Source organism: Aegilops tauschii, chromosome 3, assembly GCF_002575655.3.
Source record: "Aegilops tauschii subsp. strangulata cultivar AL8/78 chromosome 3, Aet v6.0, whole genome shotgun sequence".
NCBI classification, from domain to species: Eukaryota; Viridiplantae; Streptophyta; class Magnoliopsida; order Poales; family Poaceae; genus Aegilops; species Aegilops tauschii.
In genome coordinates this window covers 431,090,282-431,162,370 of record NC_053037.3, presented here as the reverse complement: position 1 = coordinate 431,162,370, position 72,089 = coordinate 431,090,282, and the positions used below count along the sequence as shown (strand labels likewise).

The following is a 72,089-nucleotide window of genomic DNA, read 5'->3' as shown; positions in this document are numbered from 1 at the left end:
GCCTAGTCGCATAGATGGGGGTAGCGGGGCTGCTGCTTGGACCCGTGCTACGCGGCGACGATCTGGGAGATGGGGAGGCAGCAGGCGGCGGAGGCCCGGGACGACGGCGCCGCCGAGCAGCCCGCTACGAACGCCGCGATGAGGGGGCGATGGGGGTTTGCGTGGGGATGGGGGCGACCCAGGTCCAGGAGAGAGGGGGGAGGACGAGATGACAGCGGCGCGGGCTGGGGAAGATGGCCGGAGAGAAAGAGAGGGGACAACGAGGAGATGGACGGAGGCCACTGACTCGTGCGCCGGCGGGAGTCTCTCCGATCCGTCGCCAACCGCCTCGCCTCCCGCCTACCGCCTCAATTTCCTTCTCTCCGATCCGTCGCCTCCCGCCTCCTGCCTGCCGCCTCAGTTTCGTTCTCTCCGACCCGTCGCCTCCCGCCTCACGCCTCAGTTTTCCCTTTTCGATGGAAGAGAGAGGAGGCACGGGGTGGAGCGCGCGAGCCAGGTTGCTCGGCCTGTCTCAGCTTCCTGCAATCGTGGCCCAGCGGGGCTGGTATGGGCCGAAATGTGGTCTAGGCCAGGCAGAGTTATGCGCTTCATTTGATAGCCCGCATCGCATTACTGTTCATTCTTTTTTTTGCTTAATGTTTGTTTTGGGAAGGGAAAACTCTATTTGCCGCTCTCTGCGGCAAACACATTCGGGTTCCGCACAGGGCTATCGACCGAGCGATCGCGCCTGTGCCGGCATGTTAAGCATTCCAACTATACCAGTTTTGGGAACATTCAATGAATGTTTCTGGCTGGGTTTTTTCCGGTTTTGAGAACCTTCTAGAAGGTCACAGAACTAGGTTTTTTTATATTTATTTATTTATTTATTTTTCTTTCCTTTTTTCTTTTTTCTCTTTTCTTTTTTCTGACTTTTTTTCTTTCTACTTGCACTTTTCTTTTTGAATTTGTTTTCTATTTTCAAAGAATATTTCAGAAACTTTAAAAAGCCAAATTTTCAGATTTTGTTCTTTTTTTAGAGAATGTTCCTGTCTGCAAATTTTTGTTCTGAAATTTCATAAAACTTTAGAATTTCAAAAATTGTTCGCTTATTTGCAAAAATGTTCGTCTTTTTAAAAAAAATTCACCAACTAAAAAATGTTCCTGTTTTTAAAATTTGTTCCATATTCAATACATATTCATGTTTCAAAATTTGCTTGCAAATTCAAAATGTGCTGGTGTTTTTAAATTTTGTTCACGAATTAGAAAATGCTCATGAATTTTAAAAAATGTCCCCATTTTTGAAAATTGTTCAAAAATATTCAAAAAATGTGCATGTTTTCATTTTTGAGTTTTAAAATTGTTCAGCTTCTAATTGTTTTTCACAAATTTCAAAAAAATGTTCAGGCAGTTCAAAACATGTTCCCGTTTTTAAAATTTCTTTGCAAATTTCAAAAATGTGCATGTTTTCATTCTTTTAGGAGTTTCAAAATTGTTCAGTTACAAATTTTTGTTCACAAATTTTAAAAAATGTTCGGGCAGTTCAAAACATGTTCCCATTTCCAAAAATTGTCCGCAAATTTAAAAAATAAGCATGTTTTCATTTTTTTAGGAGTTTCGAAATTGTTTGGTTTCAAATCTTTGTTCAGAAATTTAAAAAATGTTCTTGTTTTCCCATTTTTCAAAATATGGTTGTGTTTTCAAATTCTGTCTTAGAATTTCTCAAAATGTACCCGTTTCAAAATAAATCCCGATGTTCAAAAGTATTTCAGTTTTAAAATTTTATTCGCAATTTAGCAATTTGTTTGTGTTTCATAGATCCTTCGTTTTTCAGTAAAAATGCTTTTGAATTTCAAGATATAATTTGGATCTGCGCTGCGGGTTGGTTCTTTAAGATTGGCGCTGCTGTAGAATCAGTAACGGCTGGTAGCTCAAGTGGTAGAAGCACGTCAGTTATATCGTGAGGTCTTGTTTTTGAATTTCCGCGATGGCGGCATTTTTTATGCACGGCACGTTGCCGTTCGCTATATTCATGGGCCGGCCTAGTTGGACACCCGCCTGTGCGAAACCGCGCCTGTTTGCCGTAGCAAGCGGCGAATAGAAGCTCCCTTGGAGAAGCTCCTATTCCGCGGCGACTTAAGCGGGACAACGGGGTTTCCTATTCTGCGCTTCATGCGCGAGTTACAATGGAAACTATAAACCGGCGCACACCTCTCGCTCCTCTCTAGGGTGGCCCATATACCGTTGTTTTTCTATTAAAACCGAAAAAAGCTGTTGCGGGCGACAAGTTTCGAACTCGCAACCTAAACGTACGAAGGGAATATAAGTGCCCACCATGCTATGTCTTGTTTTTGAATTTCCGCGATGGCGGCATTTTTTATGCACGGCACGTTGCCGTTCGCTATATTCATGGGCCGGCCTAGTTGGACACCCGCCTGTGCGAAACCGCGCCTGTTTGCCGTAGCAAGCGGCGAATAGAAGCTCCCTTGGAGAAGCTCCTATTCCGCGGCGACTTAAGCGGGACAACGGGGTTTCCTATTCTGCGCTTCATGCGCGAGTTACAATGGAAACTATAAACCGGCGCACACCTCTCGCTCCTCTCTAGGGCGGCCCATATACCGTTGTTTTTCTATTAAAACCGAAAAAAGCTGTTGCGGGCGACAAGTTTCGAACTCGCAACCTAAACGTACGAAGGGAATATAAGTGCCCACCATGCTATGTTACCCGCTCGCGCACACTTTATTTTCCTTCTCGTTTTGTTTTTGAGTTCACGGTATTTTCTTTCCAGTTCGCTGGTCTGTGATGTTTTTATTCAGTTTTCATTTTTCTCTTTTCTTAAACTAGCAAAAGAGTATGTGCGCTGCAACGGGAGGAAAAAAAATACCACACGCCCCTAACACAATAACATGACTCACGACCCCAATAGGTCCACGTTCTTTATTTCAACATGGCATCTTATCAGTCTTGTCGTTTATCCTTCTTCCCACTCTCGCCGACGGACATGCATGGTTATAGATGGTTTCTTTCGTCTCCAAATTATTTTTGTTAAGGTGTTCAGTTTCAATTTGAATCGGCACCAGTACAAAAGAAAGAGGGATCGCGCACTACTGATTGACGTTGCATCCTAAATAGCATTTTAAAAATTATTAACATGTGAAAACTATCATATTCAAATTATACATATTTTTCTAAACAATTTTTATATATAATATATTAAGATTGGAGTTAGGGTTTAAAAGATATGAATATTTTTAAAGCATTTGAATATGTCCCTAAACAGCATTTAAAAATGTTTAACAGGTAAAGTAACATCATATTCATATTCTGCACATTTTTCTAATCAATTTTCATACATAATATGTTAAAATTGGAGTTACAGTTTAAAAGATATGAATATTAATAATAACATTTCAATCTATAAAAAAGGTTATTTTCTAGACGGACGGCGGGTTAATAACAAAAATCTCAGGGGGTTTCTTAAAATAAACTTTTATATTCTCACTTAAAATAGGATCATGGGTTGATTAACCAAAACTATAGGGGGGTTTCTGCAAAAAGCAATTGTTTCCACTTAAATTGGACCAAAATTTGATTTCTAAAAAATAGAGGGAAATTTCTGCAAAATATACGACGCAGGACGACCGGAAGCAATAGACATTTTATTATTAGGTAAAGATGCACGGATATTTTTTCAAATTCACGAACTTTTTCTTCAAAATCGATGAACTTTTATTAAAATTTGTGATCTTTTTTCCAAATTGCACAATTTTTTCGCATTTAATGAACTTTTTCTGAAAATTGTGAACATTTTCCAGCTTTTGTGAACTTTTTCAAAATCGATGATTTTTTCCAAAATGGGTGAACTTTTATTAAAATTTGTGAACTTTTTTCCAAATTGCACAATTTTTTTCAAATTCGGTTAACTTTTTAAAAGTTGATAAACTTTTTCCAGTTTTTGTGAACTTTTTTCAAAATTGATTATTTTTCCCAATACCGAGGAACTTTTCTTTTATTAAAATTCATGAATTTTTTCCCATATTGCACAATCTTTTTTGAAAAAAATCTATGAACTGTCCTGAGTTTTTGTGAAAGGAAAATAAAAATCGATGAATTTTTTTCAATTCGAAGAACTTTGTTTCAAATTGGTGAACTTTTTTCATAAACGTTGAACTTTTTCAAATTTTTGTGAACTACTTTTCAAAATTTATGAACTTTTTGAATAGGGCAGCATTTGTGTTGCATGTTCATGGACTTTTTCGAAAATTGTGAAGTTTCATTTCTTTTTATAGAAAATCACTTGGAATTGTATGGCGGGAGTTCGGCTCTTGTCGGTAGATCCTTTTCTTGGGGTGTTTTCGCGCTTTTAATACCATTCTATGCGCCTTCGTGGGCCGGCCCACAGGGGTGGTAGTGAGTGCCAGTTGGGTTGGGGCGCCCCTATTCCTTGCCGGGAGGTCCTACCCGGCAGTCTCAGCAACGGTTTATGTTACTGGCTGTCAAAGCGTCGCATTACTGAGCCGGCCCAACTAAACTTCGCTTGATCGCAGTGAACGTGACACAAAAAAATTGATACTTGGTTCCAGCTTGTTTGGTTGACGCAAAAAATCACTCGCTCGATTCTAGCTGGTCTGCTGGACAAGTCCAGCGGTGAATTTATAAAAAATGAAAAAATAAATGGGAAAAAACATGAATTCAAAAATGATTTGCGGGTTTGAAAAATAAGTTCACAAACTTTAAAAAAATCATTGACTTGGAAAAAAGTTTATCAAATTTTAAAAATGTTCATCAAATATGAAAAACATTCATCCAATTTGAAAAAAATTCATAAAGTTTGGAAAAAGTTCATCGAAATTGAAAATGTTCATCCGTTCTAGAAAAAAAGTTCATCCGTTCATAAAAATGTTCATCGGTTGTGAAAAGATGGTCATCAGTTTTGGAAAAAAGTTCTTCAATTTTGAAAAAAAAAGTTCATCGATTTCAAAAAAAAAGTTCAACGAATTTGAAAAAATGTTGAAATTTAAAAAAACACAAATTTAAGAAAAGTTAATGATTTTTAAGAGAAAGTGCATGAATTTTAAAAATGATAAAATGAAAAAACAAAAGACTAGAAGAAAACCGGCCAAAACAAACACGAAAAAATAGAAAACCGGAGAACCATAGTGTTGTTTACTTTATTGAAGAAGTGAAAGGACCAATAATCAGCACAACAGCTAGGTTGGCTGGATGGTTACCACTGTTGCGCTGTGTATAGGGGTCTAGTTCGAACCGTGATCCGGGCACATTTTTTTGAATCTCAAACAAAAGAGAAAAAAGGTTTCAAATGGGCCGGCCCATGGCGTGGGGGGTGTGCGTCGGTTGGGGAGCTCGCCTATAACGGGCGCTTAAGGTGTCATATAGGAAACACCTGTTTGTTTACCTGCATTTGTGATTTCAAGGTGAGCAGATGTAAACCACATGTGTCTGGTAGTGTGCAATTGAAGGTTCTGCTCACCTCCTTTAAATTTGAGCTTACCACCACAATGCTACACATCACATCCTAAATAGCACACTCACAAGCAGAAAGCAACGCGACTCAAAGAAACGACAACATACTGACACTAAGTAGAGCATGTTTACATGAACACCATAGGGGCGTATGCCCCTGCATGGTAACATCAGGGGATGAATCCCCAATTGAAATACAAGTTTTCGGACAACAATGGCATCCTATGCCCTACACAGGGTTGAAACCCCTATCAAAATATACACATCTTAACAGCACATCCTACATTACTACTTAAATAGGGCTGGCAAACATGGCCGCCTAGCCATGGGTAGGGCAGGTATACGACCTCACGGGAGGTACCAACGTCGTAGATCTCCCCCTTCAAGCCCCATGTCGCAAGTTTGAACATGAGTGCGTCATTGTACTTCACGCAAAAAGCTTTCCGGTTCCTGAACAACAACACCTAGTCGCCGAACTGGGCCACTTGCATCCATTCGCCACACCATCGGCAAGAGACACTAGGAAGAAACGGGGTGGCGGGATCTTTACTGACTCATTCAATGGCTTTTGGAAGGCCGTTGGTATGACAAGCATTGCTATGTCATCCATATCCATCTGAATAGAGAACCAGCGTGGCACCGAATCTTTGGGCTTGTTGCCCAGCTTGGGTTGGCGGTCGTGGGTGTGCAAAGGCACCGCAGTCCGCAGCTACCTCTCTCCCACGGCACTTTGGGCTTCAACGCCCAACGGTTGACCGGGAGCATGTCCTAGTACCTAGCTCGTGGGTGGTAACCACCCCCATCATGTCTCGGTCGACCTTGATCACCTTATCAACTATACAAATTACATTGGTTATTAGCATTGCAGTGACATGCCCATGATTCAAGACATATGCGTTGCATAATCAAGACATAGGCAATGTACAACAAAATCACAAATCAAGACATAGGCGGTGTACAAACATATGCATGATCCAAGATATAGGAAGTGCACAATGAAGCACTGGCATGGACATGGAAAGCATGATCATGATCCAAGACATAGGAACTGCACAACCAAGCACAAGCATGCACATGGAAAAACACGATCATGGTCCAAGACAAAGGAGTGCACGATCAAGCACAAGCATGGACAAGGAAAGCACAAGCGTGTACAAGTATAAGCATGTATATGCAAAGCACAAGCATGAAAGATTGATGAGGTCCTCTAAATGCACATGGTTGACTTGTAACCTTTCAAAGTAAGAGTATCGATCACGCATGGAGCTAGAAAATGGTCTTGTAGAGGGTTATATAAATATGCCTGCAAATTAATTGTGATTCCAAGCAAAAGCGATGTGGAGGTGGAAAATATTGCAAGGATTGTTGTGACAAGAATTAAAAGTGCACAAGAATAGAAGTAAAAAAGGTAATGAAAGAGGTGAATTATGTTGTAGGGCTACTCATAGAGTCCAGATTCACTGTAGTATGTATGTTACTTAATTGTGCGAACCACTTTATATGTTTTTTTGTGTGGACCAAGCCAAGTATGCATGCATGCATATTGCCGCAATTCCCTATTATATACGCCACCAATGAACAATGTGAATTCTCTTGAAGCTACAAAGATAACTCAGTCACCAACATGAACATATCGGTATACTCCTCTCTGGTGAATGAGATGAAGCACATGTACTACTTATATTAGGCGCTCTGGAAATAAAGTTAGCAATTTTGGCAAACTTTGGTCGCCTAGAAAATAGAACCATGATGAACATTGTTGGCTTCGGGCCCCCAGGTGTCATTGAGCTGAATCTTGCTGCTTGTAATCTTGATATGTTTGAGTAGTACAAGTGTTCTACACGAAAAATGGCAAATTGCAACACTGAGCGTAGTAAAATTTCAACAACAAAAAGTGGATCAGTAAACAAAATTGCACCTTTACATGCAGGAAATATAGTTTAGTCAGAGTTCAACTTGTACAAACTTTTGCATAGATATACAGCAGTTGCGAACTTTTCTTGCATCGGCAACAGCCTAAGAGATCTACACCATGCTTTGCGGGTGCTTCGTCGTATCTGTAATCACGCGGACCAGAACATTTGCGAGGATGCATCGGTTGTAGCTTGTTCTTCTTTCTCGTTAAAAATCCTTACCTTCTTCACGATCATGTCTTGGGGGAATTCAGTGTCAGTAGAGGGCGGGTCTTCCTTGTACGTCGTGACGTCGACGTCGAGCTCCACCGCGCCTGAGCGCCAGTCCGACGCCATGCGGTCGCGGAGGCGCTGCGACAGCCCCACCCCGGCTCCCCGGGCCACCACCTCCACGTCCTTGGCCCACCGCCTCTTGGCGCAGTCCCGCGGGTCCACGCGCGCCCAGCCGAGCGCGACGCCGGAGTACAGCACGGCCACGTCCGCGCGGTCGACGCAGGTGTCGTTCAGACGGAGCGTGATGTTGAAAGCCGGCGAGACCACGCGGCCGGCGCCGCCAGGGTCGATGCCGTCGTAGCCTGTGAGGTGGACGGAGACGACGGAGGGTCTTCGGCGGCGCTCCATGACCGACAATGCTACCACCAACAAGACAGAAATCAGTACAGATACTAGGAGCGTGACGAAAGACGGCTCCTCGCTGCGACGGTAGGGTTTGGCGGCCGCCCCGGCTTCTAGATCCTCGCTGACTTGACCCATATGTATACACGATCGTCAAGACAAACTCGATCCTTGGAACAGCAAATAGACGTGGGAGAAAATTCCTGGGAGAAAGGCCTTGGTGGTTCGTTGGATCCTTTTCTCGTTCGAACTTACGGAGAGTCCTTATCCTTCTCCCGACCTACGTAGTAGTACCTATTTTAACTGTTTGGGATTGTGATATCGTTCAGATTCGTATATGAATCGATTTCCCGAAGTCTAGTCCACGAGGCACGTATGTATATATCCAACAGTAGCACGCGAGCGATGCGACCAGAACTATAGCTGTGGAAAACTACTTTATTACCCTACCAAAATTAAGTCCGGCGATCCGGTCGTTGTTTCATCGATTGCGCGGCCGTCTTGTCATCAGCGCTGATATCCATGGGAGCCATCCACAAGGAAGATGAACAAGGCGGCAATCCGGAGGAGCACCCATGCGTACGGTGCGCGTGGGTGTTGGCGATGATTATGTGGGTGTTGGTCTGCGGCTTCACGATCTACGACAGGGAGCCGCCCGAATACGTGCTCGAGTTCTGGGTGAAGCTGCCCGCCGTCGAGGGGCTCGACCGGGGCACTGGCGCGTCGCGGCCCCCCACCTTCAACATCACCCTCCGCGTCAACAACCGAGACAGCGAGCCCTGGCACTTCAAGGGGCCGGGCCGCGTCGTGGTGGCGTACGCGGGCGTGCCGCTCGCCCACGCTGACCTCGCCGAGTTCACCGTGCCGGGGGAGGTCATCAGCTCGGTGCCTATCTTTGCCACCAGCGAGGGGCTGGGGCTGCCCGACGAGCTATACGACCGCATGCAGAGCCAGCGGCGGCGGCGAGAGCGGGTGAAGCTGGCGGTGCACGTGACGCTGGATGGTGTGCTGCTGTGGTGCACGGCGATACTGCACGGGCAACCACGGGGCCCGTTTGTCTGCCCGATACTCTATGGCCCCACCTTTGCCCGCACGGATCCCAGATTCTCTATTTGATGTTCCCTCCACACAAAGAAAAAGATCAAACTAGCTGAACTGTCGCCACGTGACACTTCGTGGAAAGCAATCCAAACTTGATGAAAAACTAGCTAGCTTAACTGTGAGAATGTCTTATACTGTATTTAGGAAGAGAGGGAATAGTAACTTTGTTGGAAAACTTTTGGAGTGGTATCGAATATGGCAGTTTGTACGACACGGGAGTACTATGTTGTAGCAGTGTGAGAGCATCTTCACCAGGCTGTTCAAATATGAACCATTATTCGTCTGCGGACGCATGCGCGGACACGAGCCGGACACCTATATGTCCGCCCCAGCAATCATATATACCTCCCCTTTCCATTTTCAGAAACTCAAACACATGCAAATATATGCACATAAATCATTGAACGATACGAATACACAAAACAATGAATATAACAAACAAATAAAATTTATCTGGAGAGAAAAAATACATAGTTCAAACATAAAATTTATTCAGAATGCATAATTCAAACATGAAATTCATTGATTTTCATGGTGGATCCGCATATCTATCCTGGGCACAAACTATCCTTTCCTTTATCGAACCCTTGAAGTGGAGAACATGCACCTCTTGTTTCTCCATTTCTTCTTGGATGCTCAGCATCACCATCATGTCAGCTTCTTCGTCGTCCTCGATGTCTGAATCGAACGAAATGATGAACTATTTGAATATGTAGTAATCACGCTACTTGTAATCAAAATCACCATATGAAGAATCCATCGTTTGCCTACAAATGAGCAAAAGAATCTAAAAGGTAGGTCGGAAATTTCATCGACGACATGACGGGCGAGGTTTATGTCCGGCGAAGTAGGACGTATCGAGGCGGCGTTCAGGCTGGCCATCGTGTTTGGGGTGGCAATAATGCCCGGGATGAAGGAAATATGCCCTAAAGGCAATAATAAAGTTGTAATTTATATTTCCTTATATTATGATAAATGTTTATTATTCATACTAGAATTTTATTAACTGGAAACTTAGTACATGTGTGAACATAGACAAAACTAAGTGTCCCTAGTATGCCTCTACTTGACTAGCTCGTTAATCAAAGATGGTTAAGTTTCCTAACCATAGACATGTGTTGTCATTTGATGAACGGGATCACATCATTAGAGAATGATGTGATGGACAAGACCCATCCGTTAGCTTAGCATAACGATCGTTTAGTTTTACTGCTATTGCTTTCTTCATGACTTATGCATGTTCCTCTGACTATGAGATTATGCAACTCCCGAATACCGGAGGAACACCTTGTGTGCTATCAAACGTCACAACATAACTGGGTGATTATAAAGATGCTCTACAGATGTCTCCGAACGTGTTTGTTGAGTTGGCATAGATCTAGATTAGGATTTGTCACTCCGTGTATCAAAGAGGTATCTCTGGGCCCTCTCGGTAATGCACATCACTATAAGCCTTGCAAGCAATGTGACTAATGAGTTAGTCACGGGATGATGCTTTACGGAACGAGTAAAGAGACTTGCCGGTAACGAGATTGAACTAGGTATGATGATACCGACGATCGAATGTCGGGCAAGTAACATACCGATGACAAAGGAAACAACGTATGTTGTTATGCGGTTTGACCGATAAAGATCTTCGTAGAATATGTAGGAGCCAATATGAGCATCCAGGTTCCGCTATTGGTTATTGACCGGAGATGTGTCTCGGTCATGTCTACATAGTTCTCGAACCCGTAGGGTCCGCAGGCTTAACGTTCGATGACGATTTGTATTATGAGTTATGTGTTTTGGTGACCGAAGTTTGCTCGGAGTCCCGGATGAGATCACGGACATGACGAGGAGTCTCGAAATGATCGAGAGGTAAAGACTGATATACTCGACGAAGGTATTCGGACACCAGAATGGTTTCGGAGAGGTTCGGATATTTTTCGGGGTACCGAGGGGTTACCGGAATATCCCGCAGAAGTATTGGGCCTTCATGGGCTTTAGTGGAAAGGAGAGGAGGGCCGCAAGGGGTGGCCGTCCCCCCCATGGCAGGTCCGAATTGGACTAGGGAGGGGGCGGCGCCCCCCTCTTTCCTTCTCCCTCTCCTCCTCCTTCCCTCTCTCCCCCTCTTGGAAAAGGAAGGGGAGTCCAACTAGGATTGGAATCCTAGTTAGACTCCCCCTATGGTGCGCCCCTCCTAGGCCGGCCACCTCCTCCCCTCCTCCTTTATATACGGGGGTGGGGGGCACCCCAAAGCACAACAATTGTTTCTTAGCCGTGTGTGGTGCCCCCCTCCACAGTTTACCACCTCGGTCATATTGTCGTAGTGCTTAGGCTAAGCCCTGCGCGGATCACATCACCAACACCGTCGCCACGCCGTCGTGCTGACGGAACTCTCCCTCGACCCTCTACTGGATCAAGAGCTCGAGGGACGTCATCATGTTGAACGTGTGCTGAACACGGAGGTGCCGTATGTCCGGTACTTGGATCGGTTGGATCGTGAAGACGTTCGACTACATCAACCGCGTTACTAAATGCTTCCGCTTTCGGTCTACGAGGGTACGTGGACACACTCTCCCCGCTCATTTCTATGCTTCTCCTAGATAGATCTTGCCTGGTCGTAGAATTTTTTTGAATTACTACGTTCCCCAACAGTGGCATCCGAACCAGGTTTATGCGTAGATGATATATGCACGAGTAGAACACAAAGAGTTGTGGGCAATAATAGTCATACTGTTTACCACCAACGTCTTACTTTGATTCGGCGGTATTGTTGGATGAAGCGGCCCGGACCGACATTACATGACCGCGTCATGAGACTGGTTCTACCGATGTGCTTCGCACACAGGTGGCTAGCGAGTGTCTGTTTCTCCAACTTTAGTTGAATCGAGTTTGACTACGGTCGGTCCTTGTTGAAGGTTAAAACAACACACTTGACAAAAAATCGTTGTGGTTTTGATGCATAGGTAAGAATGGTTCTTGCTAGAAGCCCGTAGCAGCCACGTAAAACTTGCAACAACAAAGTAGAGGACGTCTAACTTGTTTTTGCAGGGCATGTTGTGATGTGATATGGTCAAGACGTGATGAGATATAAATTGTTGTATGAGATGATCATGTTTTGTAACCGTTATCGGCAACTGGCAGGAGCCTTATGGTTGTCGCTTTATTGTATGAAATGCAATCGCCATGTAATTGCTTTACTTTATCACTAAGCGGTAGCGATAGTCGTAGAAGCAATAGTTGGCGAGACGACAACGATGCTACGATGGAGATCAAGGTGTCAAGCCGGTGACGATGGAGATCATGACGGTGCTTTGGAGATGGAGATCAAATGCACAAGATGATGATGACCATATCATGTCACATTTTTGGATTGCATGTGATGTTTATCTTTTATGCATCTTATTTTGCTTAGTACGGTGATGTCGCTTGAAGCTACGTCGATATTTCCCCAAAGAGGAAGGGATGATGTAGCATAGCGGCGGTAGGTATTTCCCTCAGATATGTAACCAAGGTTATCGAACCAATAGGAGAACCAAGCAACACAACGTAAAAAGCTCCTGCACACAGATAACACATCCTCGCAACCCGACGTGTTAAAGGGGTTGTCAATCCCTTCCGGGGTACGGTGCCTCAAGATAGGAAAACGGACGTGAGATAAATTGTAGTAGATTGATAGATCGAACACTAAATAAAATAAATAGAAATAAAATGCAGAAAGGTATTTTTGTATTTTTGGTTTAATAGATCTAAAAATAAATGTAAGAGAAAAGTAGATCGCAAAGGCAAATATATGAGAAAGAAGACCCGGAGGCCGTAGGTTTCACTAGTGGCTTCTCTCGAGAAAAATAGCAAATGGTGGGTAAACAAATTATGGTTGGGCAATTGATAGAACTTCGAATAATCATGACGATATCCAGGCAATGATCATTATATAGGCATCATGTCCAAGATTAGTAGACCGACTCCTGCCTGCATCTACTACTATTACTCCATACATCGACCGCTATCCAGCATGCATCTAGTGTATTAAGTTCAAGGAAAAACGGAGTAATGCAATAAGAACAATGACATGATGTAGACAAGATCTACCTATGTAGAGATAGACCCCATCGTTTTATCCTTAGTAGCAACGATACATACGTGTCGTTTCCCCTTCTGTCACTGGGATCAAGCACCGTAAGATCGAACCCACTACAAAGCACCTCTTCCCATTGCAAGATAAATGGCCAAACAAAACCCAAATATCAGAGAAGAAATACAAGGCTATAAGAGATCATGCATATAAAAGATCAAAGAAACTCAAATAACTTTCATGGATATAAAAAAGATATAACTGATCATAAACTCAAAGTTCATCAGACCCCAACAAACACACCGCAAAAGAGTTACATCATATGGATCTCCAAGAGACCATTGTATTGAGAATTTAGTGAGAGAGAGGAAGCCATCTAGCTACTAACTACGGACCCGAAGGTCTATAAAGAACTACTCACGCATCATCTGAGAGGCACCAATGGAGGTGGTGAACCCCATCCGGGATGGTGTCTAGATTGGATCTGGTGGTTCTGGACTCTGCGGCGGCTGGATGAACATTTCATCGACTCCCCTAGGGTTTTGGGAATGTTGGGGTATTTATAGAGCAAAGAGGCGGTCTGGGGGGTACCCGAGGTGGGCACAACCCACCAGGGCGCGCCTGGGCCTCCTGGCACGCCCTGGTGGATTGTGCCCCCCTCGGGGCACCCCCTAGGCGCAGCCAGGGCCTATTATGTTCCTTCTGGTCCAAAAAAATCTTCATAAAGTTTCGTTGTATTTGGACTCCGTCTGATATTGATTTCCTGCGATGTAAAAAACATGCAGAAAACAGCAACTGGCACTTGGCACTATGTCAATAGGTTAGTACCAAAAAATGATATAAAATGACTATAAAATGATTATAAAACATCCAAGATTGATAATAAAACAGCATGGAACAATCAAAAATTATAGATATGTTGGAGACGTATCATACCGCGGTAGCATTATAAGATGATCCCTCACTAAATTTCAAGGTATAAGTGTTCTCCCTGAGTATGCACCGTTGCTACAGTTCGTTGTGCCGAGACACCACGTGATGATCGGGTGTGATAAGCTCTACGTTCACATACAACGGGTGCAAGCCAGTTTTGCATGTGCAGAATACTCGGGTTAAACTTGACGAGCCTAGCATATGCAGATATGGCCTCGGAACACTGAGACCGAAAGGTCGAACGTGAATCATATAGTAGATATGATCAACATAGTGATGTTCACCATTGAAAACTACTCCATCTCACGTGATGATCGGACATGGTTTAGTTGATATGGATCATGTGATCATTTAGATGACTAGAGGGATGTCTATCTAAGTGGGAGTTCTTAAGTAATATGATTAATTGAACTTTAATTTATCATGAACTTAGTACCTGATAGTTTTTGCATATCTGTGTTGTTGTAGATCAATGGCTCGTGCTACCGTTCCCTTGAATTTTAATGTGTTCCTAGAGAAAGCTAAGTTGAGAGATGATGGTAGCAACTACACAGACTGGGTCCGTAACTTGAGGATTATCCTCATTACTGCACAGAAGAATTACGTCCTGGAAGCACCGCTAGGTGCAAGACCCGCTGCAGGAGCAACTCCGGACGTTATGAACGTCTGGCAGAGCAAAGCTGATGACTACTCGATAGTTCATTGTGCCATGCTTTACGGCTTAGAATCGGGACTTCAAAGACGTTTTGAACGTCATGGAGCATATGAGATGTTTTAGGAGTTGAAGCTAATATTTCAAGCAAATGCCCAAATTGCGAGATATGAAGTCTCCAATAAGTTCTATAGCTGCAAGATGGAGGAGAATAGTTCTGTCAGTGAACATATACTCAGAATGTCTGGGTACCACAACCACTTGACTCAACTGGGAGTTAATCTTCCTGATGATAGTGTCATTGAAAGAGTTCTTCAATCATTGCCACCAAGCTATAAAAGCTTCGTGATGAACTATAATATGCAAGGGATGGATAAGACAATTCCCGAGCTCTTCGTGATGCTAAAGGCAGCGGAGGTAGAAATAAAGAAGGAGCATCAAGTGTTGATGGTTAACAAGACCACTAGTTTCAAGAAAAAGGGCAAAGGGAAGAAGGGGAACTTCAAGAAGAACGGCAAGCAATTTTCTGCTCAAGTGAAGAAGCCGAAGTCTGGACCTAAGCCTGAAACTGAGTGCTTCTACTGCAAAGGGACTGGTCACTGGAAGTGGAACTGCCCCAAGTATTTGGCGGATAAGAAGGATGGCAAAGTGAGAGGTATATTTGATATACATGTTATTGATGTGTACCTTACTAATGCTCGTAGTAGCGCCTGGGTATTTGATACTGGTTCTGTTGCTCATATTTGCAACTTGAAACAGGGGCTACGGATTAAATGAAGATTGGCTAAGGACGAGGTGACGATTCGCGTGGGAAATGGTTCCAAAGTCGATGTGATCGCCGTCGGCACGCTACCTCTACATCTACCATCGGCATTAGTTTTAGACCTGAATAATTGTTATTTGGTGCCAGTGTTGAGCACGAACATTATATCTGGATCTTGTTTGATGCAAGACGGTTATTCATTTAAATCAGAGAATAATGGTTGTTCTATTTATATGAGTAATATATTTTAGGGCCAATTCCATTTCCCCCCTAACTTTGTCCCGACCTCATCTTTGCCCTTAAATAAAAACAGTGCTCAACTTTGCCCCTCTTCCGTTAGGTGCGCTTATAGAAATGCCCTTCCGTACATTTTCCGTCCAGTCAAAGGCCTTTGACCGTTAGATTTTTCTACACGCACACTTAACGGTCAAAGGCCTTTGACTGGACGGAAAATGTATGGAAGGGCATTTCTATAAGCGCACTTAACGAAAGAGGGGCAAAGTTGAGCACTGTTTTTATTTAGGGGTAAAGATGAGGTCGGGACAAAGTTAGGGGGGGAAATGTAAATCTCCCTATATTTTATGGTCATGCACCCTTGATGAGTGGTCTATTTTTGTTGAATCTCGATTGTAGTGATACACATATTCATAATATTGAAGCCAAAAGGTGCAAAGTTAATAATGATATAGCAACTTATTTGTGGCACTGCCGTTTAGGTCATATTGGTGTAAAACGCATGAAGAAACTCCATGCTGATGGGCTTTTGGAATCACTTGATGCTTGCGAACCATGCCTTATGGGCAAGATGACTAAGACTCCATTCTCCGGAACAATGGAGCGAGCAACTGACTTATTGAAAATAATACATACTGATGTATGCGGTCCGATGAGTGTTGAGGTTCGCGACGGGTATCGTTATTTTCTGACCTTCACAGATGATTTGAGCAGATATGAGTATATCTACTTGATGAAACATAATTCTGAAACATTTGAAAAGTTCACAGAATTTCAGAGTGAAGTGGAAAATCATCGTAACAAGAAAATAAAGTTTCTACAATCTGATCGTGGAGGTGAATATTTGAGTTATGAGTTTGGTCTTCATTTGAAACAGTGTGGAATAGTTTCGCAACTCACGCCACCTGGAACACCACAGCGTAATGGTGTGTCCGAACGTCGTAACCGTACTTTATTAGATATGGTGCGATCTATGATGTCTCTTACCGATTTACCACTATCGTTTTGGGGTTATGCTTTAGAGACGGTTGCATTCACTTTAAATAGGGCACCATCTAAATCCGTTGAGACGACACCATATGAACTGTGGTTTGGCAAGAAACCTAAGCCGTCGTTTCTTAAAGTTTGGGGTTGCGATGCTTATGTGAAAAAGCTTCAACCTGATAAGCTCGAACCCAAGTCGGAGAAATGTGTCTTCATAGGATACCCAAAGGAGACTGTTGGGTACACCTTCTATCACAGATCCGAAGGCAAGATATTCGTTACTAAGAATGGATGTTTTCTCCCAAATTGGAAAGTAGTTCATCACAGAAATCAGTTCCAGTGATCCCTACACCAATCAGTGAGGAAGCTAATGATGATGATCATGAAACTTCAGATCAAGTTACTACCGAACCTCGTAGGTCAACAAGAGTACGATCCGCACCAGAGTGGTACGGTAATCCTATTCTGGAGGTCATGTTACTTGACCATGACAAACCTACGAACTATGAAGAAGCGATGATGAGCCCAGATTCCGCAAAATGGTTTGATGCCATGAAATCTGAGATGGGATCCATGTATGAGAACAAAGTATGTACTTTGGTTGACTTGCCCGATGATCGGCAAGCCATAGATAATAAATGGATCTTCAAGAAGAAGACTGACGCTGACGGTAATGTTACTGTCTACAAAGCTCAACTTGTTGCGAAAGGTTTTCGACAAGTTCAAGGAGTTGACTACGATGAGACCTTCTCACCCGTAGCGATGCTTAAGTCTGTCCGAATAATGTTAGCAATTGCCGCATTTTATGATTATGAAATTTGGAAAATGGATGTCAAAACTGCATTCCTTAATGGATATCTTAAAGAAGAGTTGTATATCACTACTGCAGGATGCTGCTAACGCGACACTACAATCAGAGACCCTTCGAGAAACTGTGTGTGATGCCATAATCGCAAACGGTGGTGTATGAAAACCGTTAGAAATGTCTAAAATGTTTGCGATGACGGATGCATCAAACACGGTTCAAGTTTTAGTTGCGTGTGCGATGAAGGGCATACGGTTCAGTTCAATTAACTGTTTGCGATGAGGAGGAACAAAAGAAACGGGCAGCCAGATGAAGGCATGTGCGATACACAACATACGGTTCACTCGGATGAACTGTTTGTGATTAGGCAACACAAAAGGAATGGGCAGCCAGAAGAAGGTGTGTGCGATATACATCATACGGTTCACTCGGATGAACTGTTTGTGATTAGGCAAGAGAACAGAAATGGTTCAATATAACAAGATGTGTGTGATACGCGGCAAACAGGTCTGTAATCAGAAATGTGTGCGAAGACCGATAATAACGCAGACAATTGCTTCTAATAAGACGTATGTGATATGCTCTGTCTACACAACATCTATTGGCCATTGTGGGACGGGCGGTCATCCGGATATGCCATAAGGATGTGAAGAGGCATTCCTATCAACAAGGACTAGCTGTTCCACCAGTAGCTCATGTAAGAAAACTATCAAGTTAAGTGTGCTCAAGCTGGAGCAGCCACCGGATGGGTGACTGGATGGGAAGTTGTGTCGATGTTAAATTAGGTGATGGGATGGGTCATTTCGGCAAATGACCGAAATTCCCCATTCCCTCAGCTAATTTAACCCTGAGGTCCTTGTTTTTTATTTTTTAACACATGTTAAAGAAGGTCTACCGCGTTACTTTTTGACAATGTGCGATACGTGGCATACAGTTGATCCATCCGACCTATTTGTGATAGAATAGGCTGTGTGTGTTGTGGGCAAATGCTTGCTAGTATTCAACCATTTGGGATTGATGAATTCATCACCGACGGGTTTCCTAGTGTGGTCCGTGTTCATCTGATCATCATCTATGACTTGTGCTAGCTCGATGCTAAGTTTCCACTAATTGATGGTGTTTTATGAACACGCCACCGTTTCCCGCCATTTCCTCACCTGTTTCCCGCCACCCTGCTATATTGCGCATAGGGGGCGCACGACGCACGGAGGCGACAAGCGCAGCCTGTAGCACATCCACCTTTTCCAAGCATGCCAACCCACCAAAGCGCCGCCTCTGCCATCAACCTCATCGACGAGGAAAACGAGCAGGTGCCACGGCCCGTCGAGGCCGAGGCGCTCCCCGGCAACGCGATGGACGACGCCGTTGCGCGTCGTCGCCAGGGTTGAGCAGACCTTTGGCGCATGGCGCTTGAGCGCCGCGGATCAAGATAGGCATGTCAGCACCGACAGGCTGCAGCTTGCCACACAACATGATCGATGGCGCGCCGTAGAGCAAGCTAGGCGCGTCCGCGCCGATAGGCTGCGGCTCGCCACACGGCGAGACCGTTAGAGCGCCACAGAGCGAGAGGCGCGGCACACCGCACAGCAACAACGGATCCATCGGCGCTTTCCTGCTGTCGACACGGCGTCGCAACTGGGTACACGTCCCGTCAGTACCCCCATTCCTCGCCAGGAGTGGGCAGAGGCCCTCAGCGCCGTACTTGCACCAGAGGCCGGCCGCGCCGTACTTGCACCGGACGCCCGCCGCGCCGTTCGCGTGGTTGCCGCCGTTCGCCTTGTCCGCAGCCCGCTGGATGCCAACACGCTAGTCCGTAGGCCCGACCGCCTCCATGGCCCAGGTGTCCACCTGGGCGCAGTAGAGGAACATGGCCGTCGCATCCTCAAGCTGGTGATCTCCGATGAAATAGCCAACTTGGAGCTCGAGATCGCGTTTCTGATGTACCGCGAGCATGTCGACCGCTTGGACGAACGCATGCACGAGTTCATGCAGAGCCAAGAGCTACCCTAGGCAAGGGCTACTGGTCATGCTCTCATGGACGCGTTTTATTTTGGAAAGTCGTTTCGACGTGGATAGCTATGTATTCACAACAATCATAGTATTGCTCTGTTTGTTGCTCTGTTTCAATGTGTGTACTCTGTTTTCCATTCTTATATGTTCTGTATCGATGTATGTATATTCGCTTTCCATTCTGTATATGTGGATGATAACAGCTAGGTTCAAATTAGTATACAAAAACAGATAGAAAATGGAATTCATAATATATATATATATATTAATTGTTCATTATATCATCATAGAATATATATATATATATATATATATATATATATATATATATATAATATCATCACATATACGTGATTATACTTAACTACTAGGTACAATGCATAAAATTAAAAATTAACAATACTAAAACTAATAATCCCTCCTGGGGCCAGTATTCCGGTAGCCCCTCGCCAGCAGCTCCCTGGTGCGCGGCGTATTTCCAGTGCGAAGGCAGTACTTGTTGGAAATATGCCCTAGAGGCAATAATAAATGGTTATTATTATATTTCTTTGTTCATGGTAATTGTCTGTTATTCATGCTATAACTGTATTGACCGGAAATCGTAATACATGTGTGAATACATAGACCACATCATGTCCCTAGTAAGCCTCTAGTTGACTAGCTCGTTGATCAACAGATAGTCATGGTTTCCTGACTATGGACATTGGATGTCATTGATAGCAGGATCACATCATTAGGAGAATGATGTGATGGACAAGACCCAATCCTAAGCATAGCATAAAAGATCGTGTAGTTTCGTTTGCTAGAGCTTTTCCAATGTCAAGTATCTTTTCCTTAGACCATGAGATCGTGCAGCTCGCGGATACCGTAGGAGTGCTTTGAGTGTGCCAAACGTCACAACGTAACTGGGTGACTATAAAGGTGCACTACGGGTATCTCCGAAAGTGTCTGTTGGGTTGGCACGGATCGAGACTGGGATTTGTCACTCCGTGTGACGGAGAGGTATCTCTGGGCCCACTCGGTAATGCATCATCATAATGAGCTCAATGTGACTAAGGCGTTAGTCACGGGATCATGCATTGCGGTACGAGTAAAGAGACTTGCCGGTAACGAGATAGAACAAGGTATTGGGATACCGATGATCGAATCTCGGGCAAGTAACATACCGATTGACAAAGGGAATTGCATACGGGATTGATTGAATCCTCGACACCGTGGTTCATCCGATGAGATCATCGTGGAACATGTGGGAGCCAACATGGGTATCCAGATCCCGCTGTTGGTTATTGACCGGAGAGGCGTCTCGGTCATGTCTGCATGTCTCCCGAACCCGTAGGGTCTACACACTTAAGGTTCGGTGACGCTAGGGTTGTAGAGATATATGTATGCGGAAACCCGAAAGTTGTTCGGAGTCCCGGATGAGATCCCGGACGTCACGAGAGGTTCCGTAATGGTCCGGAGGTGAAGAATTATATATAGGAAGTCAAGTTTCGGCCATCGGGAAAGTTTCGGGGGTTACCGGTATTGTACCGGGACCACCGGAAGGGTCCCGGGGGTCCACCGGATGGGGCACCTATCCCGGAGGGCCCCGTGGGCTGAAGTGGGAAGGGAACCAGCCCCTAGTGGGCTGGGCGCCCCCCCATGGGCCTCCCCCCATGCGCCTAGGGTTGGGAACCCTAGGGTGGGGGGGCTTCCCACTTGCCTTGGGGGGCAAGGCACCCCCTTTTCCCCCCTTGCCCCCCCCCCTAGATGGGATCTGGCCGGCGCCCCCCCTCCCAGGGGGCCTATATAAAGGGGGGAGGGGGGCAGCAACCTACAGCCTTGGGCGCCTCCCTCCTCCCCCTGCTACACCTCTCCGTCTCGCAGAAGCTCGGCGAAGCCCTGCCGAGACCCGCTACATCCACCACCACGCCGTCGTGCTGCTGGATCTCCATCAACCTCTCCTTCCCCCTTGCTGGATCAAGAAGGAGGAGACGTCGCTGCACCGTACGTGTGTTGAACGCGGAGGTGCCGTCCGTTCGGCACTCGGTCATCGGTGATTTGGATCACGGCGAGTACGACTCCGTCATCCACGTTCATTGGAACGCTTCCGCTCGCGATCTACAAGGGTATGTAGATGCACTCCTTTCCCCTCGTTGCTAGTATACTCCATAGATGCATCTTGGTGAGCGTAGGAAAAATTTAAAATTATGCTACGATTCCCAACAGTGGCATCATGAGCCAGGCCTATGCGTAGTTACTATGCACGAGTAGAACACAAAGCAGTTGTGGGCATTGAGTTTGCCAATTCTTCTTGCCGCTACTAGTCTTTTCTTGTTTCAGCGGCATTGTAGGATGAAGCAGCCCGGACCGACCTTACACGTACGCTTACGTGAGACAGGTTCCACCGACTGACATGCACTAGTTGCATAAGGTGGCTAGCGGGTGTCTGTCTCTCCTACTTTAGTCGGAACGGATTCGATGAAAAGGGTCCTTATGAAGGGTAAATAGAAATTGGCAAATCACGTTGTGGTCATACGTAGGTAAGAAAACGTTCTTGCTAGAAACCTACAAACCACGTAAAAACTTGCAACAACAATTAGAGGACGTCTAACTTGTTTTTGCAGCATGTGTTATGTGATGTGATATGGCCAGAAGATGTGATGAATGATATATGTGATGTATGAGATTGATCATATTCTTGTAATAGGAATCACGACTTGCATGTCGATGAGTATGACAACCGGCAGGAGCCATAGGAGTTGTCTGTATTATTTTGTATGACCTGCGTGTCATTGAATAACGCCATGTAATTTACTTTACTTTGTTGCTAAACGAGTTAGCCATAGAAGTAGAAGTAATCGTTGGCGTGACGACTTCATGAAGACACAATGATGGAGATCATGATGATGGAGATCATGGTGTCATGCCGGTGACGAAGATGATCATGGTGCCCCGAAGATGGAGATCAAAGGAGCATGATGATATTGGCCATATCATGTCACTATTTGATTGCATGTGATGTTTATCATGTTTATGCATCTTATTTGCTTAGAACGACGGTAGTAAGTAAGATGATCCCTTATAATAATTTCAAGAAAGTGTTCACCCTAACTGTGCACCGTTGCGAAGGTTCGTTGTTTCGAAGCACCACGTGATGATCGGGTGTGATAGATTCTAACGTTCGAATACAACGGGTGTTGACGAGCCTAGCATGTACAGACATGGCCTCGGAACACACGCAATACACTTAGGTTGACTTGACGAGCCTAGCATGTACAGACATGGCCTTGGAACACAGAGGACCGAAAGGTCGAGCATGAGTCGTATAGAAGATACGATCAACATGGAGATGTTCACCGATCTTGACTAGTCCGTCTCACGTGATGATCGGACACGGCCTAGTTAACTCGGATCATGTTTCACTTAGATGACTAGAGGGATGTCTATGTGAGTGGGAGTTCATTAAATAATTTGATTATATGAACTTAATTATCATGAACTTAGTCTAAAATCTTTACACTATGTCTTGTAGATCTAATGGCCAACGTTGTCCTCAATTTCAACGCGTTCCTAGAGAAAACCAAGCTGAAAGATGATGGCAGCAACTATACGGACTGGGTCCGGAACCTGAGGCTCATCCTCATAGTAGCCAAGAAAGATTATGTCTTAGAAGCACCGCTAGGTGATGCACCATTCCCAGAGAACCAAGACGTTATGAACGCTTGGCAGCAGCGTGCTGATGATTACTCCCTCGTTCAGTGCGGCATGCTTTACAGCCTAGAACCGGGTCTCCAAAAGCGTTTTGAGAAACATGGAGCATATGAGATGTTCGAGGAGCTGAAGTTGGTTTTCCAAGCTCATGCCCGGGTCGAGAGATATGATGTCTCCGACAAGTTCTTCAGCTGTAAAATGGAGGAGAACAGTTCTGTTAGTGAGCACATACTCAGAATGTCTGGGTTGCACAACCGCTTGACTCAGCTGGGAGTTAATCTCCCGGATGACGCGGTCATTGACAGAATCCTTCAGTCGCTTCCACCAAGCTTCAAGAGCTTTGTGATGAACTACAATATGCAGGGGATGGAAAAGACCATTCCTGAGGTATATTCAATGCTGAAATCAGCGGAGGTGGAAATCAGAAAAGAACATCAAGTGTTGATGGTGAATAAAACCACTAAGTTCAAGAAGGGCAAGGGTAAGAAGAACTTCAAGAAGGACGGCAAGGGAGTTGTCGTGCCCGGTAAACCAGTTACTTGGAAGAAGTCAAAGAATGGACCCAAACCCGAGACTGAGTGCTTTTATTGCAAGGGAAGTGGTCACTGGAAGCGGAACTGCCCCAAATACTTAGCGGACAAGAAGAAGGCCGGCAACACCAAAGGTATATGTGATATACATGTAATTGATGTGTACCTTACTAGTACTCGTAGTAGCTCCTGGGTATTTGATACCGGTGCGGTTGCTCATATTTGTAACTCAAAACAGGAACTACGGAATAAACGGAGACTGGCAAAGGACGAGGTGACGATGCGCGTCGGGAATGGTTCCAAGGTCGATGTGATCGCCGTCGGCACGCTACCTCTGCATCTACCCATGGGATTAGTTTTAAACCTCAATAATTGTTATTTAGTGCCAGCTTTGAGCATGAACATTGTATCTGGATCTCGTTTAATTCGAGATGGCTACTCATTTAAATCCGAGAATAATGGTTGTTCTATTTATTTGAGAGATATGTTTTATGGTCATGCCCCGCTGGTCAATGGTTTATTTTTGATGAATCTCGAACGTGATGTTACACATGTTCATAGTGTGAATACCAAAAGATGTAAAGTTGATAACGATAGTCCCACATACTTGTGGCACTGCCGCCTTGCTCACATTGGTGTCAAGCGCATGAAGAAGCTCCATGCAGATGGACTTTTGGAGTCTCTTGATTACGAATCATTTGACACGTGCGAACCATGCCTCATGGGTAAGATGACCAAGACTCCGTTCTCCGGAACAATGGAGCGAGCAACCAACTTATTGGAAATCATACATACCGATGTGTGTGGTCCAATGAGTGTTGAGGCTCGCGGAGGATATCGTTATGTTCTCACTCTCACTGATGATTTAAGTAGATATGGGTATGTCTACCTAATGAAACACAAGTCTGAAACCTTTGAAAAGTTCAAGGAATTTCAGAGTGAAGTTGAGAATCAACGTGACAGAAAAATAAAATTCTTACGATCAGATCGTGGTGGAGAATATTTAAGTCACGAGTTTGGTGCACACTTAAGGAAATGTGGAATAGTTTCACAACTCACGCCGCCTGGAACACCTCAGAGAAATGGTGTGTCCGAACGTCGTAATCGCACTCTATTGGATATGGTGCGATCTATGATGTCTCTTACCGATTTACCGCTCTCATTTTGGGGCTATGCTTTAGAGACTGCCGCATTCACTTTAAATAGGGCTCCGTCGAAATCCGTTGAGACGACACCGTATGAATTATGGTTTGGGAAGAAACCTAAGCTGTCGTTTCTAAAAGTTTGGGGATGCGATGCTTATGTCAAGAAACTTCAACCTGAAAAGCTCGAACCCAAGTCGGAAAAATGCGTCTTCATAGGATACCCTAAGGAAACTATTGGGTATACCTTCTACCTCAGATCCGAAGGCAAGATCTTCGTTGCCAAGAACGGGTCCTTTCTGGAGAAGGAGTTTCTCTCGAAAGAATTGAGTGGGAGGAAAGTGGAACTTGATGAGGTGATAGTCACCCCTTCTGAACCGGAAAGTAGCGCAGCGCGGGAAAATGTTCCTGTGGTGCCTACACCGACTGGGGAGGAAGTTAATGATGATGATCATGAAGCTTCGGATCAAGTTACTGAACTTCGTAGGTCCACAAGGACACGTTCCGCACCAGAGTGGTACGGCAACCCTGTCCTGGAAATCATGTTGTTAGACAACGGTGAACCTTCGAACTATGAAGAAGCGATGGCGGGCCCGAATTCCGACAAATGGCTAGAAGCCATGAAATCCGAGATAGAATCCATGTATGAAAACAAAGTATGGACTTTGACTGACTTGCCCGATGAGCGGCGAGCCATGGAAAACAAATGGATCTTTAAGAAGAAGACGGACGCAGATGGTAATGTGACCATCTACAAAGCTCGACTTGTCGCTAAGGGTTATCGACAAGTTCAAGGGGTTGACTACGATGAGACTTTCTCACCCGTAGCGAAGCTGAAGTCCGTCCGAATCATGTTAGCAATTGCCGCATACTATGATTATGAGATATGGCAGATGGACGTCAAAACGGCATTCCTTAATGGCTTCCTTAAGGAAGAGTTGTATATGATGCAGCCGGAAGGTTTTGTCGATCCTAAGAATGCTAACAAAGTATGCAAGCTCCAGCGCTCAATCTATGGGCTGGTGCAAGCATCTCGGAGTTGGAACATTCGCTTTGATGAGATGATCAAAGCGTTTGGGTTTACACAGACTTATGGAGAAGCCTGTGTTTACAAGAAAGTGAGTGGGAGCTCTGTAGCATTTCTCATATTATATGTGGATGACATACTATTGATGGGAAATGATATAGAATTCTTCGAAAGTATAAAGGCCTATTTGAATAAGTGTTTTTCAATGAAGGACCTTGGAGAAGCTGCTTATATATTAGGCATCAAGATCTATAGAGATAGATCAAGACGCCTCATTGGTCTTTCACAGAGTACATACCTTGACAAGATATTGAAGAAGTTCAGTATGGATCAGTCCAAGAAGGGGTTCTTGCCTGTATTGCAAGGTGTGCAATTGAGCACGGCTCAATGCCCGACCACGGCAGAAGATATAGAAAAGATGAGTGTCATCCCCTATGCCTCGGCCATAGGGTCTATTATGTATGCCATGCTGTGTACCAGACCTGATGTAAACCTTGCCGTAAGTTTGGTAGGAAGGTACCAAAGTAATCCCGGCATGGAACACTGGACAGCGGTCAAGAATATCCTGAAGTACCTAAAGAGGACTAAGGATATGTTTCTCGTTTATGGAGGTGACGAAGAGCTCGTCGTAAAGGGTTACGTCGACGCTAGCTTCGACACAGATCTGGATGACTCGAAGTCACAAACCGGATACGTGTATATTTTGAATGGAGGAGCAGTAAGCTGGTGCAGTTGCAAGCAAAGCGTCGTGGCGGGATCTACATGTGAAGCGGAGTACATGGCAGCCTCGGAGGCAGCACAGGAAGCAGTCTGGATGAAGGACTTCATTACCGACCTAGGGGTGATTCCCAATGCGTCGGGCCCGATGACTCTCTTCTGTGACAACACTGGAGCCATTGCCCTTGCGAAGGAGCCCAGGTTTCACAGGAAGACCAGGCATATCAAGCGTCGCTTCAACTCCATTCGTGAAAGTGTTCAAAATGGAGACATAGATATTTGTAAAGTACATACGGACTTGAATGTAGCAGATCCGTTGACTAAACCTCTCCCTAGAGCAAAACATGATCAACACCAGGACGCAATGGGTGTTCGATTCATCACAATGTAACTAGATTATTGACTCTAGTGCAAGTGGGAGACTGTTGGAAATATGCCCTAGAGGCAATAATAAATGGTTATTATTATATTTCTTTGTTCATGGTAATTGTCTGTTATTCATGCCATAACTGTATTAACCGGAAATCGTAATACATGTGTGAATACATAGACCACATCATGTCCCTAGTAAGCCTCTAGTTGACTAGCTCGTTGATCAACAGATAGTCATGGTTTCCTGACTATGGACATTGGATGTCATTGATAGCGGGATCACATCATTAGGAGAATGATGTGATGGACAAGACCCAATCCTAAGCATAGCATAAAAGATCGTGTAGTTTCGTTTGCTAGAGCTTTTCCAATGTCAAGTATCTTTTCCTTAGACCATGAGATCGTGCAGCTCGCGGATACCGTAGGAGTGCTTTGGGTGTGCCAAACGTCACAACGTAACTGGGTGACTATAAAGGTGCACTACGGGTATCTCCGAAAGTGTCTGTTGGGTTGGCACGGATCGAGACTGGGATTTGTCACTCCGTGTGACGGAGAGGTATCTCTGGGCCCACTCGGTAATGCATCATCATAATGAGCTCAATGTGACTAAGGCGTTAGTCACGGGATCATCCATTGCGGTACGAGTAAAGAGACTTGCCGGTAACGAGATAGAACAAGGTATTGGGATACCGACGATCGAATCTCGGGCAAGTAACATACCGATTGACAAAGGGAATTGCATACGGGATTGATTGAATCCTCGACACCGTGGTTCATCCGATGAGATCATCGTGGAACATGTGGGAGCCAACATGGGTATCCAGATCCCTCTGTTGGTTATTGACCGGAGAGGCGTCTCGGTCATGTCTGCATGTCTCCCGAACCCGTAGGGTCTACACACTTAAGGTTCGGTGACGCTAGGGTTGTAGAGATATATGTATGTGGAAACCCGAAAAGTTGTTCGGAGTCCCGGATGAGATCCCGGATGTCACGAGAGGTTCCAGAATGGTCCGGAGGTGAAGAATTATATATAGGAAGTCAAGTTTCGGCCACCGGGAAAGTTTCGGGGGTTACCGGTATTGTACCGGGACCACCGGAAGGGTCCCGGGGGTCCACCGGATGGGGCCACCTATCCCGGACGGCCCCGTGGGCTGAAGTGGGAAGGGAACCAGCCCCTAGTGGGCTGGGCGCCCCCCATGGGCCTCCCCCCACGCGCCTAGGGTTGGGAACCCTAGGGTGGGGGCTTCCCACTTGCCTTGGGGGGCAAGGCACCCCCTTTTCCCCCCTTGGCCGCCGCCCCCCACCCTAGATGGGATCTGGCCAGCGCCCCCCCCCCTCCCAGGGGGCCTATATAAAGGGGGGAGGGGGGCAGCAACCTACAGCCTTGGGCGCCTCCCTCCTCCCCCTGCTACACCTCTCCGTCTCGCAGAAGCTCGGCGAAGCCCTGCCGAGACCCGCTACATCCACCACCACGCCGTCGTGCTGCTGGATCTCCATCAACCTCTCCTTCCCCCTTGCTGGATCAAGAAGGAGGAGACGTCGCTGCACCGTACGTGTGTTGAACGCGGAGGTGCCGTCCGTTCGGCACTCGGTCATCGGTGATTTGGATCACGGCGAGTACGACTCCGTCATCCACGTTCATTGGAACGCTTCCGCTCGCGATCTACAAGGGTATGTAGATGCACTCCATTCCCCTCGTTGCTAGTATACTCCATAGATGCATCTTGGTGAGCGTAGGAAAATTTTAAAATTATGCTACGATTCCCAACAGTACTCCGACTCCTCCGCCTCCCAGCGCTTGACGTACCGATCTGCCTCTTGCTGGCGGACGCGTGCGGCTGATCTTGCCATTTCGTTGGGCGCCCACCGGAGTTCCTCGTCGGTGGCACGCTGGAGCTTATCGGCCCACCTCCACGCAGCGACGAGGCACCCAGCGCCTATGACCTTCCTCGCGAAGTACCCGTCTTCGTACACCTCCTCGGCACGACGACGCGCCCGCCCCCAAAGCTCCGCCGCCTCCTTTTTCCAGGCGGCATCACGGGCTTCACAGGCCTCCTGGTACCTGGCTTCCTCCTCCGCCATCTCCTTCTTGAATGCCACTTGCCTGCCTTTCTCAGCCGGCGGCAGCGACTTCCACAGACAAAGATTGTACTGGCCCCAAAACCAATCCAAAGTTGGGGGGTCCGGCGCAACCTCGTCAGGCGGCGCGTAGGGGTCCTCGCCGCTGCTAATCGAGTGAGCGACCTCGGGGGGCGGCGACTCCTCGTCGACGCGTGGGCAGACCGCGGCGCCATGGCAGAGATTTGAGAGAGAGAGAGAGAGAGAGAGAGAGAGAGAGAGAGGGCGAGCGAGGGGAGGATGTAGATGAGAATGCAGGCGGGACGACGTGAGCAAGGTAGTATTTATTGGCGGCCGGAATCTAGATCGACGGGGACAATACACACGCCGGTCGCCGGAATTTATGAGTACTGTAGTTTGAATTACACACAATTCCCGCAGCAAATCCGTGTGTGAACATAATAGCTGACGGTTTCCAATACAGAACCGTGTCTGATTAATGATCCCCGCCAATCACCTACCAAACCTCGAGCCGCGAAATTGAGTGTCAATCGTGTGGGGGGTGGTTGTCTTGCCAGATCTTTACATTTTCTTTTTTGAACACCAGATATTTACATCGTCTGATGATTTTTTAACTCGCACACAAGTACACAAAAATATGATTTTTCAAACCATTTTGGTTAGGCGTTGCATGTAGATGTAGTTCAAATTTGAATACGGTCATTAAATGGTTAGAAAATCACTTAAATGTCTTTAAAAGGTCAAATGACCCCTGAAAATTTCCAAATTTTCACATGACAGTTGTATTAGTGCACGTTAAACGTAAGAAAAAAATTGAAGGCTGTAAGAGGAAGCTATCTCCCGTCCGTCAGCAAACATGCATTGTTCCCTCTCAGAACCACGAACCTACTAGTGAGTTGCTCCGGTTTGTGAGGGGTGTGTGTCCAAACTTTCGTCAAACAGACCAATTTTTTTACCACATCATCTTGGTGGCATGACATTAAATCAAGCAATGTTTCATGTTTTTCTGATCATTTTTTAATTTTTTGGAATTAAAATGCCATGGCATGCACTCCATGCATGTGCCCATGCCTTGACACCTATATGTTTGAAAATTCCTTCGAATTTACTACACATGGAATTAACTCGCACACAAGTACACAAAAATATGAAAAAAAATTCAAACCGTTTTGGTTAGGCGTTGCATGTAGATGTAGTTCAAATGTGAATTACGGTCATTAAATGGTTAGAAAATCACTTTAATGTCTTTACAAGGTCAAATGGCCCCTGAAACTTATCAAATTTTCACACGACAGTTGCATGTTAAACGTAGGGAAAAATTTGAAGGCCGTAAGAGGAAGCTATCTCCCGTTCATCATCAAACATGCATTGTTCCCTCTCGGAACCATGAACCTTCTAGCGAGTTTGCTCTGGTTTGTGAGGGGCGTGTGTCCAAACGTTCGTCAAACATGCCAATTTCTTTACCACATCATCTTGGTGGCATGACATTACATCAACCAAGGTTTCATGTGTTTCTGATCAATTTTCTATTTTTTTTTGAATTAAACTGCCATGTCACTCCATGCGTACGTATGCATGTGTCCATGTCGTGAGACAATATGTTTGAAAGTTCCTTCTGATTTACTGCACATGGAATTAACTCGCACACAAGCACACAGATATGATTTTTCAAATCGTTTTGGTTAGGTGTTGCATGTAGATGTAGTTCAAATTTGAATTACGGTCATTAAATGGTTAAAAAATCACTTAAATGTGTTTGAAAGGTCAAATGACCCCTAGAATTTTTCCAAAATTTCACATTACAGTTGTAGTAGTGCACGCTAGACGTAGAAAAAAATTTGAAGGCCGTAAGAGGAAGCTATCTCCCGTTCGTCATCAAACATGCATTGTTCCCTCTCGGAATCACGAACCTTCTAGTGAGTTGCTCCGGTTTGTGAGGGGTGTGTGTCCAAATTTTCGTCAAACATGCCAATTTCTTTACCACATCATCTTGGTGGCATGACATTAAATCAAGCAATGTTTCATGTTTTTCTGATCATTTTTTAATTTTTAGAATTAAAATGCCATGGCATGCACTCCATGCATGTGCCCATGCCTTGACACCAATATGTTTGAAAATTCCTTCTAATTTACTGCACATGGAATTAACTCGCACACAAGTGCACAAAAATATTATTTTTTTCAAACCGTTATGGTTAGGCGTTGCATGTAATGCAGTTCACTTAAATGTCTATAAAAGGTCAAATGACCCCTGAAATTTACCAAATTTTCACATGACAGTTGTATTAGTACACGTTAAATGTACGAAAAAATTTAAAGGCCGTAAGAGGAAGCTATCTCCCGTTCGTCATCAAACATGCATTGTTCCCTCTCGGAACCACGAACCTTCTAGCGAGTTGCTCCGGTTTGTGAGGGGTGTGTGTCCAAACGTTCGTCAAACATGCCAATTTCTTTACCACATCATCTTGGTGGCATGACATTGCATCAACCAAGGTTTCATGCGTTTCTGATCATTTTTCTATTTTTTTGAATTAAAATGCCATGGCACTCCATGCATACGTATGCATATGTCCATGTCGTGAGACCAATATGTTTGAAAATTCCTTCTAATTTACTGCACATGGAATTAACTCGCACACAAGTACACAGATATGATTTTTCAAACCGTTTTGGTTAGGCGTTGCATGTAGATGTAGTTCAAATTTGAATTACGGTCATTAAATGGTTAGAAAATCACTTAAATGTCTTTAAAAGGTCAAATGACCCCTAGAATTTTCCAAAATTTCACATTACAGTTGTAGTAGTGCACGTTAGACGTAGAAAAAATTTGAAGGCCGTAAGAGGAAGCTATCTCCCGTTCGTCATCAAACATGCATTGTTCCCTCTCGGAACCACGAACCTTCTAGCGAGTTGCTCCGGTTTGTGAGGGGTGTGTGTCCAAACTCTCGTCAAACATGCCAATTTCTTTACCACATCATCTTGGTGGCATGACATTACATCAACCAAGGTTTCATGTGTTGCTGAATTTGTTTGGAATTAAAATGTCATGCCACTCCATGCATACGTATTCATGCATATGTGTCCATGTTGTGATACAAATATGTTTGAAAATCCTTCTAGTTTACTGCACATGGAATTAACTCGCACACAAGTACACAAATATGAACCGTTTTGGTTACGCGTTGCATGTAGATGTAGTTCAAATTTGAATTATGGTCATTAAATGGCTAGAAAATCACTTAAATGTCTCTAAAAGGTCAAATGACCCCTAGAATTTTCAAAAAAATCACATTACAGTTGTAGTAGTGCACGTTAGACGTAGAAAATTTTTTGAAGGCCGTAAGAGGAAGCTATCTCCCGTTCGTCATCAAACATGCATTGTTCCCTCTCGGAACCACGAGCCTTCTAGTGAGTTGCTCTGGTTTGTGAAGGGTGTGTGTCCAAACTTTGGTCAAACATGCCAATTTTTTGACCACATAATCTTGGTGGCATGACATGACATCAACCAAGGTTTCATGTGTTTCTGATTTTTTTTTAATTTTTTGGAATTAAAATGCCATGTCACTCCATGCTTAATTGTGTCATAGCCGTTAGACCAATATGTTTGAAAATTCCTTCCAATTTACTGCACATGGAATTAAATCGCACACAAGTACATGAAATATGAGTTTTCAAACTGTTATGGTTAGCTCTTGCATGTACATGTAGTTCAAATTTCAATTACGGTCACTAAATGGCTAGAAAATCACTTAAATGTCTTAGAAGGTCAAATGACCCCTGAAATTTTCCAAAATTTGACATGACAGTTGTATTAGTACTACAAAATTTCTCGTTCATTTAAAACACCATCCGTTGGCACTTTATTCCAAATTCGTCTTTCACAGCTAATAAAAAATATCTACAACATCACACAGTTGTTTTCTAAGAACCGTTTGCGATGAAAATATCTGGGTCTATTTAAGTCTCCCTCCTTAAGCTTCGCTGGCTCGTGTGCTCTAGTGCCGGCAACCCCCGAATCCACGAATCCCGATCCCCATTCCCGCACCCCCTTCTTGCAAAGATGACATCGTGGAAATGCTTCGTGAAGGCACGTACGATGGCTGCGTCCCCCCCCCCCCCCCCCGAGCGCCGCCGCCTGCGCCGAGAGCACGGCCGCCTACGCGAGAGTGCCGCTGCATCCGCATTGAGCGCGGCCGCTTCCGCCAAGAGGGCGTCTACGGCAGCCAATAGGGCAGCTGCTGCTGCAATGGCGGCTGCAAACGCCGAGAGCGCTCGAGCTGCCGTCCGTGCCGCTGATGTCGCCCTGGCCCGGGTCGAGGCCATCCACGCCAAGATCGAGGATGCACACGCCAAGATATTCCAGGCCACCTCGGACTTCAGCATGCAACCCACGTCTGAAAAGGCGGCGGTGGCCATGGAGCACCTGCTTCCTCATGAGGTCGCCGAGCGGGAGCTGGAGATGCAGGAGGCGGCGGAGATCAAGGAGCGCCGGGAGGAGGAGTTGCGCGTGGCCGAGGTCGAGGTAGAGAAGAGTCTGTCCGTCGAGGAACCGGCGGTGGAGTACCAACACGAGCTCTGGCGCAGCCACTACTATGAGTACTACAACCTTGAGGGCGGCGCCGAGGACGAGGACGAGTACGAGGACGCGGTCGACTTCAGCAGGGGGGACGCGGAGTCCACCAACGGCGGCATGTCGCCAAGACAAGTCATCGACGTCTCATCTCACACCGGCGATGCATAGGCCAGCGCGGCGGCGGATTTTTAATTATGCGTACTTAGGCTTTGTTTTTAATGCTGGTCTTTTGTTAGAGCAATGTTTAGGTCAACTGGCTCTGTGTAATTACTAAAATTGATCGATTCAGTAGGTGTGGTCTGTCTGCTGTATGCTCTTTTGTGTGCCCAAATTAGCAAGCGGTGTTAAATTATGCAATGACGTACCCGGGGAAATTTCCACCAAAATTTGAATTATCAAACTCATCCCATGCATGTAAAGTAGAAGAATCGTTTGCGATGCACACAATCGTTCAAAGTGAATGGTCCGGCGGCACCGCGCGCGTTTAAAGTGAATGTGCCCATGCCTTGAGACCAAAATTTGAATTATCAAACTCATCCCATGCGCGTAAAGCAGAAGAACCATTTGCGATGCACACAATCGTTCAAAGTGAATGGTCCGGTGGCACCGCGTGCAAAGTTTCCCTCCACATTTCCAAAATTTTGTCCTACCGCCAAAATATCTACCCCCGCCCCCTTTCCCCACCTCCTTTACTCCTCGACCACAAGTCACATTTCCCCTGTTTCCTCCTTCCTTCCTTGCTAAGCTATAGTCACTTCCTCGCTATAGCCGTCTCGCATCCTACCGTCGGGGTCGCCATGGTCTTCTTCAAAGACATCTCTAGTGGTTCCTCCTCCGGCGACTACTCCTTCACCACCCGGGTATGCCTCTCTTCTCTCTCTCTCGAGCTATGACTTGGAATGAAGGATTTTTACCCGGAGGTCGATTGAGTCATTTCTTCCTCTTGTAGCTCCCTAAGACCATCAGTGGCAACAAATGGAGCGGGGTGGCTGAAGATCTATCTGCTCGTTGTCACCATCAATCTCCATGCGTGAAGCTACTTGCATTTGATTCTGTGAACACTAGGAGGAAGTTTCTGGCATGTGCAGAGAAGGTTAGACCCTCTTTCGTTGTTACAAATCATTTGCTAGATGTGATTCAGACACTGTCATGGTCCCAACCCATTCATACCACACCTTCAACCAAACGCATCATAAGACAGTGTCACAGTTTGTACCTAGTATCTTAAATTGTTGCCATCTCTTCAGCGGTGCCATCAGAAAATTATTTGAAGCCGCTTCAGCAGTTTGTGCAGCCAAGTTTGGTCCACACATCCGAGCAGCCAAGCAGTAAAATACTAAATCTTTATGGCACGAAGGAACTGGGCATCGGAGCAACTACGTGCTCCGGAGTCCGGGTCCCTGATTTTTTTCCGCTGCATCGGCTCGCCAGTTCAGGGCACCAGTGCGAGATGTAGCAACAGTTGTCTTTACACCAGTTTTGGCATACATAGTGGACGGCCTTAGTGCTATTAGTTCTATGTTACTAAATTTGTGCATGTACACACCTGCTAGTATCAATTTGCTGTCATCCAAACACTGTCGCTATGCTGTTGCAGTTATATTTACCTTCCTCATAAAATGTTCAGTTTGTTATTTATTGTACATGAGTAAGAACTTGTAGCGTCGTTGTAGTTAATTATAGCTTCTGATGTTCCAGAATTTGGTTGTTGTCTCAGTACAAATTATTTCATTTGCACATTGATCTTTCTGAGAAGATATGTCATAATTAACATGTTTCTTCAGTATTTCAAAATAAGCATTGGTGATTTTCTATGTTGCTATAAACCCATTTCCCCTACAATTGTTACTGACCTAGTTTTAAATATTATAGGATGAAAGGAGGTGTTCTTACTTGGAGTGGGTTGATCAAGAGTGGCCAGAGTGTTTGAAGATGTGCCTAACGAAGCTCTGGAGCATGTATGAGGAAGTGAACACACGTAGGCTTACAGAAAGTCTTGTCAACGCTGAAGCATACTTCAAGATGCGGGATAAAAAGTTGAAGGTGGAGAATGAGCTCAGATTTTTTAAATCAGACTTTGCTAAGATGGTGTTGGCGAAGGAGGAGGCACTTTCCCATTGGCCCGTGCAAAATGGGTTCTTACTGAACTGAAAGCAGAGGTGGATAAGGCGACCCTGGATGATCTCGATTAGGGAAATGAATATATTGTTCTTATGAAGTTGAACTAGCTATATGTTGTACTGTGTTGTTTTCATGTAGCTACAGTACTGTGATGTTATAATATATTTATGTGCCTGATATGAAATTGGCAAACAGCTGTTCGATATGAAATGTGAATTTGTGTAATACTGGAATTACTAATTGTAAACTAATAAACCTGCTAAATGTGTCATGGACCTTTGCAAACGGTTCTAGTAGTAAAAGCGCTTGCGATGGATAGCCCAATGCCACATAGTTTTTTCATCAAATCGTGTGTGATATAGTTGATAAAAGCAAACAGTTAACCAAGGAAGACCGTGTGTGATAGTTACACCTTTCACACACGAGCCTACACATAAAACTGTGTCGGATTTACGTCCGAACAGAAATGTTTTCCCTGGATTGACTGTGTGGGATGTACATAAGAACGGAAACGTATTTCTTGGATTGACTGTGTGTGATATACATACGAACGGAAATGTTTTTCCGGGATTCACCGTGAGGGATGTACATACCTACGGAAATGTTTTTCTCGGATTACCGTGTGGGATGTACACACCTACGGAAATGATTTTCTCGGATTACCGTGTGGGATGTACATACCTACGGAAATGATTGGGTTTCGATGCCTCGCCCGATCGCACACGGCCCCAGCCTGGGTCCCAGGAGGGCCTATCCCTGACGATTTCTGGGTCGTGTGGGAAGGACACCCTATCGCACACACTCACTTGGCGATGGTTCCAAATGCCGTCGCGGAAAGGGGTAAAAAACTGTTTGTTTAGGACCGGCGCGCACCAGTGTATGATGCAACTAGAAGGTTTTGTCGATCCTAAAGGTGCTAACAAAGTGTGCAAGCTCCAGCGATCCATTTATGGACAGGTGCAAGCCTCTCGGAGTTGGAATATACGCTTTGATAGAGTGATCAAAGCATATGGTTTTATACAGACTTTTGGAGAAGCCTGTATCTACAAGAAAGTAGTGGGAGCTCTGTAGCATTTCTAATATTATATGTGGATAACATATTGTTGATTGGAAATAATACATAATTTCTGGATAGCATAAAAGGATACTTGAATAAGAATTTTTCAATGAAAGACCTCAGTGAAGCTGCTTATATATTGGGCATCAAGATCTATAGAGATAGATCAAGACGCTTAATTGGACTTTCACAAAGCACATACCTTGATAAAGTTTTGAAGAAGTTAAAAATGGATCAGTCAAAGAAAGGGTTCTTGCCTGTGTTATAAGGTGTGATGTTGAGTCAGAATCAATGCCCGATCACTGCAAAAGATAGAGAGAAAATGAAAGTCATTCCCTATGCCTCAGCCATAGGTTCTATCATGTATGCAATGTTGTGTACCAGACTTGATGTGTGCCTTGCTATAAGTTTAGCAGGGAGGTACCAAAGTAATCTAGGAGTGGATCACTGGACAACGGTCAAGAACATCCTGAAATACCTTAAAAGGACTAAGGATATGTTTCTTGTTTATGGAGGTGATAAAGAGCTCGTCGTAAATGGGTTACGTCGATGCAAGCTTTGACACTGATCCGGATGACTCTATGTCACAAACCGGATACGTATTTATATTGAATGGTGGAGCTGTCAGTTGGTACAGTTCCAAACAGAGCGTCGTGGCGGGATCTACGTGTGAAGCGGAGTACATAGCTGCTTCGGAAGCAGCAAATGAAGGAGTCTAGATGAAGGAGTTCATATCCGATCTAGGTGTAATACCTAGTGCATCGGGTCCAATGAAAATCTTTTGTGACAATACTGGAGCAATAGCCTTGGCGAAGGAATCCAGATTTCACAAGAGAACCAAACACATCAAGAGACGCTTCAATTCCACCCGCGATCAAATCAATGAGGGAGACATAGAGATTTGCAAAATACATACGGATCTGTATGTTGCAGACCCGTTGACTAAGCCTCTTCCACGAGCAAAACATGATCAGCACCAAGACTCCATGGGTGTTAGAATCATTACTATGTAATCTAGATTATTGACTCTAGTGCAAGTGGGAGACTGAAGGAAATATGCCCTAAAGGCAACAATAAAGTTGTTATTTATATTTCCTTGTATCATGATAAATGTTTATTATTCATGCTAGAATTGTATTAACGGAAACTTAGTACATGTGTGAATACATAGACAAAACTAAGTGTCCCTAGTATGCCTCTACTTGACTAGCTCCTTAATCAAAGATGGTTAAGTTTCCTAACCATAGACATGTGTTGTCATTTGATGAATGGGATCACATCATTAGAGAATGATGTGATGGACAAGACCCATCCGTTAGTTAGCATAATGATCATTTATTTTTACTGCTATTGCTTTCTTCATGACTTATACATGTTCCTCTGGCTATGAGATTATGCAACTCCCGAATACCGGAGGAACACCTTGTGTGCTATCAAACGTCACAACGTAACTGGGTGATTATAAAGATGCTCTACAGGTGTCTCCGAAGGTGTTTGTTGAGTGGGCATAGATCGAGATTAGGATTTGTCACTCCGTGTATCGGAGAGGTATCTCTGGGCCCTCTCGGTAATGCACATCACTATAAGCCTTGCAAGCAATGTGACTAATGAGTTAGTTATGGGATGATGCATTACGGAACAAGTAAAGAGACTTGCCGGTAACGAGATTGAACTAGGTATGATGATACCGACGATCGAATCTCGGGCAAGTAACATACCGATGACAAAGGGAACAACGTATGTTGCGGTTTGACCGATAAAGATCTTCGTAGAATATGTAGGAGCCAATATAAGCATCCAGGTTCCGCTATTGATTATTGAACGGAGATGTGTCTCGGTCATGTCTACATAGATCTCGAACCCGTAGGGTCCGCACGCTTAACGTTCGATGACGATTTGTATTATGAGTTATGTGTTTTGGTGACTGAAGTTTGTTCAGAGTCCCGGATGAGATCATGGACATGACGAGGAGTCTCGAAATGGTCGAGAGGTAAAGATTGATATATTGGACGAAGGTATTCGGATACCGGAATGGTTTCGGAGAGGTTCGGATATTTTTTGAGGTACCGAGGGGTTACCGGAACCCCCCGAGGAAGTATTGGGCCTTCATGGGCTTTAGTGTAAAGGAGAGGAGGGCCGCAAGGGGTGGCCGCACCCCCCCCCCATGGCAGGTCCGAATTGGACTAGGGAGGGGGCGGCGCCCCCCTCTTTCCTTCTCCCTCTCCTCTTCCTTCCCTCTCTCCCCCTCTTGGAAAAGGAAGGGGAGTCCAACTAGGATTGGGAATCCTAGTTGGACTCCTTTATATACGGGGGTGGGGGCACCCCAAATCACAACAGTTGTTTCTTAGCTGTGTGCGGTGCCCCCCTCCAAAGTTTACCACCTCGGTGTATTGTCGTAGTGCTTAGGCGAAGCCCTACGCGGATCACATCACCAACACCTTCGCCACGCCGTCGTGCTGACGGAACTCTCCCTTGACCCTCTACTGGATCAAGAGCTCAAGGGACGTCATCGTGCTGAACGTGTGCTGAACACGGAGGTGCCGTACGTTCGGTACTTGGATCGGTTGGATCGTGAAGACGTTCGACTACATCAACCGCGTTACTAAACGCTTCCGCTTTCGGTCTATGAGGGTACGTGGACACACTCTCCCCGCTCGTTGCTATGCTTCTCCTAGATAGATCTTGCATGATCGTAGGAATTTTTTTTGAATTAGTACGTTCCCCATCACAGGAGGGTATGGGACCCGTGGTGGCGGTTTTGCAGGTTGGGGACAGCGATGGAGCTAGGGTGGGGGTGCATGAACGGGGCTGAAGAGAGGAAAATGGTAGGCAGATGCGTAGGGCACGTTCAGGCGATCCCAAATCCGTCCCATATATGGGCTGGGTTTGAGAGGTGTTGGATTACGCGGACATATGGGTTGAGTTTGGGGTTGGTCCATTAGGTGGCGTTTATTGGTCCAGGCGGTGTCTGGGCTGTCAGCCCGGACATATGAGGGCAGAGTAGGGAGCGGTTGGAAATGCTCTGACCACATTCATAACAATTACAAGAAACATCATTGTGCCAAAATATGGTGAATTGTGCTACCAATGCACAATCTTCTGCGGTGTTTCTATTTTTGGAGAGTGCCTTCTACCATATATCTGACGAAGGGTTGCAAAGTGACACCCGATCCACTAGGCTTCATATTCAAAATTAAAGAAAATTTATTCTAACTAGATGGCAGTGGCGTTAGTATAATTTGTATTCAAACCTTTGCATGACGCCGCGTTGCATCCCTATTATGGAATTGATTTATGTGAATTTTTTAATGTTTTCATCTACGCAAATTCGGTTGGTCAGACAGATCAATCGTTTGCCTTAGTGTCCCCATATCTCCATGAATTATGACAAGCTAGATTGCACAACATAATGTTATATACGATACCTTGCGCATTGTTGTGGCATTCTTGTTAAAAGTGCATAAATAAGTGTTAATAAAAATAAAAATAATGTAAGAATATTTTGTATGACGAAGGTACTATGTATGCATGAGCTAATGAGATGACATTCTTTGCATGGATAAAGTAATGCTGAAACATAACTTATGACTAGATGCATGACTTGGTGATGTGGCATTGTTGAATATAGAGGAAAATAAGATAGTGGATTGAGCCTATTTATGAATAGAGGCGAATGTTTGCATCTAAGAAGATTCGATTGGTGGGCCGGATCAATCGTGCGACTCACTGTCCCTGTATCTCCATGAGTTATGACAAGCTGGATTGCACAACATAATGTACTAGACGATACATAGCGTGTTTCTGCATGATTCTTGTTTAAAACATGTGTAAATAAGTGTTAACAAAAATAAAATTAATATAAGAGTATTTTGCATAACCAAGTTACTAAAAAGGACATGCATGCATGAGTTGATGAGATGGCATTCTTTGCACGAATAAATTAATTCTAAAGCATAAATTATGACTACATGCATGACTTGATGATATGTCATTGTTGCATCTAGAGGAAAATTAGATAGTTGGTTGCAAACAATTTGGGAATAGAGGATGAGATTTCTCTTTAAAAAGAGTGGTGAGGTTCCCTTTAATTTTGGTCGTTGTTGTTGTTTTGCTTGTGTTGAATTGCTGAATCATGGTTTATTTTGGTTTATGTTGAATTATTGAATTGATTCGTGCGCTATGATCTATACGCATGTCTTTGCATGAAAATAAGGGTATGAATATAAGGGGTGTGGTTGACCAGGCGGACAAATGAGGGTCGGGCCAACGCTGTTGGGGAGCCGGCTCCAAAATTGACATGTACTAATTAGTTAAAAAGAAAATGCATGTGACAATTCAGAATTTGCCTCCTAACTTCTCTAGTGTCATGATTGGATCACAAGGGTTTGCCAGGACACAACATTTTCCTATTAGTATGTGTTAGGGCGAACATTTCACCCACATTGTACCAATTTCCCGTCTCTGTCACTGCCTCTAGAGCTTCAAGGGTTGCCTCTACACATTTTAAGTTTTTGTCTAGCTGCCTCTATAGCTAGAGGCGCCTCTTACGTTAGATGTTGTCTCCAACTTGCACCAACGAATAAATAAAGGGTCAATGGCAAAAAGAATGTTTTTCATGTCAAGTTGTGTTCATCGAGGATGGCAAGTATAGTTGATGAGCATGAGAAAATTTGCCTCGGTTCACTTTTTGCTAAGAGATTATTGTGCTTACAAACTAAATTTGTCATTCTCACGTCAATATAAATTGCCATGAAAAACATTCGATTTCTCATGTCTAAAAATTGAAGATTCTAGTAGCTTTCAAGATGGACCCAACTACAATAGAAAAGTATTATTTTCAACCAATAGTTCAGCAAAATAAGGCACATGAGGTAGGCGAGGGGTAGGGCAGTAGGGTGAACTATTGGCTGCAAATAGTACTTGTCTACTATAGTTGGGTCCACCTTGAAGATTACCGGAAGTTTTCACACACTGCATAAATTTTGACGAGATTAGAGAGAAGGCATTGGAAGTTTTCACATTGCAGAATTTTTTACGGAATATCTAACTGACGAACGTCGGATATTTAGTGATCTCCAGCGAACACCAGGAACCCTTAGATCTTGCTCACGAATCTTTAAGCAGAGAGATGTTACACGTCAGCTACACAAAAACGTTCGCTATATTCACGTTCCTGGTGAACGTCCCATCTTTTTTTCATCCCACAAGAATTTGGCTGATGCGTGGCTCAAACTCGCAACCTCATGAAGGAATCAGGGTGCGCTCACCACTTCGACAATAAGCGGATTGTGAACATATTTTTATCAAACTGCCTTATGTTTTTGTAGCTAAAATGAATTCATTTTATTATTTGAAAATTTTGACCGAAAGAATACACACAAAAATTCCATCTTTTGAAAATAAAAAAATCCCTACAAATTCGAAAGGCTGCCATGTTTTTTAGGGAGCACATTTTTTAAAACTTGCCATGTGCAAATTATATTTGTTTTTTGTCATGTACCCATTTTTTCAATTCGCAAAATTTGCCATGTTTGTTTAGAGGAGAAATTTTCTAAACTTGCCATGTGCAATTTTATTATAGGTAGCATGGCGTTTTTGTGTAGGAACCATGTCATTTTTGTAGAAACCATGGCATTTACAATGTATATACCATGGGATTTTTATTTTTAAGAGCGTGGCATTTACAATGTATGTACCAAGGCATTTTTACTTGTAAGAGCATGGCATTTTTGTTATTCAGAGCATGCCATTTTTATTTTTAATGAGCATGACATTTTTTTAAAGAGCATGGCATTTTTTTAAATAGCATGGCATTTTTTTGTAGAGCATGGCATTTTTATTATAAAAGAACATGGTATTTTTTCTATAGAGCATGGCATGTTTTCTTTTAAAGAGCATGGCATTTTTTTATTTTATAGAGCTTGGCATTTTTATTGTAAAGAGCATGACATTTTTTATTTTTTAGAGCATGTCAATTTCGTTAGTAAGAGCATGGCATTTTTTATGATTAAGAGTGTGCCTTTTTCTTTTATGAAGAGCGTGGCATTTTTAAATCTATAGCATGGTAAATTTATTTCTTGTTTTCGAAAAATAAAATATAGGCATTTTCATATTTTTTAGTGCATGGCAGTTTGTAAATGTATGTTCTCTGCCTTTTATGTATCAGCATTCTTTTCTTTTTGATGGTATTTTTTTGACAAAAAGCAGTTAACTGGGTCCACCCCGCATACTATCTGGGACAGTTGGGGGTCGCACTGGAGCGTGCTCGAGCGATCATTCCACACTGGACGATTTGGTTTGCTGGAATGAACCTTTCCCAGAGAACAAAATGTTCCCTGGAGCCTGCCCTCCAGCTGACAGACGCCACATATTTGGGTCCAATTTTGTTGAGATTAGAGAGAAGGCATATGGGACCCATCTTAGAGGCAACATCACATCTACATATTGATGCTCTTATATGATAGAGGAGGTCGTGAGCAAAAAAGAAAAGGAAGGGAAGTTAATACGTACGATTGCAGCGGGGAAGAAAGTCGGTTATGACTCACATGCAATATATGTATTGTTGTATTCTTTTCTTTCAATATTTTAAGTGGATCCGACTATGTTTCAATCGACTTAGATTTTATTAAGCCTCAACTAATCGAGACCTAGCAAAACCATTTTAATTAAGAAACATTATGTTAATATGGCGAATTTGGCAGCTCCGCGGAGATATAACGCATGGGAAGAAGGGTGTGCTGATTCCAGTGTTGGTCGATTTCCTGGTAAGTTATGTGAGATTGATAGTTGTTGCTCAAAAGCATTCCACGGAAGAGATACTCAAAGGAAAAATGGCAGTACAAGAGTCTTGGGAAAGATCAAGGCCACACCGTACGGAGAGGGCACGTCCTGCACGCAGGGCCATATGAACTCACTTTTCAAAAAATGCATTTTAAACACGTTTTAAAATGTCAAAAAACTAAATAAATATTCATGCATATATCTTTGCAATATGTGTGCGCGGCACAAAGTTTTATGATTGTGAGAAAATCTCTTTTTGTTTTGCTCCTCAAAAAAGACAAATTTCAGTGCTTCTAAATAGCATTTCACAACAAATTTTTTGTCTTTTTTGCACGGGCCGACCAAGAAGTTATTTTTCCGTGAAACTTTCTCCGTGCACATAGAATGTGAAGATGTATGTGTGAGACTTTTTTCATATTTTCTGGCATTTAGAAATAAGTTTTTAAAACTGGGTTCATCCACACACTTCTCTCAGCGTATGCCCTAAGTTTTACCTTGGCTTGCACCTCCATGCAATATGACTGTGCTTTCAGTAGATGGATCCAGGATGATGGCACGGCGGCGGTTGGTATAATCCTACGACAACGCGATGATTCAGTCATTTTCTCATCGTATCGCAACTTATTTAACTGCAGTGACGTTCTTGAGACAGAGATTTATGCATTGATTATCGGCATGACGCTTCTCCCAGTTATGGTTCAGTCCGATTCTTTGACTGCTTTATCTTATCTTTCCAGTTCTAGTTTAGATAGACCGGTTTATGGTCATTTAGTAGTTGAAGTTAAGTTATTTACAACCGATAGAGTGTTCCATTCCCCAGAAACTTCATAAATGTAATAGCGTTGCAGATTGCTTTGCAATGTATAGTTGCTCGCTTAGAGATACAATTGTGTGGCTCCGCAGAGGACCCGTGTATTAAGTATATCTTGCCTAAGGATTGTAACACTATAATAATGGAATAAACTATTATTGATCTCGAAAAAAAATACATCCAGCAAAAAAGACTCGCTTAAGCATCACCGCATAATCCTTAATGGAAGCACTTCACATCATGACATTGCAAAAATACTATGCAATTACACGTGTTTTCACAGTTGCCGTTGTCCTCCTGCATTATCCGAGAAAGGGCTCACGCCCTGGCTCTCGTCTTCGTCTCGGTGCGGCGGCTGCGAGAGCTGGAGAGACTCGAGCCCCCTCATCTGGGGCTCCACGTCCATGAAGTCCACGGCCTGTGGAAGATCGTCGTAGTTCACCATCTGGCTCGGCGCCGACGCCGCGGAGTACGCCGGCTGCAGCACCGCCAGTTGCTCCGCGCTGTTCGGGTGCGTGCTCGCGAGGGCCAGCCTGCAGTTGAAGAGCTGGGTTTGCAGGACGGAGAGCTGGCCCTGGAGGAGCGCTACCTGGTCCGGGTGTGAGCACAGTTTTTTTACTTGCGTTTTCGTTTTCGGGTACCATCAGCGCCATTTGAGAGGAACGAAGCGAACCTGGTGCTGGAGGGCGAGGATGGTGCCGACGCAGCCGTAGACGGGGTCGGCGATTCGCGCCTGCGCCTCGTAGCAGACGGTGCGCGCCGTGTCCCGGCGCAGCGCCACGGGCACGCGCGACAGCAGCTTGGCCACGTTGCTGGCCCCGAACACCCGGTGCACCGCCGCGAACTGCGCCGCGCCGCGCTCCCGCCCGCTGCCGCTGAAGTGCGGCGCGAACACGCACCCCGGCACGCACCGCCGCCGCAGGAACTTGCACGCGCCGCACGGCGCCCCCGGCCCCGCCGACGACGACGTCTCGTCCGCCTGCTGCTGCTGCTGCTGCTCCCTCGCCGCCGACCCGTGCACGGCGCCCCCGCGCTTCCTGGGCGGCGCTGGCTCCTCCTGCATCGCGCTTCGCATGCGCACGCACGCACGTACTGCGTACATGCGCGTGCGCCACGGCAGCGCGCGTGGCGTGAGCCGGGCGGCGAGTTTTAAAAGGGGTGGCAGCTGGTGGGTGGGTCCTCGCTCGCCGGAACCCCGGTGGTGTCCATGCAAGATTTATGAGGTCCGTGCCGCGCGGGGCCGCGGATATCACGCTCACGGAAGACAACGGTAGTGTGGTTAGCTCGGGAGCTGTTTGCCTTGTTGCCGTGAAGCTAGAAACCACACCAAGCTCAACTTCTCTCGGATCTACTCCCTCCGTCCCATAATGTAAGAACGTTCTTACATTATGGGACGGAGGGAGTATCAATTTTCTCGTGAAAGATTCACGGAATCGCATATTTGATGCAAATGGCACAGTGTATGGTTTTCACTTTCAATGAGATTTCAATAAAATTCAGTGATTTCATTGGACACTAAAATATTTGCCTTTCAGTCAAAACGTTGCACTTTCAGTAATACACGATATTTAAATATTTTTCAAAAAAAAAATCAAATGTTTGGTTGAATTCTAGTGAATGTTTCAGCCCTTTAGCCAAAATGCAAACCAAGAACACTGAATTTTGGTGATTTCGATTGTTGCTGAAATATTTCTAAAATTGAAAGTAGAAACATAAACCAGAGAAGAGACAACGGAACAGAGGAAGGGAATGTGTGCCCAACTGACAACACAGACTCCATTGTCAACATATTTAAGAGACAATGCAGGTTTTAGTAAGAAACAAGCCTCATTCTCGTGGCGAATCGATCTGTTGTGCAAGTTTACTTCCCTTGCAGCAAATCTCTTGTTAAGAAAGAGTACATTATCCAATTTGTTACAAAGTCGGCAGTTACAATTGATGTCATATTAAAAGGAATACATGAAATTTGTTAGGAACGAATTACAACTGATGAAATGAAGGAATAATAACTCATCCAGAAGCTAGCCAACATTCTTGTAAAGTACAAACAGCGCATAACAAAATTTGCTTGGAAGGAATTACAACCGATGAGACGAACTTAGGTTTCTTCTGCAGGTAATACACCAGGGCAACACGAGCTTTCACAGAAGCACGGTAAGCCCTTAGGATTGGGTTTAGCATCCCCGTAACTGAAGGCGAGCTCTTCCCCGTCCACTATATCTCTGGCAGCAAAAAGGCAGAGCCTTGGGAGCAACGAGCCAGAGCTCCTCACTAAGATAGGGCGCAGGTTGCCTCCGTCACATGAATGGTTGATGAAACGAGCCACGTTTCCCACTTTTGTTGCATCAATGTTAACTCGCATGCATACTCTCCCAGAAGGAAGATGCTCTCGTATGACCAGGAGTGCAGGAGAGAGCTTACCAACCGAGGCAAGCTCGTCATACAGCCTATGCCTCCTCCGGGCTTCTTCTGTTGTCAAGAACTCACCTATAATAATTCAAACATAAATATAGCATAGTTAAAGTCAATGTTGGCAGGAACATAACCCGCAATTAATAAACCAATGTAAGCTAAAGCTGACCTAAAGAAAGTTATGTGAAGATTACGAAAGGGATTTTCCAATCAGCCCTCTAATTCCCACAGGCTACAGCCCTTATATTTGTCTTTCAGATTAAAAACTGGAAAATGGTAAGCTCAGTCTGCCATTCAGAATACGAAGTAATCTAGTCACCAAAACATAAGCACACCCGACCGCCGAGCCAAAAAGAACTTTATATGCAGCCCTTCACAATTCAAAAGGGATTTAACAATAAATGCAGCCTAACAAACCAATGGAGTAGGCCAACAACAAACGGTATTTGGGAAGTACCCAAAACTTGAGTAGCTCATAGATGATGCCAGGTAAAGATGATGAGGGCTCACATGAATTTTCAGTGATCCCAGTCATTGGTATATGAAGTTCAGTTTTTTCAAACAACAATGCTCTAATGCAGAACAATAATTTTCTAGCCACCCACAAAGTAGGCATTTGCATTGCTGGTGTGCACTCTAAACTCTATGATTCTGTTCAGATAAAACTGGAGATTGGGCTTCCATATTCCAAACCTCCTTCAAATATTTATCAAGATTAGCACATCATTACTGCATACAGATACCTATCCCAAACCACACCTTACACTCGAAGTGCATGATTCTTTCAGATATTTTCAAGGGACCCTCTATCCTACCTGAAAATGCTTTTGACATGAACCACGATACAGTAGCAAGTTCTTGCCCTCTAAGCAACTAATTATCAAGTCCGTTGATTTTCTTTGAAGCCTTGACGCAATTCAGTGTAAACCGAAACAAACACGAGAGTCACAACTAATACACCATACTGAGACCAAAACTGACCACGGGGATCAGTTGTGAGGCACATCTGCAGGTGAACTTATCTGCATCCAAGCATCATCGTTTGACAAATATGTAAGGGAAATCATGACTTTGCATACTCTAGTGTAAATTCATAAATCATCAATCTAGCATTCATTGATCGACAATTTTGACAAGGATTCAGCAGCGTCATCGGAACTAGGGAGGGGTGTATTCTAGAATCGTACCGGCATACTCGCAGACGAACTGGCCGCGGTGAATGACCTCGGCGGCGTGCAGCGCCCACCCTTTCTTCAGTTGGCGCAGGACGCGCAGCCGCACCGTGACGCCGCGCTGCGTCCGCCGGTTCTCGCACGAGGGCCCGCACGCGCACCCGTCGCCGCACTCGCTGAGGCTCGCCATACCCGCCCCCGACGCATCCGCCGCCTCGGCCTCCGCGTCGGCGCACGCGCACGCCGCGCCGCCGCACTCCCCCCGGGCGCACGAGCAGCCGGCCAAGGGGAGGCCTAGGTCGGGGCGGGGCCAGGTAGGGCCCGGAGTCCGGGACCATGCGCAGCCCCACGGCTGCGCGTGGAAGGAGGCCGCGGAAGGTATGAGGGAGAAGGGCGTGTAGATGAAGTAGGAGTAGGGCTGGGAGTCGATGGGGTTGACGAAGGGGGCAGGGAAGGCCTCCAGGCCGCGAGCCGAGTCGGCGGCGCGGCGGGCGGTGACGGCAGACGCGGCCGCTCGCATGGCGCGGCTGGCGGAAGCCGCGGCGGCAAGGTCGGGCGGCGGCAGCCACGGGAGGACCAGCTCCGCCAACTCGCTGACGGCATCGGCCGCCGTTGGATTTCTCATCCCGGGCAGGGGCCGGTGGAGCGTGATTTTTTTTTGACAGTCCCTGAGAAAGATTATTTTTCCTACAGCGGGGGGACGTCTGTTTAGTTTTGTTTTTAGCAAGGGAGCGTCTGCTGGTAGCGTGCATATACCTCAACTAGACCCGTAGTTATAGCCTGTTTGGACTTCTATTCTCGATCCATGTGAAACTTAAAGCATTTCTCAACATGGCTTCCGAAAAACGCTTGAATCGGCAGTTTTTTAAGAGCTAGGTCTGAGCGATGCAACACAACGCATGTGTGGTGGATGCGGATGTACGCGTGGGGATACGCGGGAGACGTCGTGTTGTTTCCGGAAGCGGCGCCATAAATCCGCGCACCCTTCTCCAATGGCTCACTCTCTCCTCTCTTCACACTCTCATCGACGACTGAGCACCGACAGCGAGCATCGGTGGCAAGATCTGGACAAAGGGCAACGTCACCTCTCCTTCACACGTCCGGCAATGGCAGTTAGCCATCTCCCCATTTTACATGATTGTAGTTGTACCCTTTGATTTGCATCGATTGTAGTTGTAAGCTTCGATTTAGGCATCGATTGTAGTTGTATTCGTCGATCTAGGCATCAATTGTAGTTGTAGGCTTCGATTTGAGCATCGATTGTAGTTGTAGCGGTCGATTTAGGCATCAGTTGTTGCATGCTTCGATTTGAGACCGAACGAAGCGCATCTGATCAGTTTTTTTTTGCTTCGATCCGATTCGATTTGATTCCCCTCTAATCGGGTTAATCCATATTGCGTGCTTCCATGCTTTGTGCTTATGACCAGAGTAGGAATAAGAGTGCCTACTAGGAATAGTATGCATGCTCACTGATCAAGGTACATTCATTGACCTGTTGTTCATACGTTCAATGCAGAATGACAAGCTCGTCCTCAACAATGCAGCTTCAGGGAACTCCTCAAAGGGCAAGAATGTTTTATTTGACAAGAAGGGCAAGGTGATGGTGGAGCTCGCAACGCCCCGAAGAGGCGTAAGAACTATGACCACTTCCATGAGGACGTCAAGTCACTTATGCAAGGTCATACTTGCACCCCTAGTTGGAGTGTCTGCCGCCCTGTGACTTAACCAAGCACTTGACCATTGTCCCACCACAATTCGTGCTGAGGACGAGCACCAGCTGCGTCTGGAGGATCATGGTCCGGACGATCAACAACAGACTCACCCTTGATAAAGGTTTGGCCCCCTTCACCGTTTCTCACCATATCAAGATCGGGTACCTCGTCACCTTACAAGCTGCCGAGTCCCGACACCTTGCTGGTGATCGTCTTCAATGACGATGTGGTTGAGTTGGTGGCCAAGTGCAAGGAGCATGAAGAGGCATTTGCCATGGACCCTTCAGGTGTTATCTTTGCGCCTTTTAGTTTAAGTTGGACAATTAGTTTGAGACTCTGGTGACTCTTTTAGTAAGTGTGTGTTACTCCCTCTTGTACTAAATCAACAACAATTAATATAGATGGAGTAGTTTAACTGTGTGTGAGTACAGTTTAAGACTCTGGTTTATGTTATGCCTGTTATTAGTTGTCTTGCCTATAACCTCACCACTCGAACAAGAGATTACCAGATCACATTGTCTTGTATGTAACCAAACAACAACACTTTGCATCTGCGGAGAACAAGCTTGCAACCAAACATCAATGCTTTTGTTTCCGCTCAGCCAGGCTAGAGGGGGTGCAGGCAAACAAGTGTGTGCAGAACATGATCTTTTGTATCTCAGCCTGGTTGAGCCGGACCACAGATGCAAAGTGCCTGGTTGAGTCAAACCACAAAGATGCAAAGTGCCTAAAATTCATGCAGGCTACCGAACGCTCCCTAACTTTCTTTTCTACTACTCCAGCATGCATATCCGGTACTAGTACCCAAAGCAGGTAGGTTGCATAACTCGCAGGCCTGCAGCAAGTTCATGGAATGGAATGGAATGCACAACTGCACAAACAATTACGATTGGTATCATCCAAACAAGGATTTTTGGTCATAACCAAAAAGTTGGTAGAGTAGGCTTTGATCACAATCCAAACACCCCATAAGGCAGAGAAGACCAAGACTTCTTATACACAGAAACATCAACAACTTTTCCTTCGGGACACAAGGATGCTGAAAACTCAGGATCTTTGATACGGCAAACCGTGGTATAACAAGATATCTCGAGGCTTATACAGCATAAAAATTACTTTTGCAAAGAACAACCAGATGAAGCATACGCGATTCATCAGCAACTAACAGGCTGGAGTCAGAATCTGTCAATGACCCACATTCAACTTATCAGAGCATACGGGCTTCTAGCTCTCAGGTATAGCATATCATAAGAGATGATATAGACTTCAGGTCGCGCTAGTGTCCTCAACAGACTTCTTGTATTCAGGCTTGAGCTCATGCGTCCCTTGATTCGGCCCTCTCTTGTTGTAGACGCAAAGATCGTTCATTATCTCCTTCAGGAATTGCTGCATGAATAAGGTGCCATCAGGTCACAAATGAATGCAGTAACTGTAGCAAGCAACGGATCAACGTCTTATCAGTAAATAAATGCTTCTAGCTAGGAATCAGGCAAAATACCTCTGGTTGATCAGTTTCCTGCATTAGATGCCTCAGTGACCAATTCGGCTGCCTCTCAAATAACTTGAATAGGATGTTTTCAATATCCCCACGATCCCTTCGTGTTCTTTTCACTTCAGGAGTTCTGGTTGGCGCCGGCTTCTTCTTGTCCTGATAAGCACGAAAATTAGGAGTGATGAGACTCTTAAAAGAAGACCAATTCAAATGATCTGTTTACTGGGAATGCTTTTGTTGCCAGAGAAGGTAATTGTTGAAAACATAACATGTAAGGTATAAGATGGAAATCCTAACTTCAGAACCATTTATTAGTACTCTCAAGACCCCTAGCAATCTTGAGAGTTGTCTTAGCCATCTTGAGCAAGGACGACTACCTTTGGACCAGAATGAGGCCCGCCACCAATCATGCTAATCATTGTGCGCACATTCACATGCTCCTTGTCAAGTACCTACAAAGAAATGAAGGGGAAAGGTGAATTTACATGACAACACTTGGAAGATGTAAGAGACAGAAAAGGGCAAGATCAAATTAAAATTCTCACATGCACTTTTCTTGTTTTAATCATAGAATTTTTAGTCCTCTCACGGCATAATTTTGCATAGTCTGAAAGGTTTTCTTTGTGCGGTTCCATGTCAAATTTGTGCTCGACTTTTCCTTCGCATGCAAGCTTCCCTGAAATAAACAGAACGCAGTAATTATGTGACGCAGAAAAAAAATTAGTGCTGTGTTGTTCCGAATAAACAGCTTGTGTAAATTGTATTGGTTCAGCAGGGTGCATATAACATGTGGTAGAGGAGAATCTACCAAAAAAACTTCCAAAGGCAACAGCATAAAACGTATGTGATGCCAGTACGACGTAACAAGACACAACCAAGAAACTGTACAGAAAAAATGGATACTAAAAGCAGTACAGTTAAACGTTAGTTATTGCCCTTAACCCTGTTAAAGGGAAACATCCAACAGGCACGATAAACCAAAGGCCAAATATATAATTAACTAGCCATCAACTAGCAAATAGGATTTCTGAGCTTCGTGTGATGCTTTATGGAAACACGTATGTGATGGGATACACATGATATGAGCCAGCAGGTATACTGAAATGACTACGTATGAAGTTGCTTGCAAAATCTAAAAAGTAGAGAGCCCACAACAAACCATATATTGAGTGGATTAATTAGAACTGAAACATCAACAAGGTGCTTAAAGAGCAAGTTCAAACTAAACAGACTTATAGAAGGAAATAGTTCGACAAGAGGACCCGATTTGTGAGCAGCCTGACAGTATAATGATATCGACAAATTAGCACTATCCCAATATCACAATATGTACAATCAGACCTGGACTATATATAAACTGTGCCAATTCTTTTCCTACTTAATGAATAGCTAGAGCTCCTGGTCGTTTCCCAAAACAAAGCTCAACTATGCCAATAAGGCAATAACTATAGATAATTGGGGCCTGAGGACTCGGACTCTAGAATTTATTAAACACCTTAATTTCAGGACTACGGTGGGGTTCGTTGGCATGAGGTGTAACTAGCTTCTGAACCAAATTAGACAATGCAATACATATTATTATTACATTAAGAAGCATATATTGGTAAAACAAGCATTGTTTATTTCTCACTTACGGAAACAACTGATCTCAACGTTTTCTGAGAAAAATAAATTAAATGCATGTTGATACAATAAAAAGGTTAAAGACAGCATATTACCTTGGTTAGACTCAGAGAAAACACACATTGGCACAAAATCCTTGAACATATTCAAAGAGTAATTCTTCGGTGTGTTGCCATTGTTAGTTTGAGCCATCTCCATCTTGAACTGTTATTTCACTAACACCGTATAAGAAACATAGGTACCATAACAAAAACATCTCAAATGGATGTTATTATACAAATTTAGTGAACAGTGCTGTCTTATGGCCTCTGGGGAAACTGGGGCACAAAGAGAGAGGAGATGGATGAACAACATTTATATGACTGTAGGCATAAAAACTGACAACCGAGTTCTGGAAAGGAAAAATGGAAAAGACATGTACAGGCACTACTGTTTAACCACCAGAGATAGCGTTAGTTTTTAAGCCTCGTTGTAGAGCATACATGCTTACGCAGTTATGCTAAGCCCTTTCACGATTTGTTACAGTCCAGAATGTTGCTTAATGCCTCCAGACTGCATAGGCTTTTCTCCCAGAAACTACCGACAAATTTTATGCTCATAATTCATCAGAGAGTGATAGCTGAAAAATTCTGAATAACACACATACATTATATATCAAGATCCAAAGTGCAGTGCTATAATTGCTCAAATTGATCGAGTTAAGTCTCGAAAAATAAGTTACCCATGGCACTTCGAGGTGAAACATACGGACTAGAGACAGGCGTTACATATCTGAAAAACTAACATCAATTAAAGCATACAGTAACGCAGCTGAAGGCAACCTTCTAGTAATGCGCCTGGACAGAAAAGTTCGTGCTTAAGACAGAAAGAAAATCCAATAGTTCATCATCGTTTAGGCAATGCGATTCTAGTAGGGGTTAGCTGATCTTATCTCGGAGCTCACCTTCTGCCCACCACAACCCCAAACAACATACATTGGAATAACTTAGCGGCTACGTTTCGATGGAGGCAAAGCCACGCAAACGGGAGCGATGGGGGAGACTCTTGCCTGGTTCGGGTCCTCGTCGGTGCTGAGCGGGTCGAAGGAGAGGATGACCTTGGCGACGACGGGGTTAGGGTTAGGGTTGGGACCTCCGGCATCGGCGGCGGCGGCGGCGGCCTCCTGCCAGGCGCGCGAGACGATGGTCGGGCACTTCATGAGCCAGACGGAGCGGTCGGCCCGGCCCGTCTCCAGGTGCTTCCCCTCCTCGGCCATGCCCGCGGGTCGGTGGTGCTCCGGTGAGCGGTTCCCCTCGGGGTCGAAGGCTGCGCGGCTCGCCGGCTCGTGTGCCGGGAATCGAGGCGCGTCCTGCTTTAACTCGGGGATCGGGACGGTTTGGCGACGGGAAGAGGCGGTGGGTATTGTACACTAGGAAAAACAGGGCTTTTCCTATTTGCCGCTCTGTGCGGCAGATTGCCAGACAATCCCATACACCGAGCAGTAGCGAGCCACTGGGCCAGCCCATTTACCTTAGCCAGTGTAACACCTTCTAAAAGATTCTGGTCGATTTTATAGAGTTTTTTTACCGGTTTTTTTGTTTTATTTCTAAAATATATTCAAAATTTAAAAAAATGAATGTGTTGTTGTTCATATTTTTTAATGATCGAAATTTAAAATGTTCATAATTTTTAAGAAATATTCAATTAAAAAAACTTCTAAAAAGACCCAAATTTCAAAAATTGTTTAGTTCTCTACAAAATCAAAAAATATTTTTAATTTTACAAATTTTTTGTGTCTAAAAAATCATTTTAAAAAATAAGTATTTTTTATTTCCCTAAAAAACTGTAACAAAAACTGAAGAAAAAACATTTGAGCGCTTGCTATACACTAGCTTCGCTACATGGGCAGGCCCAGTTGTGAGGGGGTCGCCTGTGCGACAAATAGGAGCTCCTGAAAAAACAGAGAGAACCCATCAGATGCATGTGTGTCATGTGGATGGGTTGCGGTATTTCTTGTTTAGGTCGTTTGTGGGTAAGCTCCTACTCTATTCCTTCAACAAAGAATTGCTTGTAAAATGTGTGGCCTAGAATGGCTCCTAGACGCCGCTATAGATATTGTAATTACCTGGTACACTGCGAGATACATCCGTATAGAGTTTCTTTCATGTTCATAGTATGAGCTATGTTTATATTGAGTTAAATCTAAGAAAAATGTATTGATCGTTGTTGTAAAGTGTAAGTGCATCAAGTGCCCCTTAGTGATTAGGAGTTATAGTCCCTGAAGATTTGGTTTAACCCATGAAAGACGACCCTTAAAAATATATTTCTTCAACTGAAGAATTTGGTGATGAAAATAATATGGCTTTTGATGAAATTGATGTGAAGACTCTGAAGCTTGAAGGTTTTTTTCGTAGTTTGTTTCTTCTTATTTGAATCATAGGAAAATCAGTACTGTTAAAGGGGGGTCTAGGTGAAACATATTTCACATTTCCAAAGTGATGCTCAAACCTATACATACACTAGCCACTTCAAGTGAAGCCGTTGAAAATCTTCATAACAATTGACGAATTTACTAGCGACAGTGACAAAGTTCATCTCGTTGCTGAAGAATTTGGTCACGCTAAGGAGTTAGGAATTCTCCAGTGCGATCTGCCTATCGTGAGGAAATTGAGTGCCCGACGAAATGGAGAGTTCGATTTCCGACCTTTGTTGCGCCGCATGCCAGCTGCCGAGCGGATCCTTATCCTGACAACGGTCATGTCTGAGAAGGGCATTTATGACAATTCATGTCGGGTTGCCCTGGCTATAAATAGTCGTCCCCACAACCACTTGTTGGTTGGCTGCTCTACGGAGAACTTGAAACTTGTCATTTGAGAGCAACCCATCCTCTGACGACTTTAAGATAATCCAAGTGAGGAAAAACCCAACCAGAGCCAAAGTGATTGAGCATCACTGAAGAGATTGATCTGTGTGATCCGACGTCTGTTACCTTTGAATACTGTCATTCTTCCAGACGGTTAGGCATCAAGTTCTGAGCACCCACAAGTCATTGTGGTGTGCTGGTGAACAAGTATGTGAAGGTTTTGGAAGTCTACATTGAATACTTACCACGAATGATTGGGCAAGGTCTAAGTGACCTTGGCTCAAGAGGAATACGGTGAGGACTAAGTGTCCTCTGAGATCATCTCAGCCACCTCAACCAGACGTACAGTTGATACATCAACTGGAACTGGTCTACCAAATCGTTGTGTCTTCCCCGAGCCAACCTGGTTTCAAATTTATCAACCTTACCTTAAGTATTTTCGTTGTTGAAGAATTTGTGATCTACTTTTTAAAGAATCTGAACCGAAGACTTTCATCATGTTGTCTTTCATTTCTTCAGTTCAACTTCCTCATGCTTGTATGCATGTATGATTGCATGTTTTTCACCCGTATGTATCTTGTATGCATGCTTTATGTTTCTGTGATGATTTAGTTCCCTCGAGTTTCTATTTCTTCACTCTGATCTTCGTCAAATTCATCAGAATTTGACGAATTTTTAAAAATCTCCCATTCACCCCTCCCCCTCTGGTAGTTAACACGCACTTTCATAAAGTGTTGCTTCTATCATGAGAGAAAAAATTATGACATATATCATGACTATATATAAAACTAAAACTTACATTTAACGTTATGAAAAATTCTACTTGATCCCGTTTGCAAGAGATGCACATGCAACTTCGGTGTGTGATCTCCTACACATGCATATGTGTGCATCCAAGCTACTATGGTTTTGTTTGTATGTCAGATGATGATGCTTCTTCTATTTGACCATGTTTGCAATAGATGCATATGCATCTTCTGCGGGTTGAAAGGGTCTTGAAATGACGGTGCGCTGTCTGTTGAAAGGTCTTAAGATGATGATGATGACGACCATGGTGTGTGTGTGCAAGCTACACTATAGCAATTCAGTTCACACGACTAACAAAAATAATCCTAGTATGAGATGCTATGCGTTTAAGTTTTTCTAATAGTTCGCGTGGTTTTAGGTTGTTATCCATTGTCACTAATACTATTGCATGCAACTTTACTTGGATTTTGGAACAATGTAAAATTTAAATAATGTTTATTTGTAACAAAATGACTTTTGAGTTTGCTCTGGTTGTATCTTCACTTAATGATGTTCGAACAATACACTAGCCAACGACAAAGCTATATGTAGTTTAGGGCGGTTGCTCCCCCCTGCCGCCAAATGTTCGTATATTTACTGAAAACTTTTTTGTCAGGGCTCAGGTTGAAGAAATTCAAGTCCTCCCCCCACCCTAACATGCATATTTTAAACTGACCGTACGACAGAACCTCAACACAAGAGAACACTACTAAGTGAGCACAAAGAAATATAAACCCGAATTAAGTGCATAGCACCCGACACAAATCGACCAACGATATGTGGCGTGTTGTCACCCACAAGCCTAGCTAGTGGTCATGAGAGGAAAAGATGTACTTCCACGTGTATATATTCCATATCATGAAAGTCAGTGTAAAGACATAAATATAAGAAATGTAACTCCTTGTAGCAAATACGATACTAATACCCTATGTATATGTGATTGTAGGATAAAAATGATGATTATGAAGGAAATATGCCCTAGAGGCAATAATAAAGTTGTTATTTTATATTTCCTTATTCATGATAAAGGTTTATTATTCATGATAGAATTGTATTGATCAGAAACCTTAATACATGTGTGAATACATAAACAAACAACGTGTCCCTAATGAGCCTCTACTAGACTAGCTCGTTGATCAAAGATGGTTAAGGTTTCCTAACCATAGACATGAGTTGTCATTTGATAACAGGATCACATCATTAGGAGAATGATGTGATGGACAAGACACATCCGTTAGCTTAGCATAATGATCGTTCGAGTTTTATTGCTATTGCTTTCTTCATGTCAAATACATATTCCTTCGACTATGAGATTATGCAACTCCTGGATACCGGAGGAATGCCTTGTGTGCTACCAAACGTCACAACATAACTGGGTGATTATAAATATGCTCTACAGGTATCTCCGAAGGTGTTTGTTGAGTTGGCATAGATCAAGAGTAGGATTTGTCACTCCGAGTATAGAAGAGGTATCTCTGGGCCCTCTCGGTAATACACATCATAAGCTTGCAAGCAAACGACTAAGGAGTTAGTCATGAGGTGTTGTATTACAGAAAGAGTAAAGAGACTTGCCGGTAACAAGACTAAACTAGGTATGAAGACACCGATGATCGAATCTCGGGCAGTAACATACTGATGGATAAAGGGGATTACGTATGTTGTCATAACGGTTTGACAGATAAAGATCTTCGTAGAATATGTAGGAGCCAATATGGGCGTCCAGGTTCCGCTATTGGTTATTGATCGGAGAGGTGTCTCGGTCATGTCTACATAGTTCTCAAACCCATAGGGTCCGCAAGCTTAACGTTCGATGACGATTTAGTATTATATGAGTTATGTGATTTGGTGACCGAATGTTGTTCGGAGTCCCAGATGAGATCACAGACATGACGAGGAGTCTCGAAATGGTCGAGAGGTAAAGATTGATATATAGGATGATAGTATTCGGACACCGGAAGTGTTCCGGAGTGTATCGGGTATTTATCGTAGTACTGGAGGGGTTACGGGAACCCCCCGGGGGGAATATATGGCCCATACGGGCCATGAGAGGGGAGCACACCAGCCCACAAGGGGTGGCGCCCCCCCATGGCAGGAGGCCGAGTGGGAGAAGGAAAAGAGGGGGTTCGCCCCCCCATCCTTCTCTCTTCCCCCTTCCCTTTTCTTCTCCGGTGAAATAAGGCAGGGGGCGCCACTTGGGGATACCCCAAGTAGGATTCGGATCCTACTTGGGGCACCCCCTGGCTGCTCCCTCCTCCCCCACCTATATATACTAGTAGAATGCCCGTGCGTAGCCACGGGCCTAATATTTTTTTTGACTACGCATATAAATATAATGCATATCAAATTTCACATGTATAGAAAAGATAGCCTACAACAATAAAAAAATAATTTAAACCCACTTCACTTGCAATGTAATTCAGTGATGTAAACATAGAAAGCAATGATCCAAATAATTATCATTACGAACTAAGATCTACTCCATGCGCTTAAGATATACCCATACAAAGTCAGGAGTGTTATCTTTAGCTTCATTCACACGATACTTCAAGAGGTATAATAAAAATCCCGTTCTCAAGTCATAACCATCCTACACGAGCAATATATATAATAGTAAAACGCCCGTGCGTTGCTACAGGCTACAATACATATAAATAAATCAAAAAATTATTAAGGTCATCTTTAAGATCAAAACTCATCTCTTCATCATACGTCCGTGCGTGTTTGGAGATCAAAAGGTCACCCAGCAGGCTCTCATTCAACCATCTCGATTGTCCATGCTTCCATAAATCTAGACCATATGTGGGGGAGAAATATAGTTGTCCAGAGACTATCTACATTGTCATGTCCAACATGTGGGCCGAACATAAAAATCCCACCCCACGACACAAGCTTCCCCTTTCCTGTCGAATCCTGCCCTTCCTGCTCAGTTTCAAGCCTTAAAGAAACATTTCTCGCTGGAATCCCCTCCTTTAATACTGATAACACCCACCTCACATTCACCCTGTCTCTGTCTCTCCTTCACACTGTACCTCCCCACGAACCGCCAAGGAGACCCTTACAAATCATCCGCCTCGATCCCCTCCCCCTGTGTTCATGTCGATCTGCCACCGCAGTCAAGGGGGAGAAGGCGTGCGCCGCCTATGACCCCCCCCAAAGCTAAAAAGACAAATCCGATGTCTCCTGAGCCATTGGCACGTTGTAATATACAGTTGAATGTTATGCATTACCATGAAACAAAAATATGTCCATTCTTGGGCATGTAACTAATACACCACTGTGTCCATTATTACATCCTAAAGCAACCAACCAATGCATTTACGCTTTTATCCTAACAAAAAAATTGTACAAGAATGTCATGCATTACCACAAAACAATGCATTTACTCTTGATTCAACCAACCAATGCATTTACCATTATATCCTAACCAAAAACTTATATGACTTGATGCAAAAAAATATGGACTGCTCGCTCATGCAATTTTCTGCAAAGCCGTCTCTAATGAAATGCAATTTTTCACATTTTCTAAGGCATAAAAATTGTTCCACTCAGACCGCCATAACTTAATGAACCGAGCTCAACCCATCCCACATACCACATAATTTCATGTCAATGATAAACTAAGCTAAACTGTTGGACCAAAATAAAATATTGTTACTGGACACTTCAAATAACCTACTACTGATGTATCATAGTTCTTACTAAGCATTTGGATATAACTTTGAAACATTAATCCCAGTTTTACAACTTCTTGTTGCGTCTAAAAATCAGTTCATCTCAATGAATACATGAAGTGAACTCCACTGTTTGATTCCTAGTTCTTTTATGTTTATGCCCGCACACTTTCATACACAGATCCATCGTGATATTTGGAAAATAGAACATACATATTCATATTCAATTGCCCCAGCTTCTCCATCACTTCAACATATTCATTTATTTTCTTCAATACCTTGGTCACAACTGATATTAGTCTCGGTCTTCTCCAGCTTCGGCATGCAAGGTTCCAGCAGCAGATTGCACTTCACTTAGAACTCCTGCAATATCCATGCATGTGTCAGACTGTGTGAACTACCAAAGTTGTGAAAATTCTCACATGGAACAACCCCTTATTCATTCCTTTATAGTTGATGTTCAAATCTACCATGATTGGAAGTACCAGCCTAAGCTGTAGTCAAGTATTTAGTACTACCCCTGTAACTAAATATAAGACATTTTTGCAGTTCAAATTTAACTGCAAGAACGTCCTATATTTAGTAGTATATGGCAGCAAAATTAGTAGGGGGCTGACTTGTGACTTAATCAAACACAAGCAGAAAACATGGACTATTTGGGCCATGCGTTAATATATGACAATTGGATAACCATTAACATAATTTAAATGGATGGACGATGGAACTGATGTCCGATTTCTATTTTGCAGTAGTTTCATTGACCTTTTTTTGCAACATCTATAATACATTTAAATTAATTCCAGATATTTTGAAACAACGATTGCAGCAAGCACCACTAATGTTGTAGCGGTCCACTTCTAATGTCGTTGTCTATATCTGAATATAACGTAAGCAAAAAAGGTTTCATACCTTTAAAAACATAACGGAGATGACCATAATGTTCAAGCTGAGGGTTGGATAAGAGATCCTGGAGCAACCCTAGTGCATGTTCCATTTGGATAAAAACATAACTATCTGATCAGACTACTTGCAAACAAATTAATCATCTGCAAGATGAGAATTAGCGCATAGAGTAACAGATGTATGGATGCTTTTGTCGAGATTCAGCTTAAAAACAAATGAGGAGAAATATCATAAAAACACATACTGATCTTCATTGCAATTTGACATGTTGTTCCATGGAGCCTGTAAAAGTATAAAGGAAGAGGTCTGCAAAATAGCAGGAACTACAAAATGCACAACTATATCACATCTAACAAGCGAGCACGTGAAAATCCAATGGGCTGGAACTATCAAGCAACATAGCAGAAAAAGCTTCAACAATCCATGTGCTGAACTAATCAGAACACATGCTAGCATATTACCTGCAGAAGTGGTTGTGGCATGTTGTATGTATAATCTGATAGCAGATCACCCGTAGTGCAATTAAGGAAAATTGATAGTTATTCCTTTGCTTGATTGGCTGACCAACGAAAGCAACAATCTGCTCCCAGATCATACCAGAAAATTATTTAATATATCATGATAAAAGATCTAATAAAGTTGTGAAATCCTCAACAGCCAAGGCTCCTTTCATATGCTACACAAGACACACATATATTCAGTACCCACATTAGACAAAGAACTCAAGTACCTATTGGTCAAGAAGGAAGAATGCTACATTTAAATTAACACAAAAAATCTAAAAGTTGAATTTCACATGTTATTCTGTTAAAGATCAACTTGCTCCATATAACTTGTAAAGTGTGGACAAAGCTTGCAGTAGTGATTCATTCCATACCTGAGACATCCAAAAAGCATATGTTTGGGTTCCAAGCATTGGAAATAGAAAGTGTGGGGACATCTAGAAGAATTCGTATGTTGTTCGGAAGTAGTCCTACATATTAAAAAAGAGCCTCATGCTAATGCAACTCTAGTTTACAAAACACAGTCCTGGAGGCATGACGCAATAAAACGTGAATCATAGAAACAAATTATAACATGGTAAAGAAACCAAGAGATTTTCCAGGATTTTAAAGAAAGTGTTCAGGGGCGGAAGGTGGCGTCGGCCTCGGCGGCCAGCAATCCCAAGGTGTAGCATGGTGGGGTAGGCGATGGCGTGCGGCCTCGGTCTGCCTAGGACGGAGGCCGGTCATAATAGCAGCAGGCGGAGCTCTTGCCTTACCTGTAAAATAAATGGGCATCATATTGAGATCTAAACTGCACAACACTAATATATGTGAGCCTGTGGAAAATAAGTGCAAGAAAAAGTATCGAGAACTTTGAAGTTTGCTGCAAGAAAATTGATAACATTAAATGGAAGTTCCCCTAGAAGGCTAGAAACGTATTAAGTTTAGGATTATTAATATCAAATGTAAAAGGTCCAAGAATATACACACCTGGGCTCTAGCACACCAAGAAACATTGTCATTAGCTAAAAGACCAAAAAGATAAACATCGTAGGTAAAACCGGGTTTCTAATATCCTATTATTAGATGATGCAAACCTCCAAAAACTGGTTGACACCAAATTTTCAACGGATGCATGCTTGACATGGAGACACCTTCTTTCCAATATGTTGGCAAACAAACACCAAAATGGCATAGTGGGAAAAATTGATCACGCTAAGGCAGAAGGATGCAGAGGCTGCTAAGTGATTCAGAAAAAAATCCTCATTGAGATCTTGCATAATTTTGCAGAAGAAGTCGCCACACCATGGATGGAGTCGACAAGCAAAGTCAACATGATGCTATCCCCGGTAAGCAGTGTTAGAATAAATCCGAGGCATACCGTCGATCATCCGAGGACCAAGCAACACTACAAAAAAAACGCATCCGTGACATTTTGGGCCGAACGAAAAAAAATTCTGTCATACTTATGACACTTCTATGACGATAATTGTGACAAAACCCGGTATCATCATAGATGTGGTGGGGTCCTACTTCTATGACAAAAAATCATGACAGAAAATGGGCTTTTCGTCCTGGGCGGGCCGGAGACGCAGCTGCATGACATTCTTTGGGCCGTCCATGACGGAAAAAACCGTGGTAGAAGCGAGGGCGAGGAAAATATTGGGGTGTTCCCGGTTACGGTGGGTGGTCGGGGCCGAGCGATGCGTGTTTCTCTCGTACACGCACGCGCGTGGGTGCAAGGCGTTAGGCTCTAACTGAACCCGAGCGAGGCGTTGGGCTCTAACTGAACCCGAGCGATTGCACTGCAGGCTACGCGTTACTGAACCCGAGCGATCGATCGATGGCTGTTAACTGAACCCGATCGAGCGATTCCTTCGCTACTGCTGCTAACTGAAGCCGATCGATGCTGCCTCTGGATGAACAGTGAGCGTTGCTGGGGGGGGGGGTTTGGATGAACAGTTCCCGGTGGGGGTGGATGAACAGGACCCCGTGGTGTTGACTCTGGATGAACAGGACCCCGATCGATCGAGCCGGTTGGGGCTGGATGAACAGGACCCCGTGGAGGGCTGGATGAACAGGACCACCCCGTGGAGGGCAGGATGAACAGTAGACGGTGGAGGGCTGGATGAACAGTTGCCCGTGGATGAACAGTCGCAGGTGGAGGCTGGAGGAGGTCGACGGTGGATGAACAGTAGCCCGTGGAGGCTGGAGGGGGTCGACGGTGGAGATGAACAGTATCCCGTGGAGTCCCGTTTTGCGGTACGCCACACCCCTCCCGATGAACAGTATCCCGTGGAGTTCCCTCTTTTTTTAATAATTTATATATAGCTCATCGCGACTTCTTATGCAATTTATTGCAGTCCATTTTTTTTGGTTGGCCACGGCCAATTTCGCATATTTTTGTGGGTTCCAAACTATGTTTAATACCAAAATGTCGAGCCAGATTTAAAATACTTTGAAGATATATTTAAATTAGGTTAATGCCTAGTGAAATAGGAATCTAAAAATGTGAAAAATTCAAAAATTATAAAGTAATTGCCAATTTGTCATCTAATTTTATATTTACAACCCATTTCATATTACTTTCAAGATTTGCAGGCGTCTTGAGAGAGTTGTAGCCCATCAGGGCGTAGAAAAATAAATAGGCCTGGATTGGGTATTCTTCAGAAAAAATAAACTGGGCTCATTTTCACAAAGAAAAAATAGCTGGGCTGGTCACATGGTGAACATAAAATATAAGCCTGGGCTAGACGGGCCACAACCCAGTTCAAACCCTGCTCTGTCTCAACAATAACAAAAAAAATACTGCTCGAGCAGCTACGTCCCAGGTGTCAGCCGATCTTGTGCTGTTCTCTTGTCTATTGACTATATACGCTCACAATGTCGTGGGTCCCAGATGTCAGGAAAACACTAGGAGGAAGCATTTTTTTCCATACGCTGACATGGTGGGCCCGTACTGTCATCCTCTCCAAGTACTTCTGCCGATTCCTATTGTTTGTTGACCATGTTGACAACGCGAGAGGGCGGCGCCGCGGCGAGCGCACCAAAGCGCGCGGAGGACGACGGCGAGGCCTCGGACGTCGGCGTTAACGATTTAGGAGACGATGGGGCGGCGATGCGTGCGCTGAGGCGCAGCCAGCCGTGGGAGGCAAAAGCAGGCGGCCCCGCCGGCGCTGGTTTGGTTTTGGCGGCTGGAGGAAGATAGGAATGAAGAAACACGACAGACTATAAAAGCAGCAAGAGTACTTAACAACCTTAACTGAAACCAGCAGGGGCACTTAACAACCATAGCTGAAAGCAGTATGAGTACTTATACAGGTTCAACTGTACAAAGCACGCCCCGAACAGTGCTACTTTACCTACAGTTAACCAAGGGTGAGGCCGCCAAGCCCCAGGACAAGGCCCAGACGCCACCCCACGCATCCACAACCTTCTGAAAGCGGCTTCATCTCGCAATGTGGTCAATAAACAGGATATTCGCTTTAGAGCCATGGAAAAGCAGGAACATAATCTTCTATCCTATTCTCCAAGATGGACGGGCCTTCATTATTTGAGACCACCCATGAATAAGTATCTTTTCACCTCCAAGGGGAATGGAGTAGGTCGACATAAACATCATGTTGTGACCAAGCGCAAGTTTGACTCGACCATGGTCAGGCATCTGTATAGGAACAATAGAACTGGGCAGTTTCTGTTTCAAGAAGATCACAGCTGTAAAACTGTGTATAAGCAATAGTTTATGAACAACATATATAACAGAAAACAGCTCGTACCATAAGTTTCTCGACACAGTTGGACCTGTTCAACGAGTGCAGCGGTGGCACACATATCCCACGTGGCCTTCCACCATTGAAACGCCCCACAAGGACCTCAAGACGATCAATAAAGTGTAGGAACTTGTGGATGTCGTCCCAGTCAACTCAATGCCATCAGTAACAACTGAGTTGTTACAGAATAACAAACGAGCAGCCTGCTTAACTTTGAAAAAACCTACACGTGCCACCAATTATAAGAAAATATTAGTTAGAAGTAGCATCTTCGTGAGAGATTCGTTGCTACTTCTAAAGTTAAATTGTGATTAGTTAGACAGAATAGGTGGATTAAGAAGTAATCAATGCAACAAGCAAGAACTAGATACAAAACTAACATGGATGAACAATTGGAACGACGTCGGGGTGGAAGATCGCAGTGAAGATGAGACCAGGTTCTGCTATTTCCATCAACATTCGTGTGCCAACTTTCAGTCTGTAACACTTGAGAAAGTTTATCCAAGTTCGGCCATAAAAAAGCAGCGATCTTCTTGGTTCATGAACCCAACTCGAAAGTTATATCCATGGCTTGTCTTCACTGTGACCATTAAACTGGTGTATTCAGCTATGGCAAGGCCAAGCATCTTGAGCATGTGTTCTGGCAGAGCAAATAATGCACTGCAGGAAAAATAATATGAGAACACAATGTATTCCCTATCCAAATCTAGAAATAACTTCCTCCTTCACGTCAGTGTTGACCATCGTACTGGTAGTACCTTTTATCCAAATATAGCAATCCAAATTTCCAAATTAGTCGACAGCATGTTCACCCTCCCAGATAGAAAAGAGGATTCTAGGAACATACTGTGCGCGTTTTAAAATCCTGTGTTAGGATGAGAAGGAACAAGTGTGGCATCTCGCCAAGGGCGCAGAAACCTGTAGGGTCCTCGCACTTTGGGCACTACAAATGAAACACACTAGATTCAGTAGGAAGAAAAATGCATCAACGGCAGCGGCTGCCATCCTAGGATTACCCCTGACCAAGGGACTTGGATTTATCGGGGATGGATGAAGAATTCGTACCTGGTTCTCCATGAGAAAACCCTATGCAATCGCCGTGAGGGGGTTTTCTCTGAACAAGCAGACGAGGGAGAAGGGGATTCAGGCCCAGTGAAATATTGCCGCTTCGTCCGTCTAGCTTACTGCTAAAGCTGGAAAGGGGGGGTTTGTGATTTGACGGCTCATTGGGCATTACTGCGGCGCTACGACCGGGGTGTGTCTACCGTGCAGTTGTGCACTCTAAGTTGTGCATATGGCCCGTGGACCCCGTTGCCGGATGCCCCACATATCAGCGAAAGGAAGTAGAAAGACAGGAGTAACTAGTTACACAAAAATATATTTTTGACAGAGAGATACTCCCTCTGTAAAGAAATATACAAATCTTTTATATCACAACTTTATACATAAGAAAAATCAAGGGGAATATATATAACATTATAAAAAACAGAGTTGTTTTTAACACAGTATAGACAAGTTGGTGATGATGGTGTGCCTGCCATCCTGCAATATAGGCCGTCCGATTTATATCTGACGGATAGGAAGGAAACTATGGCAATTTTGCAAAAAGGTATCCACACACCTATCCACATTTGCAAATAAGGCCTTCCCTCGTTCATCCTTTTCTCTCACAAGATAAAATACTCATACAAATGCATCTTGATGTTACGTGCAACGCACGGGCATTATGGGGGTTCAGCTGAGAATATAATACTCAGACAGGCTCACGGTTCTGGACTTTGGGCCGCAGGCCCACCCTGCATGTTTGGGGGGCCATGTGTTCTACCTCAGCGCTTTTCATATTGCAAGTGATCGGTACGGCACTGGTTTTAGATGCTGTCGCAAGGCGAATACACAAAATTGAATAAAGCACGGCAGCTGTTGGAATGAAATCGAACGACAGTTCCTAACCAGCAATGAGAGTTGCAATTCTATCAACAATGTACCATGTGATAAATAATACTATCGTATTACTTATACACACAGGACACTTGTTTCACCATGCCAGATTATTACATCAAAATCTCTCGTAGGATAGATCAGTTCGGCAGTTGCGTGCTGCTACTGAAGAATTTCAAAGTTGATTTGGACCAGCTCTCCTTGCCGAGAAAGTTTGATTTTGAGATCATCCCCTACCGCAAGATATGATTTGGATTTGAACCTTGACCATCCTTCAGTATCAATCATCAGGCGACCATCCTTTGTACTTACGGTATATTGAGCAGGTCCATTCACACCAAGGCTGCGCATGGTAAGAGAAACTTGGCCGCTGTCGCCCGGATTGTTGAACGACTCCCTCGTTGCTCTAGGAATTCTCTGCTTGCAAACAAGAAGACATACCCAAACAGTTAGATCAACACAGTGAATCATGCGAAACAACATGGAAAGAAAAAAGAACGAAACACTTGGGCGGCCAATGCTTACCAAGAAGGTGGGCATGTCGGTTTTTGTAAGTACTTTGGTATATGAAGTGCGAACTGCAGCCCAGTCTATTGCCGGTGCAACTGCTCGTTCGGTTGCCACTGCATGGGCTGGAGCAAATGCAAGTGCAAGTGTTGGTGCAGGTGTCGAAGCCGCCGCTGCTGCCGGAGATGGTGCTCCTTGTAGAGCTCGTGCCGGTGTTGATGCCCGATCCTCCAGTAGATCAGCCTGATCCGCTGACGCGGTCGGTGCCCAATCCTCAGCTGGATCAGACTGAGTTGTTGCCGCTGTCAGTGCTAGAGCAACTGCCGGTGCTCGATCCATTGCTGAAGGTGGTACCGATGTGCGAGACAGCGGCGATCGTGTCTGGTCTGCTATGATCAGCTTTCTAACTTGACCAGGCTTCGTGACTGTGATCCAGTTTTTTTCTTCATTTCTTTTAAACGCGAGAAGGACTAATTGTGGCGTTTTTGTTAAACCAAACTGCAGTTCATCATAGGGATTCAGCTTGTACTCAGACAACAGACTGATCCAATTTTTTCCAGTAATATAAGTGATGGACAGTGCCTTCGTTACTGACACGACATAAGAAGTGAAACCTGCAAAAATAGCCATCGTAGAGCAAACCAAACAATTTATTCTGTGATGAATGTCACATGGCAAAACCTGCATCGTAAAATTGCAGGAAAAGAAAGAAAACATGACATTAAATCAATAAGATTTAGACAGTAAATCAATAAGATTTACTTGATGTGACACGAGTGAATCCTTACCAGGAAATCACTATGTTGAAGTACTAAACAGAAGATTGATCATCCAACTACGAGTGGCATGCAGGGGCCCCGCCTACTCCCACAAGCAGGACAGTCCAAAGGTCGTGACAAATCGTATGGACCGAACATCCATGGGAATGGAAATCCTGGTGGGTGCGATAAACCCTGCAACGCATACAGATATTGGAGTGTAACCATAATTGATAAACCGTCCTCACAAAAAAGATGATCTGGATACTTCAAAATATACAGACTGAATTGAGTGGACAGACATTAACATAGACCATTCTCAGGACTGGCCACACACCAAAAGCGGCAGTACTAATAAACAATACAGGGTTCACAAACACAAATCAAGTACTGAACAATAGTACTTACTATAGACAAGCAAAGTTGCACTAATTAAACTCTGCAGATTATTTCTTGCCACCGACCTACGGGATGAACCCCGCATAACTGACTAGGCCATGGACTTTGTGAGAGATGTCTACATGCACCATCACCATCTCGTTAACCTTGGAGAACCTAACAGAGTGGTCTTTCCACTCATAAACATGATCATGAAGACAAGCCGCATCAGATTTGTTGGGAAGCTTTACAAGAACCACACCCTTCACAATCGAAGGCACAGCCAGGAAATTGTTGTGGTCAAGTACAGCCTCGAGAACACGCCTGACAACAATGCTACAGGAAAACACTAGTTCAGGACACGTGGCGACAAGGACACATCAGCTGGATAGTTTAGCAGTATAACTCATCCTCAGGTCTTCCAGTTCACACGGCATGACTTTGAGAACTTCATCTCCACCGCGGACCTGGTTCTAATTCAAACAGAAACCATATTTTATTACTACCTCCGTTCAGAAATATAAGATGATTTTCGATATTATACTCCATATATGACTACATATACGCACAGAAATGAGTGAACAAAGACACTAGAACATGTCTTCAGAGGCATGAGAGCAGAGGGATTACTTGCAATATCCATAACACAAGTTACTGAGGCAAATATACCCTCTTCAAAGGTAGCATTGATGTTCATAAAGTACTCCCTCCTTCCCAAAATTCTTGTCTTAGATTTGTCTAGATACGGATGTATCAAGTCACATTTTAGTATTAGATACATCCGTATCTAGACAAATCTAAGACAAGAAATTTGGGACAGAGGGAGTAGTTGAAAGTAATCTATAAGAAATCAGTGTCAACCTCTCGCATGTTTTGGTCAAAATAGGAATTTAGAACCGTCATTTGGCACACAAAACTCAAATGCAAGATCACCCAGAAAGTTGTACTACTAGTACTAGTACTGTGTGTTAGATGAAAAAACACGATCAAGATCGAGAAAAAGATCGTCAAGAAGAGATATTACCTGGACTTGCTTAATGAGGGATCCCGGAGAGGGGGGCTTGGACAGGGCGATGGCTTTTAGCTTGTCTGCGGTAGTCTCGGCGGGGTGCTTGCGCTTCTTCGTACCATGAGCCTCGACGGTTTTGGCCAGAGCCATAGACATCACTTCGGCCGGTGCTCCAGCGTCCATCAAGAAACTGTCAAAAAAGAAATAAAAGAAAAGAAACCATAATCACAAACCCAAAAGAAGAAAAGAGAGGGAGTTATAGGATCAATCTTGGGGTTGCAAGACCGGGCCTTGGCCAGAATTAACACCATTGATGCGCTCACCTTTCCTTCTTTGGGAGAGAAGAACAATGGCAGAAGCAGGTCGGGGTTTTCTTGAAGAAATGAGGAACAAGATGAGGGAGAAGCGAGTTAGGTAGAGAGGAAGCTGAGAGAGAAGAGTGAAATGATGGTTGCTTCGTCCGTCCAACTTACTGCTGGAAAGGAGGGGGTTTTGTGATTTCACGGCTCATTGGGCATTACTGCGGCGCTTCGATCGGGGTAGTCTACCATCACTCTACTACGGAGTAATTTAGTGCATGGCTGGTGGACCCCGATGTTGGCTGTCCCACACGTCGGTGAAAGTGAGAAATTTAGTGCATGGCTGGAGGAGGATCCGCATGGTAGAGCGTGTCCACTGTTTTTCTGAAGAAAAAAATGATTACAGCAAGCGTTTCCACTCTTACGACGGAGGAGTGCGAAACACGGCAGCCACTTGAACATACACAATGCTCCTACTACTAGGCATGTGGAGTGGTTCATACGTCAGTACTACATAATCTTGTTGCTAGTGTAGTAATATATGACGACAACAAATGATGTTGTGCGCATGTCAACTATATGAACAGTAATGTAGTAACATAGTACCGCTTTCTCGAATGTCCGGTCGAGAACGAACGGTGAGATCAATGTTGATGGGAGCAAAAGTTCCCTTCTCGACCCACTTTTGGGTGTTTGGCAGAGTGCATGAAGGGTGCATGAGTCCACACCAGTAGGTTAACACAAATACACGAAGAGGAAACAACTACTCCGTCCGTCTAGGCGTGTAAGTCATCTTACGTTGTGCACTGCGACCAAGGCGGAGAGGAAAATGAGAAAACTTAATGTCTTTTTGCTAATTAATAGCATTGCATGCAATGAACTAACCACTGCATGTCATGTTTATTAGTCTCAAGTCACTGAAAGCATGCACGACCCACGTCTCTTATTGGTTGATATGTCACAAAACAAGAAACGGGGAGGGAGTTAATGTACTATGCCTAAGTGTTTTGGGATTATTTGGTTTTCGTAAGGTGACTTACACACATAGACAGAGGGAGTATATTGAGATGAGAATGCAACCAAACACACCCACACGCTTTGTGCTACAGTGACTGGTCTGCACCGTCTGAGTTTGATCCAACAGTCATGTTGCGCCGAGACATGGACATGCCCATGCAGAGGGCGCCTAAACACCACCGAAGTCCCTCTGCTTCTCGAGGCGCACGACGTTGGTGATGTAGGGGGCGAAACGGCTGAAAGGCAATGCAATCTACGGGAAGGCGGAGGGAGCCAGCCGAGGAGCGGGGAATCTTTTGGTTTTCACCATGGTAAAACACCAGTCGATGACTTCTCACACAGGGGAGCAGTGGGTTTTACAGGCGGAGTCATCATGACTAATTGCTGCCGCGCCTGCTCCCGTCAATCAAAAAATTAAAAATCCTGCCGCGACTGCTCCCGTCAATCAAAAAATTAAAAATCCTGCCGCACTCAAATACCATAGCAACGCCGCGGTTGATATTTAATAAATTTACCTGCCGGCAAGTAGATAAAAAAGGGGTGAAAAAACAAATGTGGCGGCGGCCTAGCTAATCGGTCGAACTAGCCCAACTAGCTAGCCACCGTGCTTCACTGATGTACTCGGCGGGAAAGGTGGTCTTTCATGATTTGACGACTCATTTACTTGCTTCGGCGAAAACGTGCGGTAGGGCGTCCCACGTCAGGAAGAATATATGCGTGCACCACCCAGGAGGGCCCCGAAACCGCGCGGTAGGGTGTGCCATGTCTCGGCACGGAGGAAAAATGTGCGTGTAAAAATTTACTGTATCAGACGTAGTACCTATGGTTTGACCTCGGGACCCAGCCAGTCGATCGAAAACACCCCACTAGCCACACAGCTTCA

General features: G+C 44.3%; 3 protein-coding genes and 1 long non-coding RNA gene across 4 annotated transcripts; 1 reads left to right on the top strand and 3 right to left on the bottom strand.

Moving 5' to 3' along the window:
* Positions 1 to 44,433: 44,433 nt before the first annotated feature.
* Positions 44,434 to 45,495, bottom strand: LOC109736391 (LOB domain-containing protein 4). The gene is made up of 2 exons (XM_020295612.2): positions 45,106 to 45,495; positions 44,434 to 45,021 (listed from the first exon to the last, which is right to left on the bottom strand). Exons 1-2 carry the CDS (start codon positions 45,493 to 45,495, stop codon positions 44,710 to 44,712), a joined length of 702 nt encoding a protein of 233 aa, XP_020151201.1. The 3' UTR covers positions 44,434 to 44,709.
* A 786-nt stretch (positions 45,496 to 46,281) lies between these two features.
* Positions 46,282 to 48,702, bottom strand: LOC109736395 (histone-lysine N-methyltransferase SUVR3). Its single transcript, XM_020295616.4, has 2 exons — positions 48,032 to 48,702; positions 46,282 to 46,919 (listed from the first exon to the last, which is right to left on the bottom strand). Exons 1-2 carry the CDS (start codon positions 48,639 to 48,641, stop codon positions 46,531 to 46,533), a joined length of 999 nt encoding a protein of 332 aa, XP_020151205.1. The 5' UTR covers positions 48,642 to 48,702; the 3' UTR covers positions 46,282 to 46,530.
* A 108-nt stretch (positions 48,703 to 48,810) lies between these two features.
* On the top strand, positions 48,811 to 50,143 carry LOC120976814 (uncharacterized). The gene is made up of 2 exons (XR_005773251.3): positions 48,811 to 49,128; positions 49,533 to 50,143. It is a non-coding gene; the product is annotated as an uncharacterized lncRNA (long non-coding RNA).
* Positions 50,144 to 50,765: 622 nt separating this feature from the next.
* LOC109736396 (uncharacterized) lies at positions 50,766 to 54,221 on the bottom strand. The gene is made up of 6 exons (XM_020295617.4): positions 53,892 to 54,221; positions 52,939 to 53,047; positions 51,766 to 51,896; positions 51,598 to 51,672; positions 51,227 to 51,376; positions 50,766 to 51,114 (listed from the first exon to the last, which is right to left on the bottom strand). Exons 1-6 carry the CDS (start codon positions 54,096 to 54,098, stop codon positions 50,995 to 50,997), a joined length of 792 nt encoding a protein of 263 aa, XP_020151206.1. The 5' UTR covers positions 54,099 to 54,221; the 3' UTR covers positions 50,766 to 50,994.
* Between the last annotated feature and the right edge of the window lie 17,868 nt (positions 54,222 to 72,089).

Excerpts from the sequence above, each read along its gene's own strand:
- LOC109736391 (XM_020295612.2), bottom strand. The coding sequence starts at position 45,495 with ATGCAGGAGGAGCCAGCGCCGCCCAGGAAGCGCGGGGGCGCCGTGCAC. Across the intron at positions 45,022-45,105 it reads TCCTCGCCCTCCAGCACCAG|GTAGCGCTCCTCCAGGGCCA; the intron begins GTTCGCTTCGTT and ends CACCCGGACCAG.
- LOC109736395 (XM_020295616.4), bottom strand. The coding sequence starts at position 48,641 with ATGAGAAATCCAACGGCGGCCGATGCCGTCAGCGAGTTGGCGGAGCTG. Across the intron at positions 46,920-48,031 it reads GTTCGTCTGCGAGTATGCCG|GTGAGTTCTTGACAACAGAA; the intron begins GTACGATTCTAG and ends GAATTATTATAG.
- LOC109736396 (XM_020295617.4), bottom strand. The coding sequence starts at position 54,098 with ATGGCCGAGGAGGGGAAGCACCTGGAGACGGGCCGGGCCGACCGCTCC. Across the intron at positions 51,673-51,765 it reads TTAAAACAAGAAAAGTGCAT|GTACTTGACAAGGAGCATGT; the intron begins GTGAGAATTTTA and ends ATTTCTTTGTAG. Across the intron at positions 51,377-51,597 it reads GGCCTCATTCTGGTCCAAAG|GACAAGAAGAAGCCGGCGCC; the intron begins GTAGTCGTCCTT and ends CGTGCTTATCAG.